The sequence below is a fragment of the Musca domestica genome, unplaced genomic scaffold (assembly GCF_030504385.1).
Source record: "Musca domestica strain aabys unplaced genomic scaffold, Musca_domestica.polishedcontigs.V.1.1 30, whole genome shotgun sequence".
Lineage (NCBI taxonomy): Eukaryota > Metazoa > Arthropoda > Insecta > Diptera > Muscidae > Musca > Musca domestica.
This window is the reverse complement of record NW_026712300.1, coordinates 4,227,534-4,299,622: the sequence shown is the minus strand read 5'-3', so window position 1 is coordinate 4,299,622 and position 72,089 is coordinate 4,227,534. Positions and strand designations below refer to the sequence as shown.

General features: G+C 36.8%; 1 protein-coding gene across 1 annotated transcript; it reads right to left on the bottom strand.

Moving 5' to 3' along the window:
- Positions 1-26,359: 26,359 nt before the first annotated feature.
- On the bottom strand, positions 26,360-34,349 carry LOC131803475 (uncharacterized). The gene is made up of 2 exons (XM_059124835.1): positions 33,809-34,349; positions 26,360-26,873 (listed from the first exon to the last, which is right to left on the bottom strand). Exon 2 carries the CDS (start codon positions 26,870-26,872, stop codon positions 26,360-26,362), a length of 513 nt encoding a protein of 170 aa, XP_058980818.1. The 5' UTR covers position 26,873; positions 33,809-34,349.
- Between the last annotated feature and the right edge of the window lie 37,740 nt (positions 34,350-72,089).

Below are 72,089 nucleotides of genomic sequence, written 5' to 3'. Positions count from 1 at the left end.
ATGACCTTAATTAGCTGTGGATAAGCAACCGAGGATTATTGTAAGTAGAGTTCAAGGCATTCCATGCTGGTTCGAATTAAAAGGAACTTATATACAATTTCTCTAGTCTCATCACTAGTTTTATCGACAGGACGACACAGACGTTCAATGTTTGTCAATTGAGTCTTATTTACAAAATCCGCAGAAGCGGACAAGCAAAAATTATTCGAAGATTCCAATATCACACGGAAATTTCGCCAAATTATGAAAGTTATCTTCATTTAGAGGATCAACAACAAAGCCTGTGCCTATTCTAGGATTCCCAGTATTCAAAATTAGCTTAATTTGATGCCAAGGTCTCTGCCTCCCAAAAGAAGTGGGGCGTCGAGCCCATGTTTTAAATGTAGCATCTGAGAATCAATATATCTCGGATTTTCTAGGTGTGAGAGGCAGTTACTAAGGTTTCCTCAACTAATTTCCACAATTTTCCAATTTCTTCCCTCTGAGCCTCCAGATCATATATATTTAATTCGTCTCCCTCACTATTGAATTGGAAACATGTACTAATATATTAAGAGAATTTAACGCCATTTTTAGAGAAAACCACGAAAGAAAGAGAGACTGTATATAAATGAAAGTCTATAGAAAATGTTGCAACGAAATGCAGAGCAAAATAATTTTTGAAGTGAAATTGGTGCGAAAAATATGAAAGACTAGAAACAGTTTGGCTTACAATTAAAAGAAAGTCAATGAAGATAACCAAATTCAGGATTAGATTGTCAAACTCAATCTAATCTATACAACTATCTATACAGTTGCATAAATTTTTATCAAAAATATCTCTATAGTGTACAAATATAAGCAATATGCAAAATATATTCAATTCAATTAAAATTTCAACAGGAAGGTATCAAGAACAATCAAGAAAACAAAGAAGCGCCCTACACATTAAAAACGTCGAATTGTAGGATGCACAAGAAGCCAAAATATCTCAAAATATTTTTAAAATACTCCCCTACACTAATTATATATGTTTACTATATTGGATATAAATACAGGAACATAACTAAATTAAAGACCAGACACTGTAAAATAATATAGTGGCGGGAGACTTTGCAATAAAAACGGACACGACACAAAAGAGAATTGTCGAAACGAAACAATTATGATGCGCTTGTATGCATGCAATCAATTGACTGACCGAAAATACAATCCAGTTTTGTCCTCAAATGGACTTTGACCGATTGCGATAAAAGGGAATAAGCGACTTGTTTATTTTATTTATTTAATCTATTAGTCTATGGATAATTCCTTACAGATTATATATGTACATAACTAATAATTGTATAATTAAAATTAAGAATTTAAAAACATTATTATTTTACTTTTTATAGTATTAATATCCATTGTAAAATCGATAAAATTATAAAACGCGTTAAAATCTTTTGAAATTCTTGTTAAAGGATCAGCATTTGCATAGTTCATCCTGGAGAATTGAATTGCTAGTGGTGCATAGTGGCGGGTAGTACGTTGAGGAACATTGAAATTTATGTTGTTAACAAGAAAACCAGCAGAAATATCACCCATAATCACATTATAAAGAAATGAGACATTTAGCATTTTTCTACGGCTTTCCAGAGTTGACAGCTTGATCAGTGAGAGTCTATCAGTGTATGGTGGAAGATTATCATATGAAAAGTTCAAACTTCGTAGACAGAAAAGTAGGAATTGTTTTTGAACAGACTCGATGCGGTCGCTGTGTGTTTTATAAATTGGATCCCATATGACCGAAGAGTATTCCAAAATTGGGCGAACAATTGACATGTATAAATTTTTTGAAACATAAGGATCTTTAAACTCTTTACTCCAACGTTTCACAAAACCAAGAACTGATTTTGCTTTGTTTATAGAAACAGAAATATGAGATTTAAAGTTAAGTTTACAATCCAATACAACTCCAAGATCAACGAATGTATCAACTTTTTCCAGAGAATAGTCACCGAGGGTGTAACAAGTATCCAATAATTTTTTTCTTGTGAATCTCATAAGTTTGCATTTCGAATAATTAATTTCCATAAGATTAATGTTGCACCAGTTAACAAACGAATTCAAATCATTTTGAAGCAACTGATTCTTACATATCTCCGAAATGCTAAGAAATATTTTCACATCGTCGGCATACATCAAAATATTTGAAAATTTTATAGATGAAGAAGAAAATAGGATTGGTCCTAGATGACTTCCTTGTGGGACTCCAGAAGAAACCATAATACTCTTCGAAATGACATTTTTAAAACATACTTTTTGTGTTCTATTTTGTAGATATGAAAAAATCCATTCGGAACTTCTATTTGTAAATCCAATGTTTTTAAGTTTTAATCGTAATAATTTATGATTAACTTTATCGAATGCCTTGCTGAAATCTGTGTAAATTACATCAGTTTGCTTTCCTTGAAGAAATCCTCGATTTATAACTGTAGTGAACTGAATGAGGTTTGTTGTTGTAGAACACTTTCTCTGAAATCCGTGCTGATAGGGTGAAACAATAGAACTAATGCAATGGATAAGGTTTTCAGTAATCAGTTTTTCGAAAAGCTTTGGAATCACGCTTAATTTTGCTATTCCTCGGTAATTGGCCACATCAGATTTATTTCCGTTTTTAAAGAGTGGAATGATGTACGATGTTTTCCAAACCTCAGGAAAAACAGCTTGAGTTATGGAAGCATTGAACAATATGGTAAGAGGATAAACAAAAGCATCGGCGCACTTACTTAGGATGCAACTCGGGATATTATCTGGTCCAAAATCATAGCTATACTTTAAAGTTTTCAATCCATTTAAAACCATAGAGCTGTTTAATAGTGAAATAGATATTGATTGATTAGTGTTAATTTCGAAGGGGTAGTTGTTGCCGCTAAATGTTTTAGTAGAATATGTTGTACTGAAGAAGTCTGCAAACATGTTAGATATAACATTTATATCACAGGATTCAGCATCATCGTACTTTAAAATTGGTGGAAAATCGGTGGATTTGCGCTTCGAATTGACAAATTTGAAGAAAGACTTCGGATTCTGTTTAAAGTTGTTTTTGAGTTTTGTCAGATAATTTGAATAGCAAATATTATTCATAGTAGTATATTCAGACCGTGCTACAGAATATTAACGGATCAATTCGTTGAATGTAACATTTATCCACTTGATTTACAAATATCAGGTCCAATAACTTATTATAGGTGTTACGGATACAATTTATTTGAAAAATGCCAAGATCAAAAAGTGTATAGAAGAATAATTCATAAAATTTGTGTATATTTTCAGGCAGCAGGTATTTATCCCCAGGTAAAAAATTCCACAACATATTTGGTATATTAAAATCGCCAAGTATACAAATTAGATCCTCTGGCTTAGTTTTTTGTAAAACTGCTTTTAATGCATGGCTATGCTTTTCATAAATTATTTGCGGTGATGATGGAGGAATATAAGAGCATGTTATAAACATTTTTTTCAAATTGTTTTTTACTTCGACGGCAATGAACTCAATATCTAGGGAAGAATCAAGATCCAGTAATTGGCAAGAAAATGTATTGGAGACAGCTATGAGCACTCCACCGCCGTTGCTTACACGGTCACGTCTAAAGATATTGTATTTATTTGACAGAATCTCCGAGTTTAAAATACGTTCATTTAACCAGGTCTCAGTCATTACTATGATATGTTGTTCAAAGGTAAAACTGTCTACATACAATTTCGATATTTTAGATCGAATACCACGGACGTTTTGATAGGCAATAGATAATGTATCATTACTAAAAGTGCTTAGTTTTTTGAAAAGTTAACAGAGTTTTGATGAATGTAACCATTATTATCAGGCATTTGCCTTTCTCTATATATGTATTCACGAACAATAGTATGTTTCGGCCAGAACTCGCGATCAATAAGACGAGAATACATTTCATCAGAGGTTGTAATTTTGAATGATGCAGTTGAACGTTGTTGCGAAAAATTGAATTTATGTATGTTAATGTCATTAAATTTTCCAATTTTAGATATGATGTGATGCAGGAAGTCTTGAAATGAAAATGCTTCTTTTTGGCGGGACGGCTGTAAGGATAACCTCAACAGGGGCTACGTTATAAGGAGAAGAAGGATTGACGACTGATTCAGGATCATGGTTTGTTAGGCGTTCAAGCCTGTTAGGAGGTACATCATTAACGGAAGTACTGTATGAACTAATTGGATTATTTGACGTAGAGGGATTGGATGAAGGAAGATTAGGTATAGGTGATGAATTGTTGGAAGTAGAATCAAGCATTGGCACGGAAGGGGTGTTTGATAATGATGTGCTATAGTTATTTTCAGAGCGTTTTTCTTTGTTTGCATTCCTTGCTGATTTTCGACGCTTCGGAGATGATTGTGGTGAATTCATATTCTCTAACAGCTTATAATTTTCAAATAATTTACCGTAATCATTTATTCGACTAGAGAGTTTAGCTGAATCTTCTAGAATCTGCAGAAAAGTTTGTTTTTGAGATTGGAAAAATCGGTAAAAGCTCACTCCAATTTTTCTGCAATCCACACAGCACCAGTGAAGTCCCTTGTTGTTCGAAATTGCATCCGCAACAAGTCCAGAAATGTCACTACATTTAAGATGGCAATTTTCGTGACATAACCAGCATGTTATCATTCTTTCATCTGATTTTATTTTGCAATTTTTATTTAAACACGCCATTCCAGTAATATATTTTTACAATATGACGTACAGAAAAAAGTTGTAAAAATTTGAAACAACGTAAAATTTATTTGCGATGGAAACGGTGTAACAGGGTTTTAATCAGGTTGATACAGCAAAAACAGGGTGTTGTAGTGAAACCGGGTGATGTAGTGAAACAGGGTGATGTAAACAGGTTAGTCAATCCAGGACACACACCGCATCGATAGCAGGGAAGATAACAAGTTCACAAGTTCAAGCCAGTGAACAGGTACGATCAACGAAAAACAGAATGCGAGATGACGTACGTACTTGTGTATGAACAGGTAGGTTCAACAGCAACTAAAGATAACGAGAGCACTTCAATTTATGTTATTTACGAATGAAAGCATAAAAGGAAATGGTAAAATTTATCAATGTTGGTTTTTGTATTGTATTTCTAACTGCTTAACATCACAAAGAAATGCGAATACTCGATAGCACACAATGTTGGCGAAACTGTGAGAGATCAATGGCTCAGATATATGATGATTTTGCTGCGACGAGGCGAAAAAAATGTAAATTTATAGGAGCGAAACACAAACACGGCCGTACAGTACAGTGCCGATACGAACAGTGTTGTTATGACGGCCACAAACAATCGAAACACCTGTTATTATTGTGTTGCTCTCTATACGTACCGATGTTAGTTGGGCAGCGAAGCTCTCTCAATTGGCTTATAGTACATCAATACGTACGTGTGGTCGTCCAAATTTAGAAAGTGCTTGGCCAATTGCCGTGTATTTGTTGGTGTGACAAACGATAATACCTTTTAGTTGGTACTTAGCATACAACAAAACGCGATTATTAGCTTGTGATTCAAGGGTCTCGATCGATCGATACTCAACTGTATGGTATGTGTGTTTACATTTAGATGTCTAAAAGTTTGTCAAATCTTCGTTGACATCTGTCTCTACATCTACAACAAGTACTTAGGAACAGACAAATGTTAACGGTTTTGTGCTTTAAAATTAAATGCTGACTGTATAACCATTTTTAAAAGCAATTCTTACTTAAATAGTCACTCTAGGTTGTATCATAACAGGTCCAATGTTACCCTAGCATATGCAGATTTTCGATAATAAGTTGCATTTCGAGGTGATGAAAAATCTTAGTTATTTGTTACTTTGCCGAAGTAGAAAAAACAACTCCCTCGGAAAAGTTTTGTGAAGATAACTTTCGCGCTTCTTCAGCGATGAACTCGGAAGTTCGGCATTTGGTTACTCTTCCTTCAAACCAGATGTTCCTGATACAACGCAACTTGGTATTTTTGGTCAAAATGTTGTACAACAGTTTTTTGGAAATGAAAATTCACTGCTTCACAAGTCCTCGGTTTGGGTTCTTTATGATACCATCCGTAATAAATCTAGAGGAACTAAGGGTACATACAGCGCATATTTTGGCTTCAGTCATCGGCTGGTAGTTGAACAAAGGAGTTTTAGGTTGACTTAGTTCGATTTTGGCTCTAGGCGGCAGCCAGATAAGCGTTTCATGTATTTCCACCTTAAATTCTAAACTACGTGTCGTGTTCAACGCTCCCAATAAGACTTAAAAAACGAGTAAGTATAAACGATATTCATCATATCGGACCCGCATTGCAACCTAATTTACTCCTGTTAATTCTAAGGTGGGGAATATTTTAGTTCATATTTGTCTGTGATATAACGTAGATGTACAGGTAAATTCTAGTAGACCAAAAGCATACTCCTTTTCAACAGATTTTGTTCGCACCGAATTCCAGATTATGAGTACTTTGAATCCATTTGCAGGAGACACCGATGCAGATTTTCCCTTGGCTTCTTATATTTGGAAAAAATGTATGTATGTCGATGATGTTCTCGCCTGTACACACGTTATTAATTGTAGCAATTGCTAAACTCATCGATTAAGTAGGTTGGTTGTCTTTGGTAAACGTTGTTGCCAAAATTATTATGGAAAAAAATTGATTACATAATATAAATTGGGTGAATTGCTTTTACAAACTACCAACACGGCTTAAAAAAAAAAAAAACTTTATAGAACGCTACACTGGAGTTAATTCTACTCGTATTCCTCATTCGATCCGAACCGAATGGAAACCGTGTCGAATTTCATGTGTTTTTCGAAGCGTATCATCCACTTGTACCATAAATGTAAATTTTTCATCCTCTAAGACTAAGGTTGCTCCACTTAAATCTACTTCTTTGCCAATTTTGTGGGCCTGTCCTGGCATCAGATTTTATTCAATGTCAAATATGTTCATCTAATATCTATTCACGGCGGAAAGGAGCTGATGCTATCGACTTTCACCGCAAGGCGTATTTACGCAAGAAATATAAATTTAATTAAGTTGCGCTGTTTGAAAATTCAACTCTTGGTTGTCGATCTAATTTTATTGTGTTGATTTTGCATACTCGACACAAAGTTGCCTTCTCCTTATTGTTACATCATTGAACTGTAAACTAGCAGTTTTCTAACGAGTATTGGTTTGCGCCGAAGCAACCTTTCTGCATTATTAATATTCGTTTCGATCATCGTAACGCAGGTAATCTGTTTTTCCATTTTCCCATTATTAATTATTTATCAATAAAGCGACTGCTTTTATTTGAATAAGAATCTAAAACTTTTTTTTATTTATTTCTTTCTTTTTATCATCGGAGCGTGTTTACATTTTAATCCATTCAAACCGGACGCGAGCCTTGGAGAAATTTTCTAATTGAGTTTTGCTCTTATTTTCGCAGCCTTCATCATCATCATAAAACAACATCATAATCATCCTCATCAACACCATCAGTTAGAAACTCGGGTTACCGAATCCAACATTATGAGTTGGATTCGGTAACCCTTGTGATCAATGTTGCGCTCTTCTTAGCTATTCGTACTTTGAATCCATTTGCAGGAGACACCGATGCAGATTTTCCCTTGGCTTCTTATATTTGGAAAAAATGTATGTATGTCGATGATGTTCTCGCCTGTACACACGTTATTAATTGTAGGTTGGTTGTCTTCGGTAAACGTTGTTGCCAAAATTATTATTTAAAAAATTTGATTACATAATATAAATTGGGATGAATTGCTTTCACAAACTACCAACACGGCTTAAAAAAAAACTTTATAGAACGCTACACTGTAGTTAATTCTACTCGTATTCCTCGTTCGACCCAATACAGATTGGAAACCGAGTCGAATTTTATGAGTTTTTTGAAGTATTGGAAAAAGCCTACCTTATATATATTGCGTGTATATGTTAATACACCCATATTAAAGTACCTCCCAATCTCTAGATTTAATGAATAATTTTGATATGATTCTAGTGTAAAAAAACTATGTTTCCCATTATACAAATAAGTTTAATTAATTTTGGAAAACTTTATAAATAGAAACAACGCACCATATGCGGTTTGTTTTTGTAAAAAAACTCTGCTGTGAAAGATTGGTATTTCGGAAAGAACAAAAAATACAATTAGTTTTCTACGACAAAATGGTGCACGAGAAATATTGTACTAAAAGAACGCGAAAAGTACAAATGGTTAGTCAATTTTGTACCATTGTTCTTAAGAGAGTGCATACCGTTTTGGTCGTTTAAGCATAGTGATGTACGAAACAGCGCTTGAAATGCGCATACTGAAAAGATACGAAAAGTTCTAAATAAGTTCAGTATACCGAAAATGGAAATTATATAAAAACGATTGTGTTGCAAAAAATCTTTTCTGTGTATCTATATATAAAAGAAAGTGAAAGTGACTATGCCTACAACTCAATAACTGCAAAACTGACGTCTATAATTCGTGGCCATTTGCAAAAAAAGGATAACATTTAGAAAATCGCATAAAATGCTTAGCTTTATAATATTTTTTGATTTTTGTTATTTATTAATTTGGGTGACATTTTATCAAGTTGACTATAGAATCGTTCATTTTGTGAAATTTTCTTTTGAATGTGATGAAAAAATTAGAAAATCAAATTGTTGCATAATGTGATGGTAATTATTACTTCTGTTCTAAATGTTTTTATCACTTCATTTCAATTTATTTATACCGAAATATGAAGCTACTACTTTCATATGGTCAGTTTGCCTGCAATGAGAACAATAGGCAGACAAAAATCACTGAAATTTAAAATAGTGGACCTTTATCACAATTTTTTTAAGTATATAATCATTTGATATACACAATAATTTAAATATCAGATTTTTAGGTATATAATGTACCCCACCTTATAAATTCTTGAAATCCTTATGTCCTCAATTATGAGGTGGACAGAAATAACGCATAACGAATTTAAGATCCAATCCGGTTTGATTAAAAACATCGCAAAGTTCTTTCTAAGACTAAAAGCTTTACATTGAAGATTGTAGCTGAAGTATGATCAGAAGCCTAAAAACGTACAAAAGAGACTACTATTGTACAAAATAATTTGTACGTACTTTTGAGTGCGGTTGAGGCGCTGGGTAAATCTAGCAATAAACAATAAATATTCTAAAATTACATATTTCCCAGCCGCCATAAAATACCACATGTGAACAATTCGGTGATCTTGTGTGCTGACGCATACGATAATGTGTGAGATAATAAAGGTTATGACCCACACGCACAGATATCAATGCGCTCAGTAGATGCACAAGACCACTTGAATGAGATGTCAAGCAGCCCTGCAATGTTCTCCATAGATAAGAACAATTGTGTGGCTGCGACTAGGTTAAGCTAGATTAGTTTCAGTAGTACGTAAGCAACATATTTTAGAAATAAAATCAGAATTGAATCAACAGCCTAACCATTCGGTTGGTTTTCTCTTCTCACTCATTGGTCCTTCGAAAAATAAAGAATCGACGACCTAAAATAAAATTGGTTTGAGTTATCCCCCACCAGTGGTAAGAAAATCAGAAAAGTCAAAAAAGAAGTAGCTGTTCTTCAAAAAGGAGGAGAACTGCTACCAAAAAGTCCGCTGAGACATTTTAAATGTAAGACCGTAGGGCATTTTAAAAGATAGTCGAAGGGACAAAATTATATGAAAAAGCCATAGTGCAAAAATAAAAAAGCTATAAAGGCAAAAATAAAAAAAGACCCAACGGGCAAAAATTACAAAATACGCCATAGGAGCAAGAAAAAAACAAAAACAAAAAAGACCCACGGGGCAAATTAAAATAAAAAATAATAACTAAAAGAGGACAATAAAGTCCCAAAAAGAAAAAAAAAAAAACATGCAATTTTGAAAAGAGGACATCAAAAGTCCCAATTAAAAATAAATAAATTAAAAAAAAAAATAATAATAAATAAATGAAAAAAAGCCAAGAAGGCAGTAAAAAAAAAAAACGAAGAAGCAAAATATAAAAAAAAATATATGTATATATAAGCAAAAAATGGAAAAGGAGTTCCAAAATCAAAAGTTCCAAGAAGAGGAGCTAGAAAATACAACAGCGTCAGGAGGCATAGAGCTCGAAAATCCTGGCATCCTGACAGCAACAATGCTACAACATTTTCGGACGATCCAGAAGGTGCTGCTGCAGCAGCAGCAGGAGCAAGTGAAGTCGATTATGGAAGAAATTGAGCAGATGTTCCTAATGCAGCGATCCAGCAAAAGTAAAAAAGACACGGAACAAGAGGAAAGGCAAGTCGTCGAAGTTGAGAGAGATGACCTGTCTAAACAAGTGGAAAATTTAAGAATAGAACATGATGCTGTTCAACTAAAGCAGATTCCCTGCTTAGAAGTAAGTCCTCATTTCGAGGAACGGAAAGAAGAACAAGAATCCGCCCTGAGCAATGAAACATTCGATGAAGAACAAATGGATTCATATACAGAAGGCTCCAACATGTTCGGCGGATGCGGGGAATGGATCGACGAAGTGGGAAAAGCAGAACAAAGCTCTTTGGTTCCGCCCCCTGGAGGGTATTGCCTTGCAGAAATCAAGAGCAAATCAACAATGGCCGTGAGAATGGAAGATAGCGAATCGGAGCTTACAATAAAGCCAATAGCAATCATTTGCTACGTGAGTAATGACGGTCTGCAGCGATGGACTACTGATTCGGTAGCATGGAAAATGAAGCCGGCAGATAAAGGTGGTGGTATCGGCAAGAGAGGCTGGATAGAAAAGTGGAGCCGTTTCCTGCAAGCGGTCACCTAGGATAATTTATATAGTATAGTATAATTAGTTTTAAATCTAAATATTTTTGTGTTTGTTTTCTCTTTCGAGACGAGCTTAATGATCTGAAATTTGCAGTGAAAAGGAAAGCCAGATAGACACTATCACATACTCACCACTATGCGACGCGTTTCGCCGTTGGTTAAGCGGCTCATCAGGCATATTTGGTGTGGATGATGGCTTACAAGGGCCATTCTCTGGAAAGTAGTATATATTTCGAACTTATTGCAAATTAGCATATGCGAATTATACACTAGAAACTCTCCAGGTTCGACTCAAGTTCTATTGGCAGATCTTTTTCACAGCAAAGTTTTGTTTTTGTAGTGATGGATTTTTTGTCCACAACAACTACATTGCTTCCAATGCATACACTTGTTTTAGTGCTGCTTTAGAAAGACGGGTTAATGGCTCTGAACGTAGAGACGACAACTTCTAGTTGGCTGCACACCGAGGTCCGCGGTTCAAATCCCACAGCCAGGCTTGGCTGAATTTTTGAGTTTTGCCTTGTTAAGGCGAAGATCATATGTTTTTATGATTTATGTGTTTGTTTTCTCTTTCGAGACGAGCTTAATGATCTGAAATTTGCAGTGAAAAGGAAAGCCAGATAGACACTATCACACACTCACCACTATGCGACGCGTTTCGCCGTTGGTTAAGCGGCTCATCAGGCATATTTGGTGTGGATGATGGCTTACAAGGGCCATTCTCTGGAAAGTAGTATATATTTCGAACTTATTGCAAATTAGCATATGCGAATTATACACTAGAAACTCTCCAGGTTCGACTCAAGTTCTATTGGCAGATCTTTTTCACAGCAAAGTTTTGTTTTGTAAATATTTTTTATATAGTCCTGTTCTGCACCCATTTAATTTCTAATACAGTCGACTAAAATATAGGGATTTAAGCCGCCCGGGAGACTGTACAAAATACTTTGTACATACTTTTGAGTGCGGTTGAGGCGCTGGGAAAATCTAGCAATAAACAATAAATACTCTAAAATTACATATTTCCCAGCCGCCATAAAATACCACATGTGAACAATTCGGTGATCTTGTGTGCTGACGCATACGATAATGTGTGTGATAATAAAGGTTATGACCCACACGCACAGATATCAATGCGCTCAGTAGATGCACAAGACCACTTGAATGAGATGTCAAGCAGCCCTGCAATGTTCTCCATAGATAACAACAATTGTGTGGCTGCGACTAGGTTAAGCTAGATTAGTTTCAGTAGTACGTAAGCAACATATTTTAGAAATAAAATCAGAATTGAAACTACATCCAAAGAATAAGGTTGTTCTTTCTTTTCTCACAGAAAAAGGGATAGAGTTGACAATCGAAGAGGGAGATTGGACTCTATTCTACTTTACAACTATGTTAAACTATGTTATTTGAAATGATTGTTTATTTTGGTCTAGAAAATCTTTATTGGAAAATTCAATAATCTTTAAAGTTTTTCAAATATACAATCATAACATTGCAATTTATGTGAGTAACTTAACGTTCCTAATAATATACATCAAGCACTAAAACTACGGGCCTACTACGCGGATCTGGAATGTTCGGTATATATGTTATAGCTTAGCATTTTGCGTGACTACAGTTACATTAAGCTTATGACACGTGAAATATTTTTATTTTAACATTATTTTCCAGAATGCCGTAAGACACAATCTTTCACTCCATAAATGCTTTAAAAGAATAGAAAATTTGAAGGGTGCTGTTTGGACCGTCGATGAGCAAGAATTTTACAAACGTAGACATCAGAGGCTATCCGCTATACGCGTGGAAAATATAAGTCTGTTTTGCTCCAAAACGAAAAAAAAATGCCTGTTTGAATAGAAGGTATGTTCCTATTAACTACTTCTAACCTTTTTGTTATTTTTAATGTGCAAGTAAATTTGAAGTTTATATCTCTATAACTCTATATTGAAGGTATTGGATGAGGCACAGACATTTTGTTCAAGGTACGTGTTTGGCACTCAAATATTTTGGGTTTGGTGAAATGTTAAGAATAATGGAAAGACAAATATGAATCTAGGACCACTATTATATGGGCCCTATATTATGGTACTCCCTAATTATAGGTATTTTGAGAGTGTCACAAGAAGTATTTCACAAACTTATTATTTGGTATTTTGTTTCTCTGTTGATGAAAACTACAACATTTTACTGATGATCCAATTTATTTCTGATCTTGGGGAGCTAACCAAATAGGACCCTGCAATCGCGTTAAAATACAATCGCAAAGTAAGAACATCGAATTTCCGCTAGTGCATTTTTTCGAGCCCCCGCAAAAACAGTAAAGAGAAAATCAGTTTCCTCTCGGAAATAAATTAACACAAGTTCAGTCTTCATTTCACATTTCGACAATGAATGAGAAGGCAATTTTAACAATGTCACAAAATATATGTCCTAGATTTAGAAAAGAATGTGATTCGTCGCATTAAGTACGAATTTCCCCAAAGTAGTGTCTTTGGTACTTTATTGTTCACAATTTATTTAAATAATATCGCTTCATGGTGAAGTAATAGTATGTATATGCTGGCGACGTCGCAACTGTAAAAGGCCAGATTGAAGATGATACTCAACACATTTTAACGTGTTGGCAAAATATTGGCAACCCTATGCCTGAGTAGACGGTCATTTTTATCGCAGCTGATCATTTTGTTTATATTGCTGTTTACGTTTGTTTATAAACAAATAAACTGTGGTCTATACGTTGGACTTAATAAAATTAACGTGGATATATTGCGATTTCTTCGAATTTGAAGTTTTATGCCTAATTGATTTTGGATTAAGATTGCGTAATATTGCTGTGTTGCTGTTGTTGCTTGCTGCTGTAATTGCCGTTGCCTTTCTTACATATTTATTCTATTTACTCGCTGAAGTTGTTGCTGGTTTTGCATTTCAATATGCCTGTTAACAAAATTGTTAAATGTAAATCTTGTGAGGAATCCATTACGAAGACACGATCCAGCATTTTATGTAAAGCCTGTAAATGTTGGTTTCATATGTCATGTGCTGGTATTGATGAGCAATATCTTGGAGTTCTTAGATCGGTTAAGGCCTTTGCCTACATCTGTGCCTCTTGTGAACCCAATCTTAGTGAAAATTGCAGTACTTCTGGTGTTATTGACAAGATAAATAGTTTGAATGAGAAGTTGGATCGTTTTGTACTTAGTTATGAAAGCCAGCAGAGTGCTCTTAAAACGGTTCTGGAGGATATAAAGAATGAAGTAAGCTCCTGTGTTTCCGAGATGCGATCTGATATCCAAAAGTGTGCTGAAAATGTTCAACGAGTTGAAAGGTCTGCTGCAACCAAATTCGTAGCACTTGAAAATGAGGACAATATTTTACACAAGCGCCTGAACCGATCTGATATTTTGATTGGAGGTTTACCTGAGGGGTTGGAAGACTTGGAAGCACCAGTTATTGCAATTGGCTCTTTCTTTAAGGTGGAAATTACTAGCCTCGACATCAACCAAGTCTGCTATATTAACAGAAAAAAGCAAGTACTAGTTAAGTTTAATAAGGTATCGAAAAGAGATTGTCTGATGAGGGAGTACTTCAAAACTCGTAACCTTAAAGTTTCTGATGTATTGGATGTTGCTTGCAGTGACTTAAGCAATCGTGTGTATCTCAATGATCATTTTACTCCAGCGGCTGCTCATTTGAATGCCATTTGTAAGAAACTTCGTCAGCGAAAGGTTATAACGAAATTTAAAGTTCTCAATACTGACAAACTTAGGGCTTGGCTTATGTTCACTGATGGCAAGTGTGTTACCTATGATGCTGTTCAATGTGAGGCCTTGCTTGCTGATGAAAGCAGAGAACATAATTGAATTTTTGCATGTTCACGTATTTTATTTCGTATATTTTGTTTGTTTTGAATATTATTTTTTCAATAGATCTCAGTGTAATGGTCTCATTTTGTATTTTTTTTTTGATCAGCTGTATTTAAAAAGTTGTGATTTTAATGAATCTTGAATTGTTAAAGCATATTAATGAATTATTTACATATATATGGTTCCCCACTATAGCTGCCTTCTTGATTTATGATGTCTTCTAATATAAATATGGGACCAGTGATTAGCAACAATATATATATAAACTCGGTTTTAGAATCATGCAGTGGAAAGCTTAATGTTGCTCACTTGAATTGCCGAAGTATACGCCCTTCTACTAATTCTACAAAGTTGTTTGAACTTAAGTCTATTTTGTGTGGATCTCGTGTAAATATTCTTGGTGTTTCTGAGACGTGGCTCAAAACAGAAGTTTCAAGTCGAGTTGTTAAAATACCTGGGTATGAATTTCTGAGGCATGATCGTAGCAATGCAAGGGGAGGTGGAGTTGGAATATATATTTCGAATGGAATATCACATCGAATTGTGTTTAAATGCATGGAGGCAGGTGTATGTGAGTCGCTATTTGTTGAATTGCTTTCTGGAGATATGAAAATATTATTCGGTGTAGTGTATCTACCCCCTCCTGGTGACTTTTCTGCATTTGAGGAACTTCACTCTGAGTTGTTTTCTAGGTACTTTAAAATAGTTGTTGTTGGTGATTTTAATTGTAATTTATTTGATTTGCAGAAGTCGTCGGCAGTTCGTTCAGTGTGTTTCAGGTTGAATTTGTCGGTTTTGCACAATTCTAAACCGACCCACTACGATGTTTCTCATGGTTCGTCTTCTTTGATAGATTTTATGTTAGTCAGTGATTGTTCTATGGTCCATTGTTCTGATCAGGTAATTTGCCCTGCAATCTCGGATCACTCGCTCATTTTTGCTTCGCTTGATATGAGTGTAAGAACATCTTGCCATTATGTTGAATATCATGACTACGGAAATATAGACTGGGAAAATTTTTTTTCATATTTATCTGCGTTTGATTTAAATGAGTTGTATGTCGTTGATGTTGATGTTAAGTGTTCAGTTATATCGTCTCTTATTCTCGATTTATTTCAGTTTGTACCTGTAGTTCGGCGGAAAATTCGTTGTGATGATGATTGGATCAATGCTAATCACATTACTTTTGCTCGGTCTCTTCGGGATTTTGCGTTTAGAACCTACCAGCGAGATAGAACCGCGGATAATTGGAAAACCTTTTGCAAGTATCGGAACAAGGTGAAATCTGTTATTCGACGTGAGAGAAGAAGATATTATTCCAAAAAATTCAATACTATGGGCTCAACTGCTCTTTGGAGGTTTCTGAGAGGATCTGGACTTATGGGTGATGATGACATTGCTTGTGACCTTGATGTTGATGTTGTGAATATGTCGTTTGCTTGTACTAATTCGCTTTCTAATTATTTTGATTTCAATGCTATAGATGAACCTGAAAATAGTTTTTCTTTTAACTGTGTCTTTGTCAATGACATTTTTATGATCCTAAATCGAATTAAATCGAAGTCTATTGGTGTTGATGGAATAACAATTGATTTTCTTAAACTTATTTTTCCATATATATCAGACTTTCTTCTGGATTTGATTAATTCTGTGCTCACTTCTTCCGTGTTTCCATCGCAGTGGAAGAGAGCGCGGATAGTTCCATTGCCTAAGCGTAATTTTGTAAATGGTCCTGAAGATCTGAGGCCGATATCTATTCTCCCTGTGTTGTCGAAAATTTGTGAACATGTTATGAAGGACCAAATACTAGCACATGTTAGCCCTCTCATTTATGATGGACAGTTTGCGTTCAGAAAGAATTACAATACAACAGGTTTGATGCTATACATGACGGATATTATTAGGAATAATGCAAATGTAAACATTAACAGTGTAGTTGTGTCATTGGATCTTACGAAAGCATTTAACTCTATTTCTCATGTATATTTGGTACATAAACTTAATTCTGAGTTTAATTTTTCTGCAACCGCTTGTAGGCTTGTTGAGTCTTATTTGCATGATAGAAGCCAATTTGTTGTTCTTAATGGAAAATCGTCAAATGTGCTGTCTCTTACATGTGGTGTACCACAGGGTTCTGTCTTAGGTCCTTTGCTGTTTGTGCTATATGTGAATAGTCTCAAGGAATGCTTTTCGGACTTGAACTGCAAATTGCTCTTGTTTGCTGATGATGTCTTCCTTGTCTTTAGTAATGTTTATGACTCGCAGATATTATTCGAGACGGAAATTAATGATTGCCTAGCTCGTTTTGAACAGTGGTGTTGTGATAACATGCTGGTAACCAATCCTGTGAAAACTAGAGCCATATGCTTTGGCAATTTCTCATCTCAGCTTAATATTTTTCTTAATAGAGATAGAGTTGCTATTGTAAATTGTCATAAAATTTTAGGTTTATTTGTTGATGATAAACTTTTATTTGACACACATGTTGACTTTGTTCAAAGGAAAGTGTATAGTATTATCCGCAGGTTATATTCTACGAATCTTTCTCTTCCGATCTGGGTCAAAAGGAAAATTGCTTATGCTCTACTGATGCCTCATATTTATTATGGCTTGGAGGTTATGTCTGGCACAATAGAACGTGTGTCCTTGAAGTTAAAACGTGTGGTTAATTCCATTACCCGCTTTGTCTTTGGAGTTAGACTTGGGCAGCATATATCAGACTATGTGGATATTTTCTTGGGAATTAACTTTGAACGGTTTGTTAATTGTAGGGTGTTATGCTCTTTTTATAAAATTGTGAAAACAGGTGTACCTGCTTTATTAAAGAATATGTTTAGATTTGCTATGTCCTCGAGAAATACTCAGATATTTATACCTAGAATATACAATTCTACTTTTGAGAGATCTTTTGTAATACGAGTTGCCCGTTTATGGAATTATTTGCCTACTGAACTGAGAATATTTTCACCGTCTAATAATGCTTTCCGCTTAAAACTTATAGGTCACCTTCGCAATTCTGATCTTCATATTATCTAATGTATATTATTAGTTTGTTAAAAACAGTACATGTTTTTAGTACTTTTACTTTTGAGATATGTATGTACACTTATTTAAGGCTTGTTGCTTTGTTGCTATCACGTCCTTTATTTATTATTAATCTCTTTTTTTAATTTTTGTGTAGTTATGGCTGGGGAGCCAAATATATTGACTTAGTTAAAATTAGTTTTAAGTTATTATTTTCTACTTGGAGCATAATTACGTTATTAATACTATTCATTGGCCTTGGAGGCTTTAGTATTATGGTATGAAATGAATAAATAAATAAATAAATAAACGATTATAGTAAACAATTTGTTTTTAATTTTAGGTCCAAATTGTTTTTGGAAGGAATTGTTTCAACGTCTTTATTGGCGTGACAAGTGTAGCTGATATCAGTTGTCTAAATAGCTTGGAATTTAATGTCAGAACAAACTTTCATTGAATGCTCACTTGCTACATTATAAATTTAAGTATCAGTTTGAAGGAAAAACAATACTTTGAGACATCGCCTTTACAATTAGTTACCCATGGGTTGAGCATGCAAAAATAGTTGCAATTAGAAATCTTTATAGAGAACATAAAATATATATCTTCGGATCGTTTATAATTTTTCAAAAAGGTTTTCTACATCTTTGTAGAAAACCAAACTGTTTGCGCCAATGCGGGGAAAGATGCAAAGCTCAACCAAACAAAATAGAATAAAAACACAATAGGGGGGTTTTAGTTTTAAGAATTATGGCAAAGGCCGTATTTATTAATAATAATAATAAATAATAATAATTGGTAAGACAGATTACCTGATTTGCACAATAGCGGGGGAGCGCGACTTCGTATCGATCGATAGAAGAGACGAGTGTGAAACCAACGATCAAAACATGAAGGAAGGTGGAGGCTTTGGCGCCATTCGCCACTCGTTGAAATCTGTTTACATTTATGTTGACAGATCTAAACGAGGTTAATAATTTACAAATTAATTATGCGTTAACCCATTGTTAACGTTACAAACAAATAATTACCAATCTAAATTAAACATCCCGCCCACCTTGCAACATATTGAGATGTTGTAACTAAAATACAATAATCAATACATTTTTTCAACTTTTTTTCATTCAATTTCAATTTAATTCAATTTTTTTTTCTTTTATTTCACAATTCATTTAATTTTTTTTTTCAAAAAAACATTGTGTAACACTATATGTTACATATGCCCGACAATACCCACCCAAATATGGTGTAGTGGGCTATCGGCAACCCTGGCGTCGCTTGCACCCGATGAGTTACGACCCTGGCATAAACTTCCGGCCCGAGTACCAAGGCCACCCGACCAGGCCTATTAAAATCGGCATCTGCCAAAGGAAGACCTAAAAATGAGTCACGAATGCGCTCGGGGATTACCGCTGTAGGCGTAAGCGCATGGTCCAAATTGGTTACCACAGCCACAATTGAAATGGACTGACTCCGGTCATAGATCGAACTAACGGTCAGCCGACATATTTGGCTACCTTCGATTCTAGAAGTAGGGAGTCGAAGATTATGCACCAAAGAGGAACATATCTGACTCTGCCTACTACACGGGTCCAAAACCGCCCTCACAATAGTGGGTCGATCGGACGACATAATTTTGACTATCAAAGTCGGGGATAGGCAGATACCTGTTTGGAGGGACAACAAGCCGACCAATCCTATCTGCGAGGGGGGAGCGTTATCAGACGGACGACTATACGGACTGTTACGTGACCGATACCTATCGGTCCGCGGACGACGCTGACGATTATTAGTGGGTTTAACCACGGTCTTCGAATCTTCATGAAGGAGGGTGTGGTGTTCTTCATTGCATACGGCACATTTTCTTTTGCTTCGGCAGTCCCTAGCTTGGTGGGATTTAGATAAACACCGTATGCAGTCATTGTATTTTAGGACAATGCGACGTCGCATGTCAACATTCATAACCCGGAAGTCACTACATCTATCCAGCGGGTGCATGCGATCACAAAGGCGACATTTATGTGAGGCCGCAGATGAAACCTTATGGGTTTCGGACCTTAAATTATTTTCCGACTCCTCCAAATGAGGTGTGGCAACCGGAGCCGCAGATGGACCCGAAGATCCGGACTCGGTTTGTAATGTATCATTTTTGGGGGGTGAATCAAAAACCGGAGCCGCAGATGAATCCGTTGATATGGATTCGGACTCGGTTTGCATCGGTTCAGCGAGGGCCGCAGATGAATCCGCTTTATCGGACTCGGACCCACGTTCGGATATTTTTACAGCCGCGATCGGCTCAACAAGGGCTGCTTCCACTGCAGCTGACGACATTCCAGCTTGGGGATCGGTGGGCCGAGGTTCATTGTAATCAAAACCGTCATCAACATTCAAAAGTTCTTCTTCCGAATAGATTTTCACCGACATACTATATAATGAGAAGAGAACAATATTATTCGTTTGCGGGAGTGTGGTCGGTCAAAACGACCAACTTGGTAATGGGCCGTCTTACAACGCCGTTTTCCGTTCGAACGTCCGCGACTCTAACATGACCGTCGGTGCCCGGAAAAACATTTTCTATACGCCCTAATTTCCACGACGTTGGGGGAAGCTGATCATGACGAACAACGACTAGATCGCCAATCGCCATTTCTCTTTGGGGAAATTTCCATTTATATCTCATATGCAACTGCTTGAGATATTCATCTTTCCACCTTAAACTAAACTGGTGGGCAAGGGCCTGAACTTTCCTAAACCGATTAATTAGACTTAATGGTTGCTCTGTGATGAGAGGTTCAGGCGGGGCTAACAAGGGGGCACCAATCAAGAAGTGACCTGGCGTCAATGCAACGATTTCTCCTGGATTATCCGACATTGGACACAACGGCCGAGAATTAAGACAAGCTTCGATCCTAGCCAATACCGTGGCTAATTCTTCAATCGTGAATTTTAAATTTCGAGATTGCTTCCGAAAATGTAACTTGAAGCTCTTGACTCCAGCTTCCCATAACCCTCCCATGTGAGGGGCACCAGTAGGTATAAAATGCCATGATAGTCCCTGGTCTGATAAAGACGAGGATGCGGAGTCAGCGCTTTTTTGGAGGAAATCTTTAAAATTTCTTTGAATATCACGCGATGCTCCAACAAAATTTGTTCCATTATCCGAAAAAATGGAATGGGGACAACCACGTCGAGCAATAAATCTATGTAACGCAGCCATAAAATTAGCAGTCGAAAAATCGGACACTGCTTCCAAATGAATTGCCTTTGTAGAGAAACATACAACGACACATACATAGCCCTTTGTTATTTTACAAGACCGACCTAGATACGATTTTACATCAAACGGACCTGCGAAATCCACACCAGTGTTTGTAAAAGGTCGATTAAGAGTTGTTCTCTCAGGGGGAAGGGCAGCCATAAATTGACTGCAAGCACGTTTCTTCAACAGAAAACACACTTTACAGCGACGAACAACCAGCCGAACCAAACTTTTCATACGCGGAATCCAATATTCCAACCTCAAAGTTCGCATCATTAACTGGATATCACCATGAACAGATTTTTGGTGGGTATATTCTACCAACCGTAGAGCAAAGGCACTCCTATAGGGGACAATTATAGGATTACGTTCCGAAGGTGCAAGTGTGGGCGAATTTACCAGTCTACCATTCATTCGCATGACACCATTGTCATCTAGGAAAGGATTGAGAGGAGCCAACAAACTCTTACTATCTAACGCCTTCTTGTCTAACAGATTCTTATAATCGCTGACGAAATATATTTTTTGAGCCGTAATTGCACAATACTTATGTGCGTCAATAATCTCTGCCGAGGAAATGCGTCTAGTGGGATAGTAGTAATGGTTTCTATACCGGGGATGTGTTTGACGAATAAATCGAAACGCGTATACAATGAAGTGAAGAGCTCTACGCAAACAAGAAAAGTCTTCCAAAATCTCTTTAAATGTCGACGGAAAGAAAGCAAAGTGACATTTAACGGGTCGCATTTCCATTTCAGTACTAATCGGAGCCAGATCACGAATAGACCATTCCGATTTAGTTTTACCTAGCCAACTAGGACCGTTCCACCATAGGGGGGAGGCTGACAATTCTATCGGAGACAATCCTCGACTTCCTAAATCAGCAGGATTATCTTCAGATTTAACATGGTACCAATTATAATTGCCAACATTTTCTTGGATTCGACACACCCTATTGGCTACAAAGGTCGTCCAAGTAGAGGGGGTTCTCTTCAACCAGGCAAGAACTATAGTCGAATCTGTCCAACAATAAATTTGATTAAATTCCAGATCTATTTCCCGCACAATAGTTTTCAATAGGTCTGATGCTAAAACTGCTCCACAAAGTTCCAAGCGAGGAAGCGAAATTGATTTCAAAGGGGCAACTTTCGTTTTGCACGACAGCAAATTAACGAAGATTTTTCCATCGGGGGACTCGACACGTATATATACTACCCCCGCGTATGCCTTTTCCGAGGCATCGGAAAAGACATGAAGCTCAACAGAAAATCCTGGAACATATTGAACCCATCTAGGTATCCTAATCGAGTTAACATGCGGATATGTTTCGACAAAACTTCTCCATTCAGCCTCAGTAGCTGCCAGAAGTTGATCATCCCAACCAATGTTGTCCAGCCAAATCTTCTGCATTATCATTTTCGCCCTAACAATTACAGGGGCCAACCAACCGACAGGGTCAAACAATTTCGCGATTGCCGAAAGAACTTCCCTTTTAGTGAAGTGTTTATTGACAATAGGACTCACTTCGAAGAAAAAACAATCTAAACGCGCATTCCACCTAATACCCAGGGGTTTAGAACTACTAGCTTCTACAAACGATAAAAGCTGAGCATCTACCAAATGCTCAGGGGGGAAACGATCCAAAATAGCTCTATTATTCGCTGTTCATTTTCGCAGCTCGAACTTTGCCGACGATAGTGCCCTAATCAACTGGTCCCTAGCTGCCAATGCAGTCTCGATGTCGTGAGCTCCTGCCAAAACGTCATCAACGTACATACATTTTCGCAATATATGCGCCGCGAGGGGAAACTCTGACTCAGTATCATCGGCCAGTTGAAGAAGCGTTCTAATCGCTAAATATGGTGCACAATTTACACCGAACGTCACTGTCTGTAGTTCGTAGTCTAGGACCCGTTTTGTTGTTGAATTCCGATACAAAATTCTCTGAAGGGGCGAATGCTTTGAATCTACACGAACTTGCCTATACATTTGAGTAATGTCCGAGTTAAACACGAATTTGAAGATACGCCAACGGAGGATCAAAAGAACTAAATCTTGCTGTAACGTTGGGCCTACGTGCAATATGTCGTTAAGACTCTGCCCATTCGACGTTTTATTTGAGGCATTAAACACTACTCTAAGTTTCGTGGTCTGTTTTGCTAGGTTTATGACGGGGTGATGTGGTAGATAACACGAAAGGACATCCATAGAAGTATTTGCGGGTCCCGGCTTCATGTGGTCAAGTTCCAAATATTCCGATAATACCTGGTCGTAAACTAGTTTTAATTCAGGCTTTTTCAATAAAGAATTCTCATTCCGATAATATTGTTTGAGGACGTTCGCGCGAGAATCTCCCAAATACCCGATAGCGCTATTCTCAGATTTAAGTGGCAGCGTAACTATATACCTACCCTCTGAGTCCCTACGAGTAGTCCGGACGTAATTCTCCTCACAAAAACGGTCCGATGGAGATAATATTTTGCGTTTAGGAGGCTCTTCGATTTCCCAGAATCGCAAAAGGGTCTGTTGGATTTTGTCTTCTTTTGCTACATCGACAGTAGTGGCAAATGTTCGAACTTGTGTGGCTGGGATAGGACCCGTAACAAGCCAACCAAATACAGTATTTTGAGCAAGCAATGCTCCAGACAAAATGGGACGACAACCATCTAACAATATTTTTGGATAAAGATCAGAACCTAACAGCAGATCGACGGGACGAGATTCAAAAAGGTTAACATCTGCCAAGCGAAGATCGGGAATTTGTGACCTTAAGTCGGAATTAACCACAAACGAGGGAAGATTTCCAGAAATGGCACGCAAAACTAAAACGTTGGTTTCCAATTTCAGCGTAGGGTCGAAAGGACTGCTAATTTGTATACGACAAGCTTTATTAGCAGTGGCCGAGAGTGAACAACTAACTCCCGAAATTACAGCATTCGTAGAACGCGCAGGAAGCTTCAAACGAGTTTGGAGTCTCCTTGAAATGAAAGAGGACTCGGAAGCAGGATCTATTAACGCCCTGGCAGGAAATGAAACACCTAGATGAACAATATTCACCATTGCGGTACCTAAGAGTACAGCCTTGTTCTGCGCGGCGTGAAATACTTGTCGGGGCAAGAAACCGGCGGATGTGCCGGGCGCGCAATTTTCTGAATTAGGGGGGACAGTCGAAGGCGTAGCACTCGAATTTCTGGGGGCATTGCTAGTAACAGTGGAAGTTCGATTTGAATTACTAGAGGTAATATCATCCCGATGCAACAACGTATGGTGCGACTTGTTACACTTCGAACACCGACGTTTGCTATCACAATTCTTAACTTCAAGATCGTTCCTAAGACAGTTGATACAAAGATGATGACGTTTCATTACTTTGTATCGATCAGCGGGTGTGAAACTCTTAAAGCGGGGACAGTCATACAATTTATGACGTTGATTTTGACAAATTAAACAATTTGAACCTTTCGAAGCGCGGGGAGAACGCGGTGGCTCTGGAATTCTGATATTTGAATGATGCGCTTGAACTTTACTATTATTTGACCGCTTAGACTGATCTGTAGCACGCATATCATGGAGGCACATGAGCGTACGTATGCGCTCAGTGAGGAAGGCATCCAAGTCCTTCCAGGACGAAAGAGAAGATTTATCCTTAACACTCTGCTCCCAAAGAGTCTGAGTAATTTTTGGCAATCTCTGGAGACACAGAAATACTAATATCGGATCCCAATTTTCCGTATTGACATCATACACGGACATCGAAGACAGGCATCCATTGATACCACGTTGGATCGACTTTAATCCCGAACTAGTCTCACTATAGAGGACCGGAATATCAAACAAAACTTTCAATTGGTTATGAACCAGAAGCCGAGGGTTATCATAAGTTTCAACTAGAGCCTTCCACGCGAGCTCGAAACTACGATTAATTAAGGGGAACTTCGATACAATCTCGCGAGCTTCACCAGAAGTCTTTCTAACCAGATGACAAAGTTTTTCAACGTCGGTAAGACGACCATTAACAATATATATAGCCGTAAACAAATCCCTAAATGTTGGCCATGAGTGGAAATCACCTTCAAATATGTCCGTATCGCACGGCGGTAGGGCAAGGTTATGGACACAATCCAAATGAGAAACTTCCTCTGTAGTTCTAAAACTGGCACTATTATTTCTCACAATAGAGGAAAGCGGAGTTTGTATCTGCGAATGATCGCGGGAAGCATGAGTCGAAGTACTCAAATTGTTGCCCGTAGCTTGCGAGTTTTGTATGGGCGACTTAGCTGAAGTCTCGCCCGGCGTTTCTATCAACGAGGCAACCGAACCACAAAGACTGCCATTAATAGAGGAAGTACGATATTTTTTGAATTGCCCTAGCTTTCTATTAATTGCGGACTGGCAGTCGACATAGATTTGAAATGACGAATTGTATTTCTGATCAACCGCATCGATAACTTCTTTCGTCGTCTCTACTGACGACATCATATAGTCACAGCACTTTTCAAATTTGTCCTGTGCTTGCGTCCAAAGTTTTTCTAATGCACTAAGATGAGACTGTAGCGCATGAATATCGAGCTGGTCATCACGCATCGTATTGAAACGAGCATTAAACTGGATGACCGCATCCGAAGTTCTAGTGAACATATCAATTGGGGTGAATGACATTGCGAATAAATTTCCCGAAATCTGTACTACAAAAAGCAAGAAGGGAACGACTAAAGCACGATTTGCTCAGATAATTTATACAAAATCCACGAATTACTGATTCTTCTTCGCACAATATACGAAGAAAACACAAAAGTTTATACAAAAACTCCAAAAGTTTCAAAAAATCAACCGAGTTTTTCCAAAGTTCAAGAAAAATACCGAAAAGCTTCCGAAAATCTAACAAAACCGCACTATAGGGCCAAAGAAATCGAAATTTTCCGAGAAATAAATGCCTTGAACCTCTCACACAATAGTGAAATATCAAAAAACCGGTCTAAAATCACCAAAATTGTAATCTCCGATGAGATATTTAGCAACCAAATGCAAATATACAATGAAAAATATGTGAAAATGTTTAAATAAATAATAAAAATTTCAAATATATATCCAAAAAATATCAATAAATAATAAAAAATTCGTTAAATTGTGTAAGTTTTCAAAAAAAACCGTATTTTCGCGCACAAACAATTCAAAATATTCAATTTTTTATTATTTTCTACCGAAAATATTGAGATTTTATTATTTTTATTTCCACAGTTAACCTACTATTTAGGCAATCAAACTACCAAATGTAGCGTATTCTCAAAAAATAAATTTTAAAAAATAAAAATTTTATTTAAAATCTCCAAAAGTAATTAAAATTTTGAAATTCCAAACGAAAAAAATCAATTTTAACACTTTTTATTCAAAAAAGTATTTTAGGACAATGCGACGTCGCATGTCAACATTCATAACCCGGAAGTCACTACATCTATCCAGCGGGTGCATGCGATCACAAAGGCGACATTTATGTGAGGCCGCAGATGAAACCTTATGGGTTTCGGACCTTAAATTATTTTCCGACTCCTCCAAATGAGGTGTGGCAACCGGAGCCGCAGATGGACCCGAAGATCCGGACTCGGTTTGTAATGTATCATTTTTGGGGGGTGAATCAAAAACCGGAGCCGCAGATGAATCCGTTGATATGGATTCGGACTCGGTTTGCATCGGTTCAGCGAGGGCCGCAGATGAATCCGCTTTATCGGACTCGGACCCACGTTCGGATATTTTTACAGCCGCGATCGGCTCAACAAGGGCTGCTTCCACTGCAGCTGACGACATTCCAGCTTGGGGATCGGTGGGCCGAGGTTCATTGTAATCAAAACCGTCATCAACATTCAAAAGTTCTTCTTCCGAATAGATTTTCACCGACATACTATATAATGAGAAGAGAACAATATTATTCGTTTGCGGGAGTGTGGTCGGTCAAAACGACCAACTTGGTAATGGGCCGTCTTACAACGCCGTTTTCCGTTCGAACGTCCGCGACTCTAACATGACCGTCGGTGCCCGGAAAAACATTTTCTATACGCCCTAATTTCCACGACGTTGGGGGAAGCTGATCATGACGAACAACGACTAGATCGCCAATCGCCATTTCTCTTTGGGGAAATTTCCATTTATATCTCATATGCAACTGCTTGAGATATTCATCTTTCCACCTTAAACTAAACTGGTGGGCAAGGGCCTGAACTTTCCTAAACCGATTAATTAGACTTAATGGTTGCTCTGTGATGAGAGGTTCAGGCGGGGCTAACAAGGGGGCACCAATCAAGAAGTGACCTGGCGTCAATGCAACGATTTCTCCTGGATTATCCGACATTGGACACAACGGCCGAGAATTAAGACAAGCTTCGATCCTAGCCAATACCGTGGCTAATTCTTCAAACGTGAATTTTAAATTTCGAGATTGCTTCCGAAAATGTAACTTGAAGCTCTTGACTCCAGCTTCCCATAACCCTCCCATGTGAGGGGCACCAGCAGGTATAAAATGCCATGATAGTCCCTGGTCTGATAAAGACGAGGAGGCGGAGTCAGCGCTTTTTTGGAGGAAATCTTTAAAATTTCTTTGAATATCACGCGATGCTCCAACAAAATTTGTTCCATTATCCGAAAAAATGGAATGGGGACAACCACGTCGAGCAATAAATCTATGTAACGCAGCCATAAAATTAGCAGTCGAAAAATCGGACACTGCTTCCAAATGAATTGCCTTTGTAGAGAAACATACAACGACACATACATAGCCCTTTGTTATTTTACAAGACCGACCTAGATACGATTTTACATCAAACGGACCTGCGAAATCCACACCAGTGTTTGTAAAAGGTCGATTAAGAGTTGTTCTCTCAGGGGGAAGGGCAGCCATAAATTGACTGCAAGCACGTTTCTTCAACAGAAAACACACTTTACAGCGACGAACAACCAGCCGAACCAAACTTTTCATACGCGGAATCCAATATTCCAACCTCAAAGTTCGCATCATTAACTGGATATCACCATGAACAGATTTTTGGTGGGTATATTCTACCAACCGTAGAGCAAAGGCACTCCTATAGGGGACAATTATAGGATTACGTTCCGAAGGTGCAAGTGTGGGCGAATTTACCAGTCTACCATTCATTCGCATGACACCATTGTCATCTAGGAAAGGATTGAGAGGAGCCAACAAACTCTTACTATCTAACGCCTTCTTGTCTAACAGATTCTTATAATCGCTGACGAAATATATTTTTTGAGCCGTAATTGCACAATACTTATGTGCGTCAATAATCTCTGCCGAGGAAATGCGTCTAGTGGGATAGTAGTAATGGTTTCTATACCGGGGATGTGTTTGACGAATAAATCGAAACGCGTATACAATGAAGTGAAGAGCTCTACGCAAACAAGAAAAGTCTTCCAAAATCTCTTTAAATGTCGACGGAAAGAAAGCAAAGTGACATTTAACGGGTCGCATTTCCATTTCAGTACTAATCGGAGCCAGATCACGAATAGACCATTCCGATTTAGTTTTACCTAGCCAACTAGGACCGTTCCACCATAGGGGGGAGGCTGACAATTCTATCGGAGACAATCCTCGACTTCCTAAATCAGCAGGATTATCTTCAGATTTAACATGGTACCAATTATAATTGCCAACATTTTCTTGGATTCGACACACCCTATTGGCTACAAAGGTCGTCCAAGTAGAGGGGGTTCTCTTCAACCAGGCAAGAACTATAGTCGAATCTGTCCAACAATAAATTTGATTAAATTCCAGATCTATTTCCCGCACAATAGTTTTCAATAGGTCTGATGCTAAAACTGCTCCACAAAGTTCCAAGCGAGGAAGCGAAATTGATTTCAAAGGGGCAACTTTCGTTTTGCACGACAGCAAATTAACGAAGATTTTTCCATCGGGGGACTCGACACGTATATATACTACCCCCGCGTATGCCTTTTCCGAGGCATCGGAAAAGACATGAAGCTCAACAGAAAATCCTGGAACATATTGTACCCATCTAGGTATCCTAATCGAGTTAACATGCGGATATGTTTCGACAAAACTTCTCCATTCAGCCTCAGTAGCTGCCAGAAGTTGATCATCCCAACCAATGTTGTCCAGCCAAATCTTCTGCATTATCATTTTCGCCCTAACAATTACAGGGGCCAACCAACCGACAGGGTCAAACAATTTCGCGATTGCCGAAAGAACTTCCCTTTTAGTGAAGTGTTTATTGACAATAGGACTCACTTCGAAGAAAAAACAATCTAAACGCGCATTCCACCTAATACCCAGGGGTTTAGAACTACTAGCTTCTACAAACGATAAAAGCTGAGCATCTACCAAATGCTCAGGGGGGAAACGATCCAAAATAGCTCTATTATTCGCTGTCCATTTTCGCAGCTCGAACTTTGCCGACGATAGTGCCCTAATCAACTGGTCCCTAGCTGCCAATGCAGTCTCGATGTCGTGAGCTCCTGCCAAAACGTCATCAACGTACATACATTTTCGCAATATATGCGCCGCGAGGGGAAACTCTGACTCAGTATCATCGGCCAGTTGAAGAAGCGTTCTAATCGCTAAATATGGTGCACAATTTACACCGAACGTCACTGTCTGTAGTTCGTAGTCTAGGACCCGTTTTGTTGTTGAATTCCGATACAAAATTCTCTGAAGGGGCGAATGCTTTGAATCTACACGAACTTGCCTATACATTTGAGTAATGTCCGAGTTAAACACGAATTTGAAGATACGCCAACGGAGGATCAAAAGAACTAAATCTTGCTGTAACGTTGGGCCTACGTGCAATATGTCGTTAAGACTCTGCCCATTCGACGTTTTATTTGAGGCATTAAACACTACTCTAAGTTTCGTGGTCTGTTTTGCTAGGTTTATGACGGGGTGATGTGGTAGATAACACGAAAGGACATCCATAGAAGTATTTGCGGGTACCGGCCTCATGTGGTCAAGTTCCAAATATTCCGATAATACCTGGTCGTAAACTAGTTTTAATTCAGGCTTTTTCAATAAAGAATTCTCATTCCGATAATATTGTTTGAGGACGTTCGCGCGAGAATCTCCCAAATACCCGATAGCGCTATTCTCAGATTTAAGTGGCAGCGTAACTATATACCTACCCTCTGAGTCCCTACGAGTAGTCCGGACGTAATTCTCCTCACAAAAACGGTCCGATGGAGATAATATTTTGCGTTTAGGAGGCTCTTCGATTTCCCAGAATCGCAAAAGGGTCTGTTGGATTTTGTCTTCTTTTGCTACATCGACAGTAGTGGCAAATGTTCGAACTTGTGTGGCTGGGATAGGACCCGTAACAAGCCAACCAAATACAGTATTTTGAGCAAGCAATGCTCCAGACAAAATGGGACGACAACCATCTAACAATATTTTTGGATAAAGATCAGAACCTAACAGCAGATCGACGGGACGAGATTCAAAAAGGTTAACATCTGCCAAGCGAAGATCGGGAATTTGTGACCTTAAGTCGGAATTAACCACAAACGAGGGAAGATTTCCAGAAATGGCACGCAAAACTAAAACGTTGGTTTCCAATTTCAGCGTAGGGTCGAAAGGACTGCTAATTTGTATACGACAAGCTTTATTAGCAGTGGCCGAGAGTGAACAACTAACTCCCGAAATTACAGCATTCGTAGAACGCGCAGGAAGCTTCAAACGAGTTTGGAGTCTCCTTGAAATGAAAGAGGACTCGGAAGCAGGATCTATTAACGCCCTGGCAGGAAATGAAACACCTAGATGAACAATATTCACCATTGCGGTACCTAAGAGTACAGCCTTGTTCTGCGCGGCGTGAAATACTTGTCGGGGCAAGAAACCGGCGGATGTGCCGGGCGCGCAATTTTCTGAATTAGGGGGGACAGTCGAAGGCGTAGCACTCGAATTTCTGGGGGCATTGCTAGTAACAGTGGAAGTTCGATTTGAATTACTAGAGGTAATATCATCCCGATGCAACAACGTATGGTGCGACTTGTTACACTTCGAACACCGACGTTTGCTATCACAATTCTTAACTTCATGATCGTTCCTAAGACAGTTGATACAAAGATGATGACGTTTCATTACTTTGTATCGATCAGCGGGTGTGAAACTCTTAAAGCGGGGACAGTCATACAATTTATGACGTTGATTTTGACAAATTAAACAATTTGAACCTTTCGAAGCGCGGGGAGAACGCGGTGGCTCTGGAATTCTGATATTTGAATGATGCGCTTGAACTTTACTATTATTTGACCGCTTAGACTGATCTGTAGCACGCATATCATGGAGGCACATGAGCGTACGTATGCGCTCAGTGAGGAAGGCATCCAAGTCCTTCCAGGACGAAAGAGAAGATTTATCCTTAACACTCTGCTCCCAAAGAGTCTGAGTAATTTTTGGCAATCTCTGGAGACACAGAAATACTAATATCGGATCCCAATTTTCCGTATTGACATCATACACGGACATCGAAGACAGGCATCCATTGATACCACGTTGGATCGACTTTAATCCCGAACTAGTCTCACTATAGAGGACCGGAATATCAAACAAAACTTTCAATTGGTTATGAACCAGAAGCCGAGGGTTATCATAAGTTTCAACTAGAGCCTTCCACGCGAGCTCGAAACTACGATTAATTAAGGGGAACTTCGATACAATCTCGCGAGCTTCACCAGAAGTCTTTCTAACCAGATGACAAAGTTTTTCAACGTCGGTAAGACGACCATTAACAATATATATAGCCGTAAACAAATCCCTAAATGTTGGCCATGAGTGGAAATCACCTTCAAATATGTCCGTATCGCACGGCGGTAGGGCAAGGTTATGGACACAATCCAAATGAGAAACTTCCTCTGTAGTTCTAAAACTGGCACTATTATTTCTCACAATAGAGGAAAGCGGAGTTTGTATCTGCGAATGATCGCGGGAAGCATGAGTCGAAGTACTCAAATTGTTGCCCGTAGCTTGCGAGTTTTGTATGGGCGACTTAGCTGAAGTCTCGCCCGGCGTTTCTATCAACGAGGCAACCGAACCACAAAGACTGCCATTAATAGAGGAAGTACGATATTTTTGAATTGCCCTAGCTTTCTATTAATTGCGGACTGGCAGTCGACATAGATTTGAAATGACGAATTGTATTTCTGATCAACCGCATCGATAACTTCTTTCGTCGTCTCTACTGACGACATCATATAGTCACAGCACTTTTCAAATTTGTCCTGTGCTTGCGTCCAAAGTTTTTCTAATGCACTAAGATGAGACTGTAGCGCATGAATATCGAGCTGGTCATCACGCATCGTATTGAAACGAGCATTAAACTGGATGACCGCATCCGAAGTTCTAGTGAACATATCAATTGGGGTGAATGACATTGCGAATAAATTTCCCGAAATCTGTACTACAAAAAGCAAGAAGGGAACGACTAAAGCACGATTTGCTCAGATAATTTATACAAAATCCACGAATTACTGATTCTTCTTCGCACAATATACGAAGAAAACACAAAAGTTTATACAAAAACTCCAAAAGTTTCAAAAAATCAACCGAGTTTTTCCAAAGTTCAAGAAAAATACCGAAAAGCTTCCGAAAATCTAACAAAACCGCACTATAGGGCCAAAGAAATCGAAATTTTCCGAGAAATAAATGCCTTGAACCTCTCACACAATAGTGAAATATCAAAAAACCGGTCTAAAATCACCAAAATTGTAATCTCCGATGAGATATTTAGCAACCAAATGCAAATATACAATGAAAAATATGTGAAAATGTTTAAATAAATAATAAAAATTTCAAATATATATCCAAAAAATATCAATAAATAATAAAAAATTCGTTAAATTGTGTAAGTTTTCAAAAAAAACCGTATTTTCGCGCACAAACAATTCAAAATATTCAATTTTTTATTATTTTCTACCGAAAATATTGAGATTTTATTATTTTTATTTCCACAGTTAACCTACTATTTAGGCAATCAAACTACCAAATGTAGCGTATTCTCAAAAAATAAATTTTAAAAAATAAAAATTTTATTTAAAATCTCCAAAAGTAATTAAAATTTTGAAATTCCAAACGAAAAAAATCAATTTTAACACTTTTTATTCAAAAAAGTCGTATTGACCGAACGTAGGGTGTACGCGTTATTAATTTTTCAAAAACGTCGTTTTCTAACACCCAATTATCGTTCAATAATAATCAAAAACAAAATTTGAAAAATTTTAATATTTTATGTTGGTTCCGTTTATCGAGGTTCACCTGTAAAATACGTTAAGTTGCGTTTATCGAGGGTCACCTGTAACACAACAGACAATACCAAACGTATGTATGTATGCGTGTGTGTGTAAAGCGGCTGACCGACTAAGCACAAATGATGACCGCTAACGCGCAACAACAACAAACAAACCAACGTAATTGAAGTAAGTGTATTTTATGGGGGTGATTTGTGAATAATTTTCTAAATATTAAAAATACAATTTTGCAAAAAATTTAACAATTTTAAAATTTCAATTATACCAATCGATGGGGAATTTTATGCACATTAAAATGATACCCCACAACAATATTTTATTTTCAACAAAGATACCAAAAAATACACTTTTTCTTCAATTATTTTGATTTTTCTTTATTTTCAATTTGCCGTCGGCAAAACAATATTTGCAAACTAGACGGAGGGGACGGGGTAAGCGACGCGTTGTATGACGGCCACAAGGAATATCAACGACGCGATTGTTGTTGTTTTTACACAATTTGTTTTTTTTCTTTTCTCTTCAAGAAAATTATTTATTTAAATTCACCGGCACTTTTTTCACTGTACGTACCTGATTGTTTTTGATAGAAACACGATGATGATGTTAAGGAGATGATGTGGTGGACTGTATAGATGGTGATGATGATGATATGCTTTGCAATTAGAAAAAAAAAAGAAGAAAACGATTACTTCTTTTACCAACAGCTCGTTCGTAATCCGGTACGAATGGACCAATGTTTGCGCCAATGCGGGGAAAGATGCAAAGCTCAACCAAACAAAATAGAATAAAAACACAATAGGGGGGTTTTAGTTTTAAGAATTATGGCAAAGGCCGTATTTATTAATAATAATAATAAATAATAATAATTGGTAAGACAGATTACCTGATTTGCACAATAGCGGGGGAGCGCGACTTCGTATCGATCGATAGAAGAGACGAGTGTGAAACCAACGATCAAAACATGAAGGAAGGTGGAGGCTTTGGCGCCATTCGCCACTCGTTGAAATCTGTTTACATTTATGTTGACAGATCTAAACGAGGTTAATCATTTACAAATTAATTATGCGTTAACCCATTGTTAACGTTACAAACAAATAATTACCAATCTAAATTAAACACAAACCATTACAAGTATTTATACATACAAAATACTTAAACATATCGTTTATCATGTAATTACTTTTAAATCAATTCAACATATGAAATAGTTCGAATGTAAATAACAACAAGTAAAAAAGCTGTAAGTTCGGTCGGGCGGAACTTTGAAAACCCTCCACCATTTGAAACGAATTTGGCAATTCTCGAAAACAATAAAATCTGTTAAAAATTCTGTTAAAATCTTGGAAATACCGTATGCTGCCGTTATATTTAGGTCAGTACGACGACATGAACCGGCATAGGTAGCTTTTGTCATAATACCATTACAATATTCATATGTGAAACTTAGAAAAAAATCGGTGAATAATGTAGCTAAAGTCATCAAAATGCCGAATATCGGGAGGTACCGTTATATGGGGGCTATAACAAGGCGTGGACCTGCACAGACAATTTTCTGTCTTAGACTGTAGTATTCATTGCGAACTTCAAATACCAACTTTGAATAAATTCTGATGAATATTGTCGCTAAAATCTTCAAAATACCAAATATCGGGAGGTACCGTTATATGCGGGCTATAAAAACCATGGACCAACATGGCCCATTTTCAATACCAAAAGTCCTGCAGACGTAATATACACTCCAGTAAAATTTTACTTCAATTCGTTTGGAAGCTAGAGCGATTTCCACAGACGGATGGACATCGCTAAATTGGCATATAATTGTATGCTGATCAAGAATATATATACTTTATTGGGTTTAAAATGTATATATCTGGGTGTTACAAACTGAATGACAAACTTAATATACCCTCCATACTATGGTGGAGGGTATAAAACCGGTGTATTTTTGGTGTATGTGTAAAATTGTGAGATTGAGACAAAATACTATAAAATTTAAAGATGTGAATTTTTGAGAATCTTTAACAATATGTTTATATATTACCTCAATAAATCGGAAAAGATTTATTTGTTTACGGGAAAGACAAATGGTCATTACGTATTACATATTATGGTGGAAAAAGATAAAATATTCATAAAAAAATATTGAAAACGAATTTTGTGTCGCGAGCACATTAACTGGTGGATAGATAATTGCAAATCAACCGATAAAAAAGGTTGTTGTGTTTTTAACTCAAAAGTCACTACAGGAGAAAAGAAAATATGAGAGTTTGAAATGAATAAAGATATACAGGGTTGCCCATATTCGACGGACCCATCTGGCAACGCCATAACTTTTGACAGAGATGTCACATCGCTTAGTGACATACCGCGTTTGAAGCGTCAGTCCAAGCAGATTTTTACCATGAACCAATACAATACCAATAAAAAAGCCGTTCTCAGCAGATCGGCATGGCTCGGTCCACTTTACAACGGGTTATTCGCATTGATTTGCATTTGTTCCCGTACAAAATTCAATTGACGCAAAGAATGTTGCCTGCGGACAAGCCTCGTCGATTGGAATGGGCCCAAAGGTCCGTCGAATATGGGCAACCCTGTACAGAATTTAATATTATTAAGTGTTATGAATTTTGGTTATTGGATTTTTTAAAAGCGACAATATTTCTGGAGCATAATATCATGTAGGTATGAATTTATGTTTGGGTTTGTATGAATTATTAGCGTAGGATGGGAAATGTGGCTAAATATTGAAGGGAAAAAGGGGAGAAAAACTTCTAGGTTGGAAATAAATAAGGGATTGAAATTATTTACCCTCCACCATTCGGAAGGAATTTGAAAATATACAAAAAAAAAACCAATCCATCAAAAATGCCGTTCAAATAGAAAGTTCGGCCGGGCTGAACTTTGAACATCCTACAACATTTGGAACGAATTTGACAATTCTCAAAAACCATAAAATCCCTTAAAAATTCTGTTAAAATCTTAGAAATACCGAATGTAGCATTTTATATTAGGGTCAATACGACGGCATGGACTTGCATATGTAACTTTGTCATAAGCCATTACTTTATTCTAATGCGAAACTTAAAAAAAGTCGGTTATAATGGCGATAAAATCAAAATACAGAATATAGGGAGGTACCCTTATATGGGGGCTATACGAAAACGTGGACCTGCACAGACAATTTTCTGTCGCAGGCTATAATATCCATTACGAACTTCAAATATCAAATTTGAAACAATTCTGGTGAAAAATGTCCCTAAAATCATTAAAATACCGAATATCGGGAGGTACCCTTATATGGGGGCTATATGAAGGTGTGGACCTGCCCAGACAATTTTCCTCTCTTAAGCTGTAGTATCCTCTACAAACTTTAAATACCAAATTTGAAACAATTCCGGTGAATAAATTCGCTAAAATCTTCAAAATACCGAATATCGGGAGGTACTGTTATATGGGGCTATACGAAGGCGTGGACCTGCAGAGATATTTTTCTATCTTAGTATCCATTACGAACTTTAAATGCGAAATTTGAAACAATTCTGGTTAAAATGTTCATAAAGTCATTAAAATACCAAATATCGGGATGTACCGTTTTATGGGGGCTCTACGAAGACGTGGACCTGCCCAGACAATTTTCTGTCTTAGGCTGTAGTATCAACTACCAACTTTAAATACCAATTTTGAAACAATTCCGGTGAATAAATTCGCTAAAATCACCAAAATACCGAATATAGGGAGGTACCGTTTTATGGGACTCTACGAAGACGTGAACCTGCACAGATAATTTTCTATCTTCTATCGAACTTTAAATATTAAAGTTGAAACAGGTGAATAAATTCGCTAAAATCTTTAATGTACCGAATATCGAGAGGTACCGTTATATGGGGGCTATACGAAGGCGTGGACCTGCACAGACAATTTTTGCCTTGGGCTGTAGTATTCATTGCGAACTTCAAGTACCAAATTTGAAAAAATTCTGATGAATATTGTCGCTAAAATCTTTAAAATAGTGAATATCGGGAGGTACTGTTATATGGGAGCTATACCAAAACGTGGACCTACATGTCCATTTTTAATACCAAAAGTCCTGCAGCATAACATTCATTTGAGTAAAATTTTACCTTAATGCGATTTCCTCAGACGGACAGACAGATGGACATCGCTAAATCGACATAGAATTTTATGCTGATCAAGATTATATACTTTTCTGGGTCTCAAATGTATATTTCGAGGTGTTACAAACGGGATGACAAACTTAATATAGGTAACTATAGGTAACTTTGTCATAAGCCATTACAATATTACAATATTCAAATGCGAAAAAAAAATTCGGTTAATAATTTAGCCAAAGTCATTAAAATACCGAATATCTAGAGGTAACGTTATACGGGAACCATACGAAGACGTGGACCTGCGCAGACAATTTTCTGTCTTAGGCTGTAGTATTCATTGTGAACTTCAAATACCAAACTTAAAACAATTCCGGTGAATAATGTCGCTAAAATCATCTAAATAAGAAAGATCGGGAGGTACCCTTATGAGCATCAAATACCAAGCTTGAAACAATTCCGGTGTATTATGTCGCTAAAATCATCTAAATACGGAAGACACAGACAATTTTCTGTCTTAGGCTGTAGTATCCAATACGAACTTCAAATATCGAATTTGAAACAATTTTAGTGAAAAATGTCCCTAAAATCAATAAAATACCCAATATAGGGAGGTACGCTTATATAGGGGCCATACGAAGACCTGGACCTGCACAGACAATCTCCTATCATAGGCTGAAGCATCCATTACAAACATCAAATACCAAATTTTAATAAAATCTGATGAATATTGTCGCTAAAGTCTACAAAATACCGAGTATCGGGGGGTACCAAAACGTGTTCCGACATGGGCCATTTTCAATACCAAAAGTCCTGCAGACATAATATACATTTGAGTAAAATTTTAGCAATCTACTTCAATTCGTTCGGAGGCTAGAGTGATTTCCACAGACGGATGGACATCGCTAAATCGACATGGAATTTTATGCTGATCAAGAATATATACTTTGTTGGGTTTCAAATGTATATTTCTAGGTGTTACAAACGGAATGACAAACTTAATATACCCTCCATACTATGGTGGAGGGTATACAAACGGTGTATTTTTGGTGTATTAGTGAAATTGTGACATTGAGACAATGTACTATGAAATTTTAAAGATGTTCCTTTTTTGAGAATCTTTAACAGTTTGTATATATATTAACTCAATAAACCGGAAAGGATTTATTTGTGGACGAGAAAGACAAATGGTCATTATGTATTACATATTATGATGGAAAAAGCTAAAATATTCATGAAACAAATATTTAAAACGAATTTGTGCCGCAGGCACATTACCTGTTGGTTAAGTAAATGGAAATCAACCGCTTAAAAATTTGTGTTTTTTAACTTAAAAGTCACTACAGTTGAAAAGAAAATATAAGAGTTTGAAATGCAAAAAAAAAATATATATAATACAAGTAAAAAAACTGTAAGTTCCTCAGGGTCCAACTTTAAATACCCTGCACCATTTGGAACGAATTGGCAATTCTCAATAACAATGAAATCGGTTAAAAATTCTGTTAAATTCTTCGAAATACCGAATATAGCCGTTATATTAGGGTCAATACGACGACATGGACATGCATAGGTAACTTTGTCATAAGCCATTACTATATTCAAATGCCATTACTATATATAATGGCGATAAAATCAAAATACCGAATATTGGGAGGTACCCTTATATGGGGGCTATACGAAGACGTGAACCTGCACAGACGACTTTCTGTCATAGACTGTAGTTTCCATTACTAACTACGTTTACTAAATTTGAAACAATTCTGGTGAAAATGTCCCTTTAATCATTAAAATACCGAATATAGGGAGGTACAATTATATGGGGGCTATATGAAGACGTGGACCTGCACAGACAATTTTCTGTCGTAATGGATACTACCATTACGAACTTCAAATATCAAATTTGAAACAATTCCGTTGAATTATGTCGCTAAAATCATCTAAATACGGAAGACACAGACAATTTCCTGTCGTACGCTGTAGTATCCATTACGAACTACGTTTACTAAATTTGAAACAAATCTGGTGAAAAATATCCCTAAAATACCGAATACCGGCAGGTACCGTTATATGGGGGCTCTACTAAGACGTGGAACTGCACAGACGATTTTCTGTCTTAGGCTGTAGTATCCATTACGAGCTACGTTTACTAAATTTGAAACAATTCTGGTGAAAATGTCCCTTAAATCATTAAAATACCGAATATCGGGAGTACCGTTGTATGGGGGCTATACCAAAATGTGGACCGACATGGCCCATTTTCAATACCAAAAGTCCTACAGACATAATATACATTTGAGCAAAATTTTAGCAATCTACTTCTACTTTTACTATGGTGGAGGGTATGAAAACGGTGTAGACAATGTACTATGAAATTGTAAAGATATGAATTTTTGAGAACCTTTAACAGTATGTATATATATTACCTCAATAAATCGGAAAAGATTTATTTGTATACGGGAAAGACAAATGGTCATTACGTAAATAAATTCGCAAAAATCATCAAAATATTGAATATCGGGAGGTACCCTCATATGGGAGCTATACGAGGACGTTATCCTGCACAGACAATTTTCTGCCGTAGGCTGTAGTATCCATTACGAACTTCAAATATCAAATTTGAAACAATTCTGGTGAAAAATGCCCTTAAAATCATTAAAATACCGAATATCGGGAGGTACCGTTACATGGGGGCTCTACTAAGACGTGGACCTGCACAGGCGTTTTTATACCCTCCACCATACTGTGGAGGGTATATTAATTTTGTCATTCCGTTTGTAACTCCTCGAAATACTCATGTCAGACCCAACAAAATATATATATTCTTGATCAGCGTAAAATTCTAAGACGATTTAGCCATGTCCGTCTGTCTGTCTGTGTGTCTGTCTGTCTGTCTGTCTGTCTGTCTGTTGTAATCACGCTATCTTTCGAACAAATTGAGATAGAAGGCTAAAATTTTGCACACATGTATATTTTGCCAGTAGGCAGGTTAAGTTCGTAAATGGGCCATGTAGGTCCAAGTTTTCATATAGCCCCCATATAACTGTACCTCCCGATATTCAGTATTTTTATGATTTTAGCGAAATTATTCAGCGAAATTGTTCCAAATTTGGTGTTTGAAGTTCGTAATAGATACTGCAGCATAAAACAGAAAATGGGCCATATAGGTCCACGTCTTCATATAGCCCCCATATACCGTACCCGCCGATATTCGGTATTTTGATGATTTTAGCGGCATTATTTACCGGGATTGTTTCAAATTTCGCATGTGAATTTCGGAATGGATACTTCAGCTCATGCCAGAAAATTGTCTGTGCAGGTCCATGTCTTCGTATAGCCCCCATATAACGGTACCCCCCATATTCGGTATTTTAATGATATTAGCTAGATTATAAACAGATTTTTCTTCAAGTTTCGCATTTAAATAGTGTAATAACTTATGACAAAAGTTGCCTATGCTGGCCACGTCGTCGTATAAGCATTCGGTATTCTTAAGATTTTAACAGAATTTTTAACGGATTTTATTTATTAGAAAATGCCAAATTTGTACCAAATGGTGGAGGGTATTAAAAGTTCGGCCCGGCCGAACTTACAGCTTTTTTACTTGTTCTGTCTTAGGCTGTAGTATCTATTACGAACTTCATTTACTAAATTTGAAACTATTCCGGTTAATTATGTCGCTAAAATAATCAAAAAACCGAATATCGATAGGTACCGTTATTTGGGGACTATACGAAAACGTGGACTTCACAGACAATTTTCTGGTTTAGGCTGTAGTATCCATTACGAACTCCAATTACCAAATTTGAAACAATTGTGGTGAAAAATGTCCCTAAAATGATTAAAATACCGCAGACCGGAGACGTGGAACTGCACAAACAATTTTCTGTCTTAGGCTGTAGTATCCATTCGAACTTTAAATACCAAATTTGAAACAATTTTTGTGAATAAAGTCGCAAAAATCATCAAGATACCAAATATCGGTAGGTACCTTTATACGGGCCCATACGAAGACGTGGACCTGCACAGACAATCTCCTGTCATAGGCTGAAGCACCCATTACAAACATCAAATACAAAATTTGAATAAATTCTGACGAATATTGTCGCTAATATCTTCAAAATGCCGAATATAGGGAGTACCGTTGTATGGGGGCTATACCAAAATGTGGACCGACATGGCCCATTTTCAATACCAAAAGTCCTACAGACATAATATACATTTGAGCAAAATTTTAGCAATCTACTTCTACTTCTACTATGGTGGAGGGTATGAAAACGGTGTAGACAATGTACTATGAAATTGTAAAGATGTGATTTTTTGAGAATCTTTAACAGTATGTATATATATTACCTCAATAAATCGGAAAAGATTTATTTGTATACGGGAAAGACAAATGGTCATTACGTATTATATATTATGATGGAACAAATAAAAAAGCTGTAAGTTCGCCCGGGCCGAAAAAAAATAATGTCTGTTAAAAAAAAATAATGTCTGTTAAAAATTCTGTAAAAATCTTAACAATAGCGAATGTAGCCGTGTATTAGGGTCTATATGATGACGTGGACCTGCATAGGCAACTTTTGTCACAAGCTATTACAATATTCAAATTCGAAACTTGAAAAAAATCTGTTTATAATGTAGCTAAAATCATCAAAATACCGAATATAGGGAGGTATATATAGGCATGGGTGTTATAAAACGTGGAGCTGCACAGACAATTTTCTGTCATAGGCTGTAGTATCCATTACGAATTTTAAATACAAAATTTGAGATAATTTCGGGCTAGGCTGTAGTATTCATTACGAACTTCAAATTCTAAATTTGAAATAGTTCCGGTAAATAATGTCTCTAAAATCATCAAAATATTGAATATCGGGAGCTACCGTTATATGGGGGCTATACGAAGACGTGGACCTACATGGCCCAATTTCTGTTTTGTGCTTAACGTTCATTACGAGCATCAAATACCAAATTTGAAACAATTGCGGTAAATAACGTCGCTAAAATCATCAAAATACTGAATATCGGGGGGTACCGTTATATAGGGTCTATACGAAGACGTGAACCTACACAGACAATCTTCTGTCATAGGCTGTAGCGTCCACTACAACCTAATCTAATACCAAACTTGAAACAATTCCGGTGAATTATGTTGCTAGAATCATCTAAATGCGGAAGACACAGACAATTTTCTGTCGTACGCTGTAGTATCCATTACGAACTTCAAATATCTAATTTGAAACAAATCTGGTGAAAATGTCCCTTAAATCATTAATATACGGAATATAGGGAGGTACCCTTATATGGGGGATATACGAAGACGTGGACCTGCACAGACAATCTCCTGTCATAGGCTGAAGCACCCATTACAAACATCAAATACCAAATTTGAATAATTCTGATGAATATTGTCGCTAAAATCTTTAAAATACCGAATATCGGGAGGTACCGTTATATGGGGGCTATACCAAAACGTGGACCGACATTTCCCATTTTCAATACCAAAAGTCCTGCAGACATGATATACATTTGAGGAAAATTTTAGCAATTTACTTCAATTCTTTCGGAAGCTAGAGCGATTTCCACAGAAGGACAGGCGGATGGAGATCGCTAAATCGACATAGAATTTTGTGCTGATCAAGAATATATACTTTGTATATTTCGAGGTGGAGGGTATGAAAACGGTGTATTTTTGGAGTATTTGTGAAATGGTGACATTGAGGCAATGTTCTATGAAATTGTAAAGATGTGCATTTTTGAGAATCTTTAACATTATGTATATATATTACCTCAATAAATCGGAAAGGATTTATTTGTGGACGGGAAAGACAAATGGTCATTACGTATCACATATTATGATGGAAAAAGATAAAATATGCATGAAACAAATATTTAAAACGAATTGGTGTCGCAGGTACATTACCTGTTGGTTAAGTAAATGCAACTCAACCGCTAAAAAAATTGTGTTTTTTAACTTAAAAGTCACTACAGATGAAAAGAAAATATAAGAGTTGAAATGAAAAAAATATTTATAATACAAGTAAAATAACTGTAAGTTCGGCAGGGCCCAACTTTAAATACCCTGCACCATTTGGAACGAATTGGCAATTCTTAAAAACAATAAAATCGGGTTGAAATTCTGTTAAATTCTTAGAAATTCCGAATGTAGCCGTTATATTAGGGTCAATATGACGTAATGGACCTGCATAGGTAACTTTGTCATAAGCAATTACAATATTACAATACTCAATTGCGAAATTTAGAAAAAACATTCATTGAATAATTTAGCAAAAGTCATTAAAATATCGGTGAATAATGTCACAAAAATCATCAAAACCCCGAATATCGGGAGGTACCATTATATAGGGGCTATGCGAAGACGTGAACCTGCACAGACAATCTCCTGTCATAGGCGGTAGCGTCCACTACGACCATCAATTCCAAACTTGAAACAATTCTGGTGAAAAATGTCCTTAAAATCATTAAAATTCCGAATATCGGGAGGTACCGTTACATGGGGGCTCTATTAAGACATGGACCTGCACAGGCGTTTTTTTGTCTTAGGCCGTAGTATCTATTACGGACTTCATTTACTAAATTTGAAACTATTCCGGTTAATTATGTCGCTAAAATAAACAAAATACCGAATATCGGGAGGTACCGTTACATGGGGGCTATACATGGCCCATTTTCTGTTTTGTGCTGTGGCGTTCATTACGAGCATCAAATACCATATTTGAAACAATTCCGGTAAATAATGTCGCTTAAATGACCAAAATACCGATAAAAGGGAGGTGCCATTTTATGGGGAATATAGCAAAACGTGGACCTACATGACACATTTTCAATACGAAAAGTCCTGCCGATGTATGGTACATATTTGAGTAAAATTTTATCAATCTACTTCATTTCGTTCGGAAGCTAGAGTGATTTCCACAGACGGACGGACATTGATAAATCGACATAGAATTTTATGCTGATCAACAATATATATACTTTGTGGGTGGAGGGTATAAAAACGATTGTGTTAGAAAAAAAGTCTTTTTTGTGTATCTATATATAAAAGAAAGTGATGTTAGTTACTATGCTTAAAACTCAATAACTGCAAAACTGACGTCAATAATTTGTGCCCATTTGCAAAAAAGGGTAACATTTAGAAAATCGCATAAAATGGTAAAATTGGTGCATAATGTGATGGTAATTGTTACTTCTATTCTAAATTTTTTAATCACTTCATTTCAATTTAATTATACCGAAATATGAAGCTACTACTTTCATATGGTCGGGTTGCATGCAATGAGAACAAAATGCAGAATTGTATTAGGACTAAAATCACTGAAATATAAAATAATGGACCTTTGTCGCAAATTTTTTAAATATATAATCTGTTGTTATACATAATAATTTAAATATCTAATTTTTTTAAGTATTGTCTTTGTCGTGAATTCAACAATCAAAAAAATTAACTAAATTTTCTAGTGTTAAGGAAAGGGATGTTCCTTATCGCGGTTCGTAGGTACCAATGTTAATTAAGTCTCTGGATTGTTTCCGACTCGAATTACAGGGTAGGTAGACTTTGGATTGTACCCGGCTCGAAGGGCGAGCCTTAGATCCGTACTAAGAGACTCAGAGGAACAAGTGTCAGCCAAATTCTCTCATTTGGCTTATGGTACACCAATACGTATGTGTGACCGTCCAAACTTAAAGGCGGTGTACATAAAAAACAAATAAAGAAAACAAGATAGTTTTAGAAAAGTTTTTACAGATTGCCGTTTATTTATTGGTTTGGTAAACGATATTACGTTTTAGTTTGTACAACTATTTGTGCTCAGCTTACAATAAAGCGCGATGGTTAGCTTGCGATTCAATCGTCTCGATTTATCCAACTCAACTGTATTGTATGTGTGTTGACACATAGATATCTAAAGGTTGGCGGAATATCAAATAGGTTGTCAAATCTTCGTTGGAATCGGTCTCTACAGCTACAACAAGGATTTAGTAAATAGGAGCAGACAGATTTCAACGGTTATAAACTTTTAAATAAAAGGCTGACTGTCAACTTCAATTACCAAATTTGAAACAATTCTGGTGAAAAATGTCCCTAAAATCAGTAAAATACCGAAGACCGAAGACGTGGACCTGCACAAAAAATTTTCTGTCTTAGGCTGTAGTATCCATTACGAACTTTAAATACCAAATTTGAAACAATTTTCAATCAAAATATTGAATATCGGGAGGTACCGTTATATGGGGCCCATACGAAGACGTTGACCTGCACAGACAATCTCCTGTCATAGGCTGAAGCACCCATTACAAACATCAAATACCAAATTTGAATAAATTCTGATGAATATTGTCGCTGAAATCTTCAAAATACCGAATATCAAAATACCGAAGACATAATATACATTTGAGTAAAATTTTAGCAATCTACTTCTACTATGGTGGAGGGTATGAAAACGGTGTATTCTTGGAGTATTTGTGACATTGACACAATGTACTATGAAATTGTAAAGATGTGAATTTTTGAGAATCTTTGACAGTATGTATATATATTACCTCAATAAATCGGAAAAGATTTATTTGTGTACGGGAAAGACAAATGGTCATTACGTATTATATATTATGATGGAGCAAGTAAAAAAGCTGTAAGTTCGCCCGGGCCGAGTTTTGAGGCGGCTAGAGTGATTTCCACAGACGGATGGACACCGCTAAATCGACATGAAATTTTGTGCTGATCAGGAATATATACTTTGTTGGGTTTCAATTGTATATTTCGAGGTGTTACAAACGGAATGACAAACTTAATGTACCCTCCATACTATGGTGGAGGGTATACAAACGGTGTATTGTTGGTTTATTTGTGAAATTCTGACATTGAGACAATGTACTATGAAATTGTAAAGATGTGCATTTTTGAGAATCTTTAACAGTATGTATATATATTACCTCAATAAATCGGAAAAGATTTGTTTGTATACGGGAAAGACAAATGGTCATTACGTATTATATATTATGATGGAACAAGTAAAAAAGCTGTAAGTTCGCCCAGGCCGAACTTTGAATACCCTCCACCATTTGGTACACATTTAATAATTAAAAAAAACAAAATCTGTTAAAAATTCGGCTAAAATCTTAACAATACCGAATGTAGCCGTGTATTAGGGTCTATATGATGACGTGGACCTGCATAGGCAACTTTTGTCACAAGCTATTACAATATTCAAATTCGAAACTTGAAAAAAATCTGTTTATAATGTAGCTAAAATCATCAAAATACCGAATATAGGGAGGTATATATAGGCATGGGTGTTATAAAACGTGGAGCTGCACAGACAATTTTCTGTCATAGGCTGTAGTATCCATTACGAATTTTAAATACAAAATTTGAAATAATTTCGGGCTAGGCTGTAGTATTCATTACGAACTTCAAATTCTAAATTTGAAATAGTTCCGGTAAATAATGTCTCTAAAATCATCAAAATATTGAATATCGGGAGCTACCGTTATATGGGGGCTATACGAAGACGTGGACCTACATGGCTCATTATCTATCTTAGGATGTAGTATCCATTACGAACTTCAAATACCAAAATTGAAACAAATCCCGGTAATTATGTCTCTAAAATCATCAAAATATTGAATATCGGGAGCTACCGTTATATGGGGGCTATACGAAGACGTGGACCTACATGGCTCATTATCTATCTTAGGATGTAGTATCCATTACGAACTTCAAATACCAAAATTGAAACAAATCCCGGTAATTATGTCTCCAAAATCATCAAAATACCGAATATCGGGAGATACCGTTATATGGGGTCTATACAAGGACGTGGACCTATATAACCCATTTTCTGTTTTATGCTGTAGTACCTGTTTCGAACTTCAAATGCCAAATTTGAAACAATTCCGGTGAATAATGTCGCTAAAATCATCAAAATACCGAATATCGGGGGGTACCGTTATATAGGGTCTATACGAAGACGTGGACCTACATGGCCCAATTTCTGTTTTGTGCTTAACGTTCATTACGAGCATCAAATACCAAATTTGAAACAATTGCGGTAAATAACGTCGCTAAAATCATCAAAATACTGAATATCGGGGGGTACCGTTATATAGGGTCTATACGAAGACGTGAACCTACACAGACAATCTTCTGTCATAGGCTGTAGCGTCCACTACAACCTAATCTAATACCAAACTTGAAACAATTCCGGTGAATTATGTTGCTAGAATCATCTAAATGCGGAAGACACAGACAATTTTCTGTAGTATCCATTACGAGCTTCAAATATCTAATTTGAAACAAATCTGGTGAAAATGTCCCTTAAATCATTAATATACGGAATATAGGGAGGTACCCTTATATGGGGGATATACGAAGACGTGAACCTGCACAGACAATCTCCTGTCATAGGCTGAAGCACCCATTACAACCATCAAATACCAAATTTGAATAATTCTGATGAATATTGTCGCTAAAATCTTTAAAATACCGAATATCGGGAGGTACCGTTATATGGGGGCTAGCGAGATCGCTAAATCAACATAGAATTTTGTGCTGATCAAGAATATATACTTTGTATATTTCGAGGTGGAGGGTATGAAAACGGTGTATTTTTGGAGTATTTGTGAAATGGTGACATTGAGGCAATGTTCTATGAAATTGTAAAGATGTGCATTTTTGAGAATCTTTAACAGTATGTATATATATTACCTCAATAAATCGGAAAGGATTTATTTGTGGACGGGAAAGACAAATGGTCATTACGTATCACATATTATGATGGAAAAAGATAAAATATGCATGAAACAAATATTTAAAACGAATTGGTGTCGCAGGTACATTACCTGTTGGTTAAGCAACTCAACCGCTAAAAAAATTGTGTTTTTTAACTTAAAAGTCACTACAGGTGAAAAGAAAATATAAGAGTTGAAATGAAAAAAATATTTATAATACAAGTAAAATAACTGTAAGTTCGGCAGGGCCCAACTTTAAATACCCTGCACCATTTGGAACGAATTGGCAATTCTTAAAAACAATAAAATCGGGTTAAAATTCTGTTAAATTCTTAGAAATACCGAATGTAGCCGTTATATTAGGGTCAATATGGCGTAATGGACCTGCATAGGTAACTTTGTCATAAGCAATTACAATATTACAATACTCAATTGCGAAATTTAGAAAAAACATTCATTGAATAATTTAGCAAAAGTCATTAAAATATCGGTGAATAATGTCACAAAAATCATCAAAACCCCGAATATCGGGAGGTACCATTATATAGGGGCTATGCGAAGACGTGAACCTGCACAGACAATCTCCTGTCATAGGCTGTAGCGTTCACTACGACCATCAATGCCAAACTTGAAACAATTCCGGTGAATTATGTTGCTAAAATCATCTAAATACGGAAGACACAGACAATTTTCTGTCGTACGCTGTCCATTACGAGCTTCAAATATCTAATTTGAAACAAATCTGGTGAAAAATACCGAATATCGGTATTTTAGGGAAACAATTCTGGAGAATTATGTTGCTAAAATCATCTAAATACGGAAGATACAGACAATTTTCTGTCGTACGCTGTAGTATCCATTACGAACTTCAAATATCTAATTTGAAACAATTCTGGTGAAAATGTCCCTTAAATCATTAATATACCGAATATAGGGAGGTACCCTTATATGGGGGATATACGAAGACGTGGACCTGCACAGACAATTTTCTGTCGTAGGCTGTAGTATCCATTACGAACTTCAAATACCAAATCTGAAACAATTCTGGTGAAAAATGTCCTTAAAATCATTAAAATTCCGAATATCGGGAGGTACCGTTACATGGGGGCTCTATTAAGACATGGACCTGCACAGGCGTTTTTTTGTCTTAGGCCGTAGTATCTATTACGGACTTCATTTACTAAATTTGAAACTATTCCGGTTAATTATGTCGCTAAAATAAACAAAATACCGAATATCGGGAGGTACCGTTATGTGGGGGCTATACGAATACGGGGGCCTGCACAGACAATTTTCTGTCTTAGGCTGTAGTATCAACTTTTGTCACAAGCTATTACAATATTCAAATTAGAATCTTGAAAAAAATCTGTTTATAATGTAGCTAGTCATCAAAATACCGAATATAGGAAGGTATATATAGGCATGGGTGTTATAAAACGTGGAGCTACACAGACAATTTTCTGTCATAGGCTGTAGTATCCATTACGAATTTTAAATACAAAATTTGAGATAATTTCGGCCTAGGCTGTAGTATTCATTACGAACTTCAAATTCTAAATTTGAAATAGTTCCGGTAAATAATGTCACTAAAATCATCAAAATACCGAATATCGGGGGGTACCGTTGTATGGGGGCTATACGAAGACGTGGACCTCAATGACTCATTTTCTGTCTTAGGATGAAGCATCCATTACGAACTTCAAATACTAAATTTGAAACAAATGCGGTAAATAATGTCGCTAAAATCATCAAAATACCGAATATACAGGGGTACCGTTACATGGGGGCTATACATGGCCCATTTTCTGTTTTGTGCTGTGGCGTTCATTTCGAGCATCAAATACCATATTTGAAACAATTCCGGTAAATAATGTCGCTTAAATGACCAAAATACCGATAAAAGGGAGGTGCCATTTTATGGGGAATATAGCAAAACGTGGACCTACATGACACATTTTCAATACGAAAAGTCCTGCCGATATATAGTACATATTTGAGTAAAATTTTATCAATCTACTTCATTTCGTTCGGAAGCTAGAGTGATTTCCACAGACGGACGGACATTGATAAATCGACATAGAATTTTATGCTGATCAACAATATATATACTTTGTGGGTGGAGGGTATAAAAACGATTGTGTTAGAAAAAAAGTCTTTTTTGTGTATCTATATATAAAAGAAAGTGATGTTAGTTACTATGCTTAAAACTCAATAACTGCAAAACTGACTTCAATAATTTGTGCCCATTTGCAAAAAAGGGTAACATTTAGAAAATCGCATAAAATGGTAAAATTGGTGCATAATGTGATGGTAATTGTTACTTCTATTCTAAATTTTTTAATCACTTCATTTCAATTTAATTATACCGAAATATGAAGCTACTACTTTCATATGGTCGGGTTGCATGCAATGAGAACAAAATGCAGAATTGTATTAGGACTAAAATCACTGAAATATAAAATAATGGACCTTTGTCGCAAATTTTTTAAATATATAATCTGTTGTTATACATAATAATTTAAATATCTAATTTTTTTAAGTATTGTCTTTGTCGTGAATTCAACAATCAAAAAAATTAACTAAATTTTCTAGTGTTAAGGAAAGGGATGTTCCTTATCGCGGTTCGTAGGTACCAATGTTAATTAAGTCTCTGGATTGTTTCCGACTCGAATTACAGGGTAGGTAGACTTTGGATTGTACCCGGCTCGAAGGGCGAGCCTTAGATCCGTACTAAGAGACTCAGAGGAACAAGTGTCAGCCAAATTCTCTCATTTGGCTTATGGTACACCAATACGTATGTGTGACCGTCCAAACTTAAAGGCGGTGTACATAAAAAACAAATAATGAAAACAAGATAGTTTTAGAAAAGTTTTTACAGATTGCCGTTTATTTATTGGTTTGGTAAACGATATTACGTTTTAGTTTGTACAACTATTTGTGCTCAGCTTACAATAAAGCGCGATGGTTAGCTTGCGATTCAATCGTCTCGATTTATCCAACTCAACTGTATTGTATGTGTGTTGACACATAGATATCTAAAGGTTGGCGGAATATCAAATAGGTTGTCAAATCTTCGTTGGAATCGGTCTCTACAGCTACAACAAGGATTTAGTAAATAGGAGCAGACAGATTTCAACGGTTATAAACTTTTAAATAAAAGGCTGACTGTCAACTTCAATTACCAAATTTGAAACAATTCTGGTGAAAAATGTCCCTAAAATCAGTAAAATACCGAAGACCGAAGACGTGGACCTGCACAAAAAATTTTCTGTCTTAGGCTGTAGTATCCATTACGAACTTTAAATACCAAATTTGAAACAATTTTCAATCAAAATATTGAATATCGGGAGGTACCGTTATATGGGGCCCATACGAAGACGTTGACCTGCACAGACAATCTCCTGTCATAGGCTGAAGCACCCATTACAAACATCAAATACCAAATTTGAATAAATTCTGATGAATATTGTCGCTGAAATCTTCAAAATACCGAAGACATAATATACATTTGAGTAAAATTTTAGCAATCTACTTCTACTATGGTGGAGGGTATGAAAACGGTGTATTCTTGGAGTATTTGTGACATTGACACAATGTACTATGAAATTGTAAAGATGTGAATTTTTGAGAATCTTTGACAGTATGTATATATATTACCTCAATAAATCGGAAAAGATTTATTTGTGTACGGGAAAGACAAATGGTCATTACGTATTATATATTATGATGGAGCAAGTAAAAAAGCTGTAAGTTCGCCCGGGCCGAGTTTTGAGGCGGCTAGAGTGATTTCCACAGACGGATGGACACCGCTAAATCGACATGAAATTTTGTGCTGATCAGGAATATATACTTTGTTGGGTTTCAATTGTATATTTCGAGGTGTTACAAACGGAATGACACACTTAATGTACCCTCCATACTATGGTGGAGGGTATACAAACGGTGTATTGTTGGTTTATTTGTGAAATTCTGACATTGAGACAATGTACTATGAAATTGTAAAGATGTGCATTTTTGAGAATCTTTAACAGTATGTATATATATTACCTCAATAAATCGGAAAAGATTTGTTTGTATACGGGAAAGACAAATGGTCATTACGTATTATATATTATGATGGAACAAGTAAAAAAGCTGTAAGTTCGCCCAGGCCGAACTTTGAATACCCTCCACCATTTGGTACAAATTTAATAGTTAAAAAAAACAAAATCTGTTAAAAATTCGGCTAAAATCTTAACAATACCGAATGTAGCCGTATATTAGGGTCTATACGATGACGTGGACTTGCATAGGCAACTTTTGTCACAAGCTATTACAATACTCAAATGCGAAACTTGAATAAAATCTGTTTATAATGTAGCTAAAATCATCAAAATACCGAATATAGGGAGGTATATATAGGCATGGGTGTTATAAAACGTGGAGCTGCACAGACAATTTTCTGTCATAGGCTGTAGTATCCATTACGAATTTTAAATACAAAATTTGAGATAATTGCGGCCTAGGCTGTAGTATCCATTACGAACTTCAAATTCTAAATTTGAAATAGTTCCGTTAAATAATGTCTCTAAAATCATCAAAATATTAAATATCGGGAACTACCGTTATATGGGGGCTATACGAAGACGTGGACCTACATGGCTCATTTTCTATCTTAAGATGTAGTATCCATTACGAACTTCAAATGCCAAATTTGAAACGATTCCGGTAAATAATGTCGCTAAAATCATCCAAATACCGAATATCGGGTGGTACCGTTATATGGGGGCTCGAAGAAGTGGACTTACATGGCCCATTTTCAATACCAAAAGACATAATACACATTTGAGAAGTAACATAACCATGTAAGTTTGTTTTGTCTGTTACAACAAAAACCCCTTCGTCGACCGTTTTTTTTTTTTTGCAACAACAAAATACTATGGTATCCCAAACAAGCAAGCCAAACACTGTTCCGAAAATATTTTTTGCTAATTGAATTGTGGCGTGTGTAATTACATTTAAAGGCAATTTTTGACATTTTAAATTATCGTGTACCCTACAGTCCGCATTTATAGAATATTATTTGGTTTGTAAAAATTATTATTTTTATTGTATTTGGACATAAAAATAGTAATTTTTCCCCGTTTTTATTAAAAATAGTTGCAAAAATAATTATTTCTGTATATTTCATCGAATATTTTTGCAAATTTTACCTTGCTTATATAATATTGTTTTAAATATTTCGTGATTTTTTTTTTGGTTTTTATGTATACTTTTGTGGATATTTGTCGCTTTTTTAAAGGGAAAATAAATTTGTTGTGAAAGTTTTTGCAATTTTTTTTTCTTTTCGTATTTTTTGGTCTTTTTCGTATTTTTTGAAATTTTCTGTTTTTTTTTTTTTTTTTGGAATTACTTGCTGATATTTTGGAATTATTTGTTTGACTTTTATATTTTCTTGTCGAATTTTCGAACTTTTTTTTCGATTTCTTAATCGAATTCTTGGAATTTTTTTGAAATTTTTGGTGATGGATTTCAACTGTTTGCAGATTTTTATGTTTTGTAATCGAATTTTTGAACTTCTTTGGCAGATTTTTCGATTTTCTAATAGAATTTTCGGATTTTTTGTAAAGAAAGTTATGTTATTCCAAAACTTAAAAGAATTTATCGTTTCGTTCATTGGAATATTAATTTTTGTTTGTTATATCAAAAGCATTTCTGGATATTTTCATTGGTTTATTTGGGTTTCGTGTGAATTTATATTATTCGCAGCATCATGGCTCTAAATCCTCTTAATAATTTCACTAGAATGTCAGACAATATGGTCAAGTTTTGTGCTAAAATAAAAGGCGCGAAAGAAGAAGATTTAGATGTTCTTATTTTAGAAGAAAAAAATACGTATTTGAATAAAAAATGGGTCTATTTAGAAATTTCTTCTGCAAAATTTCTTGACTATTTATCAACAGCTTAGAATACTACTGCTGAAGACATTGTGGTGGTCGATAGAAAATATGAGGTTGTTCACGACCTATATATGGAGTGTGTTGCGCTCATTAATAACATTTTGCATAAATTCCGGCCATCTCGAAAATTGTCATTGAACTCTTTTTTAGTTCAGTGGTTTCTTTAAATCAGGATCCTTTTGATATTTCTCAGGATGACTAGACCCCGTCAGTAATTTCAAAGGAAGCCCAGGGCAGAGATTCTGTTTTAAATATCGAGCGTCTTTGTCACTTAACGCTCGTGAAAATTTTGCTTAAGTCCCCTTAACTAACCGCAGTTTTGGCCTAGCGTGGGACGTGTTGAAATCTACTTACGATAATCCGCGTTTGTTGATTCATAGTAAGTTCAAGACATTGTTTTCTCTCCCGGTACTTGAAACTGCGACTTGTTCGGGCCTTAAACAAATCCAGCGTGGCATTAATGGCTGTTTGTCTGCAATGTACATCTACGACGTTCGTACGGATAATTGGGATCCGTTTACGGGCTTCATCTGTTTACAAAGCTCCCTAAAATTACACAAACCTTATGGGAGCAGAGTGTTAGAGATAAGTCTTCTATTTCGTTGTGGAAAGACCTAGATAGCTTTTTGTCGGAACGAATTCAGACACTGATGTGTCTACATGGTATGAGAGGAAATGATCAGTCCACAAAGTCTAATGTTAAAAAACTTCGAAGTCATATGACTAACACGAATTCTTCTCGCTCTTCTAATCCTTCGCAGAATAATTGTGAAGATTGTAAGCCCTTTGGATCCATCGGTCAACTTAGAAACTTGTGCGCTGGTGTTACCGTCTATTTCTGGAAGCTTGCCTTGGTCAATGTATCTTCTAATTTCAGAGCACAAATGCCAAATATTCGTCTGGCAGACCATAATTTATTCGACTCCCGTTCAGTGGATCTTTTGTTGGGTGCTAATCTGTATTCAAAAATTTTATTAGAGGGGTGTCGTTCGATTCTCTCTGCAACTTTTCTTGCCCAAAATTCTGTTTTTGGATGGCTTGTCACCGGACCAATCCCATCATCGGATCACTATGGTCGACGTCGCGGAAGAGGACTCCTTAAACAAAACATTGTTGCGCTTTTGGGAATTAGAAGAGATCCCTAAACAGAAAATGATGACTCCGTCAGATCGGATATGTAAGGAAAATTATATCAGGTCAACGCGTAGGGACTCGGAAGGTAGATATGTTGTGACACTACCTTTGCGATCTGAGTTCGGTGAAGACTTAAATTTGGGAGAATCTAGCCCAAGCGTCCTCAGACAATTTATTCGTAATGAATCGTCGGTATCTAAAAAAAACGATGTGAAAGCAATGTATGATAAGGTCTTGATCGAGTATTTGGAACTTGGCTACATGAAGTCAACAGACATTCCAACCTGTAATAATTATAGTTCGTGTTATTTGCCTCATCATGCGGTAATTAATCTTGAAAAAAAAAAACTACACAATTGCGAGCTGTTTGTAACGCCTACAATAAAACATCGACCGGTATTAGTCTAAACGACATGTTATATGTAGGACCCTCTCTGCAACTCGACCTAGTATTTTTATTACCTTGTTGGCGAGTTTATAGGTTCGTGTTCAATTCAAACATTACGCAAATGTGTATGCAAATACGTGTAGACCCTAAACAAATACCGCTTCAAAGAATTCTTTATCGGGACTCGCCAACCAAACCCATTCTCGACTACGAATTGCAAATGGTGACTTTCGGCCCTAATTGTGTGCCTTATTTAGCAATCCGGACGCTTCTTCAACTCGCTGACGATACTGAGTCTGAATATCCGCTCGCAGCCAAAATACATAGATACGTGGATGACGTTTTGGCTGGAACACATGACCTGGATACCGCTTTTAATGCTAGGGACCAGTTGATCGGAGCACTTTCTTCGGCTAAGATTGAATTCAAGAAGTGGACAGCCAATAACAAGTCAATTTTGGATTGTTTTCCTCCAGAACATTTAGTTGATGCTCAAGTTTTGTCGTTTGAGGAAGCTAGTGGCTCAAACCCCTTAGGAATTACATAGAACGCGAAGTTGGATTTCTTTTATTTTGATGTTTGTCCTATTGAAACTAAATCCAGTTATAACAAGCGGGAAGTTCTATCCTCCATCGCTTAAATTTTGTGACCCGGTAGGTTTGGTTAGTCCGGAGATTTTAACGAGCCCCTGCTGCCTGCTACTTATTCGGGATGGTGCAAATTTGTTGAGTGTTACCCTAAGGTAAACTTGATAAAAATACCTCGTTCGACTGAATTACACGTCTTTTCTGAAGCCTCTGTCGTGGTTCATCGCCCGCCGATTTAGCTGTGAGCTCTCTTTGGTGGCATGGGCCTGAATGGCTTAGCAAAAAAGTCGGATCTGATCTGGTCTATTCGAGATCTGGCTCCGATTGGGACTGACATTGAAAAGTGGTCTGTTCAGTGTCATTTTTCATTCTTTCCTCCTTGCTTCGAAGATTTTCTAGAAAGGTATTCCTCATTTGAAAAGGGACTTCGCACAATGGCCTATGATTTAAGATTTATTCGCCAGACCCTTTTGCAGTATAGGGGTACATTTAATTACCCAAACTCTCGGATTTCTGCTGAAGAATTAAAAGATTTACTCGCCAGACCCTTTCGCAGTATAGGGCTACATTTAATTACCCAAACTCTTGGATTTCTGCTGAAGAATTAAAAGAGGTTCGTACTCGCCTCGTAATTACAACTCAAAAGCTTAATTTCGCTGAAGACTATAAAAAACTAATCGACAAGGAACCCATTTCTAAAAACAGTTCCCTCGTTCCCCTCAATCCTTTTGTTGACGAAAATTGTGTCATAAGAATTAATGGTCGTCTTATACGTGCGCCCTGCCTTTCACATTCGGAACGCCATCCCATAATTCTCCCCTATAGAAGTAGGTTCGCGAAATTTTTGGTCAAATACATCCATATAAAATGTGTTCATGGAGACGTTCAGCTTATGCTTAGTACACTAAGGATGGAATATTGGATTCCTCGAGTAAAATTTTTGATTCTCTCGGTGGTTCATAATTGTAAAGTATGTATCTTGGAGAAGAAACGACATTGTAGCCAAATACCTTCCACCTGAAAGAACAATTGATTGATCGTTCACAACAACTGGGGTCGACTTCGCCGGTCCATTTGAGATCAAGTCATTTATTAGCCGTGCGTATAAGATTGCAAAGGGATATGTTTGTGTGTTGTCCTAGCTTGATATTTTGGGACAACGGTACGAATTTCGTGGGTGCTTCCCGTGAGCTACGTCGGAATTTTCGAGAATTCATTCGGAATAGTTGCGAATGGGGCTGTAATATATTTGCAACTCATGGCCTCAATTGGCATTTCATTCCAGCGGGTGCTCCACATATGGGTGGACTCTGGGAAGCTGGAGTGAAAAGTTTCAAGCAACACTTTCGAAGACAAGTTCGAAATGTTCGGGAATTGACAACCGTTCTGGCCAGAATAGAGGCTTGTTTGAATTCGCGTCCTCTATGTCCGGTTTCTGATGAACTAGTAGCTTTGACACCAGGTCATTTTTTAATTGGCGCTCCATTACTCGCTCCTTCTGAGCCTGTAGTATCTAACGAACTTTTATTGCTCGTGAAGAGGTTTCGAAAAGTACAGACCCTTGCTCATTTGTTTTGCCTTAGATGGAAAGAGGAATATTTAAAAAGCTTGCACATGCGCTATAAGTGGAAATTTCCCGAACGCGAAATCCAAAAAGACGATCTCGTAGATATTCGTCATGAACAACTTCCACCGACATCTTGGAAGTTAGGCCGAGTAGAAAATATTTACCCGGGTATTGATGGTCATGCTCGAATTGTCGTTGTAAAGCGGCCCATATCTAAACGTGTCGCTTTGACCGACCACTCAACCTCGAATTATCTCTAATTTCGCAATTTTTCCGTCAAATCCGTCTCTGTGGATCCGATAAACATGCTGCCACTTCATCGAAATCCGTCCCTGCGGATTTAAATATCAATAACCCTGAATCCATAGCTGTGGATTCAATCGCGACCGCTTGTTTGGTAGAATTGGGGAGTACGACCGTTACTGCGTTCGATTCGGATACTCCACATAAATATAGTTCTCGGGTTTGTCTGCGCAGGCACTCGCTGAGCACCTGCAAACAATTTTTAGAAAAGATTCTGGAATCGCGTCTCAATGTTGCGGTCCAGCATCAAGATTGTACGCTTTGTCTTGGCAAATGGCACCAAGCGCGTAATAGCACCATAGCACCAAAAGCTGCTACAAATGCGGTATGGACCATCATGCTTTGCTGCATGATAATAGAAAAGATTTTGGTCGAGGTAATCAACCCATGTTCCGTCCGCGCGCGGTCTCGTCCGTACCCAAGCTCTATGTCTGGTCCGAGTAGTAGATCCGAATTTCGTTCGTCCGATCCTTCTGTCATTCATCTGATGTTCTTTGGACATACTGCCTTTACAATCGGTGGCGACCTTGTGTCAGACCGACTTTTCCAGTCCAGTCCGGTTCTGGATACTTGCTCAATACAGAGTCTCATTTGTGCGACAATGGTAGACCAATTGAAATTACCCACTTCCGACCTAGATGTAATTCGGCTTTGCCGAATCAAGGTCACGTCCTTTTATGATGTCACTCAAAGCATCTCTTTATTGGCAAGGGTTTCAGATCTTCGACACGCTTACACCCCTCGCGAAGCCGTCAATGAAAGGGTCAAGGAGGTATTCCTTGGATTGCCTTTAGCAGATCCCATCTTTTTTCGACCAAGTCGGGTTGCGTTGGTGCTGGGCCCGGATGGGTATTCAAATGTGGCTACTCATCGGGTGCAGACGACGCCCGGATTACCTGTAGCACAATACACAATATTTGGTTGGGTATTGTCTGGAGTCTGCTACAATTAATAGAACATAGTAAAAATCCGAATTTTTGAAAACATGAACTTTACCAAATTAAATTTAAATTGCACACAAAACACTGCATTTCCTTTTTTATTATATAGTATATACATGTTACATAACATACTTTTTGACCTGTGTTACAACATTCATAATGTTGCAAGGTGGACGCCAAATGTTTACGCAAGAAATATTAATTTAATTAAGTTGCATTATTTGAAAATGCAACTCTTGGTTGTCGATCTATTTTCATTGTGTTTGATGCTGCAAACTCGTTAGAAAACTACCTACTCATTATTGTTACATCATTGAACTGTCAGCTAACAGTTTTCTAACTAGTATTGGTTTGCGCCGACGCCACCTTTCTTGGTTTTCTATTTTTTCCTTTTTCCCATTATTTATTTATCAATAAAGCGACTGCTTTTTGTTTTTATTTATTTGTTTCCTTTTATTATCGGAGCGCATTTACAACGGGAGTGGATTTCAGAGGACCATTTGAAGTCACATCATTCACCGGTCGGGCTTGCAAGATTACGAAGGGGTATGTGTGTCTTCGAATCTGTGGTCGGGTGCTTTCTTTGCCGCATTCCACAGATTAGTTGCACGCGGTTGTCTTTTTTGATAATGGTACAAATTTTGTCGTTTCTTCCAGAGCATTAGCGGAAAATTACGATTTAATCCGGCTGGCCCTTCCCATATGGGTGGACTGTGGGAGTTATGTTACTATGAAATGTCATTTACACTAATTATTATGCTCCATTGAATCGTATTGCTTAGTAAATTCTATTAAGACTGATTGCAATATAGTCCAATGTTCCTAATCTGAAATGTGTGAAAATTTCAATAACTTCCTTGCAAACATTGCAATAATACTAAAGAGAAATTCAGTTTTGTTTCGGTGTTAACTTGAGCTTATAAAATAATTTAAAACGAGTTCACTCTTCATTTCATTTTTCAACAATGAATGAGAATCTAAGTATAAGTTTGAATAAAAAACATGGTTGTAGCCATACAATGCTTTTAAGAATTGTAAATTACAGTGTATTCATATAAATCTTTTGAAAATATCGGTTACCATGTAATTACATTAATTCAAATTCGAACCACCTTAAACACAAAACATAGACATGCGGACTACGAAAGAAAGAATTTAAGAATTTTCCAAGAATCTTCTGCTATCCACGGTATTACTTAATGGATAACGTCGATATGGTCCTAGTGTTAATTAATTAAATAATGTTTAATTAATTTTGGGAGGCTTTATATGTAGCAAAAACGTCTCATGAAATTCCAAGTGGCACTGGAAATTTTTACACAAACTGTCAAACACTTATGAACGTTCAAATTAATAAATACAATAAATAAAAAAATTGGAATGCTTAGATATAAAATGAAGTGAATTTGTAGTAGCAAAATGATTCATTTCATGATATCTATATATGAGAATGAGTCGATTTAGACGTCTGTCTTTATCTCTTTCGTTTGTAATCATGCTAAAATCCACACGGCATGCGATAGTAATAACATTTAGCATAGAGCTGTATTTTTTCAGTCAGGTCTAGATCGGAGATGAGCTATATCGGTCAACGTTTTCGTTTAGCACCCATAAAATTGTATCTCTCCATATTCTGTATTTTTACGATTTCAGCCTAACTTTCTAAAGGAATAGTTTACAATTCTGTATTTAGAGCTTTAAAGATGTTGTTTAATTTACAATTTAATTATAAACCTAAAATGCAACTCGTCATTATTTCTAATTATTTGCCATCATACCAAAGAAAAGACAAATGGTCATTACGTATTATATATTATGATGGAGCAAGTAAAAAAGCTGTAAGTTCGCCCGGGCCGAGTTTTGAGGCGGCTAGAGTGATTTCCACAGACGGATGGACACCGCTAAATCGACATGAAATTTTGTGCTGATCAGGAATATATACTTTGTTGGGTTTCAATTGTATATTTCGAGGTGTTACAAACGGAATGACAAACTTAATGTACCCTCCATACTATGGTGGAGGGTATACAAACGGTGTATTGTTGGTTTATTTGTGAAATTCTGACATTGAGACAATGTACTATGAAATTGTAAAGATGTGCATTTTTGAGAATCTTTAACAGTATGTATATATATTACCTCAATAAATCGGAAAAGATTTGTTTGTATACGGGAAAGACAAATGGTCATTACGTATTATATATTATGATGGAACAAGTAAAAAAGCTGTAAGTACGCCCAGGCCGAACTTTGAATACCCTCCACCATTTGGTACAAATTTAATAGTTAAAAAAAAACAAAATCTGTTAAAAATTCGGCTAAAATCTTAACAATTCCGAATGTAGCCGTATATTAGGGTCTATACGATGACGTGGACTTGCATAGGCAACTTTTGTCACAAGCTATTACAATACTCAAATGCGAAACTTGAATAAAATCTGTTTATAATGTAGCTAAAATCATCAAAATACCGAATATAGGGAGGTATATATAGGCATGGGTGTTATAAAACGTGGAGCTGCACAGACAATTTTCTGTCATAGGCTGTAGTATCCATTACGTATTTTAAATACAAAATTTGAGATAATTGCGGCCTAGGCTGTAGTATCCATTACGAACTTCAAATTCTAAATTTGAAATAGTTCCGTTAAATAATGTCTCTAAAATCATCAAAATATTAAATATCGGGAACTACCGTTAGCCCGTGAGCTCTCTTTGGTGGCATGGGCCTGAATGGCTTAGCAAAAAAGTCGGATCTGATCTGGTCTATTCGAGATCTGGCTCCGATTGGGACTGACATTGAAAAGTGGTCTGTTCAGTGTCATTTTTCATTCTTTCCTCCTTGCTTCGAAGATTTTCTAGAAAGGTATTCCTCATTTGAAAAGGGACTTCGCACAATGGCCTATGATTTAAGATTTATTCGCCAGACCCTTTTGCAGTATAGGGGTACATTTAATTACCCAAACTCTCGGATTTCTGCTGAAGAATTAAAAGATTTACTCGCCAGACCCTTTCGCAGTATAGGGCTACATTTAATTACCCAAACTCTTGGATTTCTGCTGAAGAATTAAAAGAGGTTCGTACTCGCCTCGTAATTACAACTCAAAAGCTTAATTTCGCTGAAGACTATAAAAAACTAATCGACAAGGAACCCATTTCTAAAAACAGTTCCCTCGTTCCCCTCAATCCTTTTGTTGACGAAAATTGTGTCATAAGAATTAATGGTCGTCTTATACGTGCGCCCTGCCTTTCACATTCGGAACGCCATCCCATAATTCTCCCCTATAGAAGTAGGTTCGCGAAATTTTTGGTCAAATACATCCATATAAAATGTGTTCATGGAGACGTTCAGCTTATGCTTAGTACACTAAGGATGGAATATTGGATTCCTCGAGTAAAATTTTTGATTCTCTCGGTGGTTCATAATTGTAAAGTATGTATCTTGGAGAAGAAACGACATTGTAGCCAAATACCTTCCACCTGAAAGAACAATTGATTGATCGTTCACAACAACTGGGGTCGACTTCGCCGGTCCATTTGAGATCAAGTCATTTATTAGCCGTGCGTATAAGATTGCAAAGGGATATGTTTGTGTGTTGTCCTAGCTTGATATTTTGGGACAACGGTACGAATTTCGTGGGTGCTTCCCGTGAGCTACGTCGGAATTTTCGAGAATTCATTCGGAATAGTTGCGAATGGGGCTGTAATATATTTGCAACTCATGGCCTCAATTGGCATTTCATTCCAGCGGGTGCTCCACATATGGGTGGACTCTGGGAAGCTGGAGTGAAAAGTTTCAAGCAACACTTTCGAAGACAAGTTCGAAATGTTCGGGAATTGACAACCGTTCTGGCCAGAATAGAGGCTTGTTTGAATTCGCGTCCTCTATGTCCGGTTTCTGATGAACTAGTAGCTTTGACACCAGGTCATTTTTTAATTGGCGCTCCATTACTCGCTCCTTCTGAGCCTGTAGTATCTAACGAACTTTTATTGCTCGTGAAGAGGTTTCGAAAAGTACAGACCCTTGCTCATTTGTTTTGCCTTAGATGGAAAGAGGAATATTTAAAAAGCTTGCACATGCGCTATAAGTGGAAATTTCCCGAACGCGAAATCCAAAAAGACGATCTCGTAGATATTCGTCATGAACAACTTCCACCGACATCTTGGAAGTTAGGCCGAGTAGAAAATATTTACCCGGGTATTGATGGTCATGCTCGAATTGTCGTTGTAAAGCGGCCCATATCTAAACGTGTCGCTTTGACCGACCACTCAACCTCGAATTATCTCTAATTTCGCAATTTTTCCGTCAAATCCGTCTCTGTGGATCCGATAAACATGCTGCCACTTCATCGAAATCCGTCCCTGCGGATTTAAATATCAATAACCCTGAATCCATAGCTGTGGATTCAATCGCGACCGCTTGTTTGGTAGAATTGGGGAGTACGACCGTTACTGCGTTCGATTCGGATACTCCACATAAAAATAGTTCTCGGGTTTGTCTGCGCAGGCACTCGCTGAGCACCTGCAAACAATTTTTAGAAAAGATTCTGGAATCGCGTCTCAATGTTGTGGTCCAGCATCAAGATTGTACGCGCTGTCTTGGCAAATGGCACCAAGCGCGTAATAGCACCATAGCACCAAAAGCTGCTACAAATGCGGTAGAGACCATCATGCTTTGCTGCATGATAATAGAAAAGATTTTGGTCGAGGTAATCAACCCATGTTCCGTCCGCGCGCGGTCTCGTCCGTACCCAAGCTCTATGTCTGGTCCGAGTAGTAGATCCGAATTTCGTTCGTCCGATCCTTCTGTCATTCATCTGATGTTCTTTGGACATACTGCCTTTACAATCGGTGGCGACCTTGTGTCAGACCGACTTTTCCAGTCCAGTCCGGTTCTGGATACTTGCTCAATACAGAGTCTCATTTGTGCGACAATGGTAGACCAATTGAAATTACCCACTTCCGACCTAGATGTAATTCGGCTTTGCCGAATCAAGGTCACGTCCTTTTATGATGTCACTCAAAGCATCTCTTTATTGGCAAGGGTTTCAGATCTTCGACACGCTTACACCCCTCGCGAAGCCGTCAATGAAAGGGTCAAGGAGGTATTCCTTGGATTGCCTTTAGCAGATCCCATCTTTTTTCGACCAAGTCGGGTTGCGTTGGTGCTGGGCCCGGATGGGTATTCAAATGTGGCTACTCATCGGGTGCAGACGACGCCCGGATTACCTGTAGCACAATACACAATATTTGGTTGGGTATTGTCTGGAGTCTGCTACAATTAATAGAACATAGTAAAAATCCGAATTTTTGAAAACATGAACTTTACCAAATTAAATTTAAATTGCACACAAAACACTGCATTTCCTTTTTTATTATATAGTATATACATGTTACATAACATACTTTTTGACCTGTGTTACAACATTCATAATGTTGCAAGGTGGACGCCAAATGTTTACGCAAGAAATATTAATTTAATTAAGTTGCATTATTTGAAAATGCAACTCTTGGTTGTCGATCTATTTTCATTGTGTTTGATGCTGCAAACTCGTTAGAAAACTACCTACTCATTATTGTTACATCATTGAACTGTCAGCTAACAGTTTTCTAACTAGTATTGGTTTGCGCCGACGCCACCTTTCTTGGTTTTCTATTTTTTCCTTTTTCCCATTATTTATTTATCAATAAAGCGACTGCTTTTTGTTTTTATTTATTTGTTTCCTTTTATTATCGGAGCGCATTTACAACGGGAGTGGATTTCAGAGGACCATTTGAAGTCACATCATTCACCGGTCGGGCTTGCAAGATTACGAAGGGGTATGTGTGTCTTCGAATCTGTGGTCGGGTGCTTTCTTTGCCGCATTCCACAGATTAGTTGCACGCGGTTGTCTTTTTTGATAATGGTACAAATTTTGTCGTTTCTTCCAGAGCATTAGCGGAAAATTACGATTTAATCCGGCTGGCCCTTCCCATATGGGTGGACTGTGGGAGTTATGTTACTATGAAATGTCATTTACACTAATTATTATGCTCCATTGAATCGTATTGCTTAGTAAATTCTATTAAGACTGATTGCAATATAGTCCAATGTTCCTAATCTGAAATGTGTGAAAATTTCAATAACTTCCTTGCAAACATTGCAATAATACTAAAGAGAAATTCAGTTTTGTTTCGGTGTTAACTTGAGCTTATAAAATAATTTAAAACGAGTTCACTCTTCATTTCATTTTTCAACAATGAATGAGAATCTAAGTATAAGTTTGAATAAAAAACATGGTTGTAGCCATACAATGCTTTTAAGAATTGTAAATTACAGTGTATTCATATAAATCTTTTGAAAATATCGGTTACCATGTAATTACATTAATTCAAATTCGAACCACCTTAAACACAAAACATAGACATGCGGACTACTAAGAAAGAATTTAAGAATTTTCCAAGAATCTTCTGCTATCCACGGTATTACTTAATGGATAACGTCGATATGGTCCTAGTGTTAATTAATTAAATAATGTTTAATTAATTTTGGGAGGCTTTATATGTAGCAAAAACGTCTCATGAAATTCCAAGTGGCACTGGAAATTTTTACACAAACTGTCAAACACTTATGAACGTTCAAATTAATAAATACAATAAATAAAAAAATTGGAATGCTTAGATATAAAATGAAGTGAATTTGTAGTAGCAAAATGATTCATTTCATGATATCTATATGAGAATGAGTCGATTTAGACGTCTGTCTTTATCTCTTTCGTTTGTAATCATGCTAAAATCCACACGGCATGCGATAGTAATAACATTTAGCATAGAGCTGTATTTTTTCAGTCAGGTCTAGATCGGAGATGAGCTATATCGGTCAACGTTTTCGTTTAGCACCCATAAAATTGTATCTCTCCATATTCTGTATTTTTACGATTTCAGCCTAACTTTCTAAAGGAATAGTTTAAAATTCTGTATTTAGAGCTTTAAAGATGTTGTTTAATTTACAATTTAATTATAAACCTAAAATGCAACTCGTCATTATTTCTAATTATTTGCCATCATACCAAAGAAAAGACAAATGGTCATTACGTATTATATATTATGATGGAGCAAGTAAAAAAGCTGTAAGTTCGCCCGGGCCGAGTTTTGACGCGGCTAGAGTGATTTCCACAGACGGATGGACACCGCTAAATCGACATGAAATTTTGTGCTGATCAGGAATATATACTTTGTTGGGTTTCAATTGTATATTTCGAGGTGTTACAAACGGAATGACACACTTAATGTACCCTCCATACTATGGTGGAGGGTATACAAACGGTGTATTGTTGGTTTATTTGTGAAATTCTGACATTGAGACAATGTACTATGAAATTGTAAAGATGTGCATTTTTGAGAATCTTTAACAGTATGTATATATATTACCTCAATAAATCGGAAAAGATTTGTTTGTATACGGGAAAGACAAATGGTCATTACGTATTATATATTATGATGGAACAAGTAAAAAAGCTGTAAGTACGCCCAGGCCGAACTTTGAATACCCTCCACCATTTGGTACAAATTTAATAGTTAAAAAAAAAACAAAATCTGTTAAAAATTCGGCTAAAATCTTAACAATTCCGAATGTAGCCGTATATTAGGGTCTATACGATGACGTGGACTTGCATAGGCAACTTTTGTCACAAGCTATTACAATACTCAAATGCGAAACTTGAATAAAATCTGTTTATAATGTAGCTAAAATCATCAAAATACCGAATATAGGGAGGTATATATAGGCATGGGTGTTATAAAACGTGGAGCTGCACAGACAATTTTCTGTCATAGGCTGTAGTATCCATTACGTATTTTAAATACAAAATTTGAGATAATTGCGGCCTAGGCTGTAGTATCCATTACGAACTTCAAATTCTAAATTTGAAATAGTTCCGTTAAATAATGTCTCTAAAATCATCAAAATATTAAATATCGGGAACTACCGTTATATGGGGGCTATACGAAGACGTGGACCTACATGGCTCATTTTCTATCTTAAGATGTAGTATCCATTACGAACTTCAAATGCCAAATTTGAAACAATTCCGGTAAATAATGTCGCTAAAATCATCCAAATACCGAATATCGGGTGGTACCGTTATATGGGGGCTCGAAGAAGTGGACTTACATGGCCCATTTTCAATACCAAAAGACATAATACACATTTGAGTAAAATTTTTTCAAACTACTTCCTTTCGTTCGGAAGCTAGAGTTATTTCCACAGACGGACAGACGGACGGACATTGATAAATCGACATATAATTTTATGCTGATCAACATTATATATACTTTGTGGGGTCTAAAATGTATATTGCGAGGTGTTACAAACGGAATGACAAACTTAATATACCCTCCATACTATGGTGGAGGGTATAAAAAAACACCACCAAATTGCTAAAATCATTGCTTGCAATATTCCTTCTATTTCTATTTCGCGTGTGACATATTTACGTTGAGCGGCCAATCGTCTCGTCATCACGCAGCATACACACACGGGTCTCATATACATACTTTCGAAATTGATCTCTTTACTTTTCGGTTTTCTTTTGTTTGCGTGTACCCTACACTAATCGGGTTGGTCGATAGTAACTAGTCAACACGTTGGTTACAAAGAAAATATTTTTTTGTTGCAAAATCGTCAGGCAAAATCCCATTATTGTTGTTTTTATAAAAACAACGTTTGTTTATTAGTGGAGAACGATGGTAATGTTTACCAGGGGGTAAGGCAGTTAATACCTAGGTTTCGGAAAGAGCCACCAATCCTCATCAGTTCCCTTGTTTCTTGTCTGGGATATTCTCCGCAGAAGTTATTTAAAAAATAACTTCTATGACAAAAAACATTTTTTACCCAAGTGACGAGATCGTAAGCTCAATAGAAGAGGAACAAAAGAATTACATAAAACTAAAATTCTTTTGGAAAATCTTCTAAATCTTACAACCGCACTTATAAACATGTACATCTTTCTCCACTTGTTATGCTTTCGTTCAACCTGAACGAAGTAACATAACCATGTGTTTTGTCTGTTACAACAAAAACCCCTTCGTCGACCGTTTTTTTTTGCAACAACAAAATACTATGGTATCCCAAACAAGCAAGCCAAACACTGTTCCAAAAATATATTTTTGCTAATTGAATTGTGGCGTGTGTAATTACATTTAAAGGCAATTTTTGACATTTTAAATTATCGTGTACCCTACAGTCCGCATTTATAGAATATTATTTGGTTTGTAAAAATTATTATTTTTATTGTATTTGGACATAAAAATAGTAATTTTTCCCCGTTTTTATTAAAAATAGTTGCAAAAATAATTATTTCTGTATATTTCATCGAATATTTTTGCAAATTTTACCTTGCTTATATAATATTGTTTTAAATATTTCGTGATTTTTTTTGGTTTTTATGTATACTTTTGTGGATATTTGTCGCTTTTTTAAAGGGAAAATAAATTTGTTGTGAAAGTTTTTGCAATTTTTTTTTTCTTTTCGTATTTTTTGGTCTTTTTCGTATTTTTTGAAATTTTCTGTTTTTTTTTTTTTTTTTTTTGGAATTACTTGCTGATATTTTGGAATTATTTGTTTGACTTTTATATTTTCTTGTCGAATTTTCGAACTTTTTTTTCGATTTCTTAATCGAATTCTTGGAATTTTTTTGAAATTTTTGGTGATGGATTTCAACTGTTTGCAGATTTTTATGTTTTGTAATCGAATTTTTGAACTTCTTTGGCAGATTTTTCGATTTTCTAATAGAATTTTCGGATTTTTTGTAAAGAAAGTTATGTTATTCCAAGACTTAAAAGAATTTATCGTTTCGTTCATTGGAATATTAATTTTTGTTTGTTATATCAAAAGCATTTCTGGATATTTTCATTGGTTTATTTGGGTTTCGTGTGAATTTATATTATTCGCAGCATCATGGCTCTAAATCCTCTTAATAATTTCACTAGAATGTCAGACAATATGGTCAAGTTTTGTGCTAAAATAAAAGGCGCGAAAAAAGAAGATTTAGATGTTCTTATTTTAGAAGAAAAAAATACGTATTTGAATAAAAAATGGGTCTATTTAGAAATTTCTTCTGCAAAATTTCTTGACTATTTATCAACAGCTTAGAATACTACTGCTGAAGACATTGTGGTGGTCGATAGAAAATATGAGGTTGTTCACGACCTATATATGGAGTGTGTTGCGCTCATTAATAACATTTTGCATAAATTCCGGCCATCTCGAAAATTGTCATTGAACTCTTTTTTTAGTTCAGTGGTTTCTTTAAATCAGGATCCTTTTGATATTTCTCAGGATGACTAGACCCCGTCAGTAATTTCAAAGGAAGCCCAGGGCAGAGATTCTGTTTTAAATATCGAGCGTCTTTGTCACTTAACGCTCGTGAAAATTTTGCTTAAGTCCCCTTAACTAACCGCAGTTTTGGCCTAGCGTGGGACGTGTTGAAATCTACTTACGATAATCCGCGTTTGTTGATTCATAGTAAGTTCAAGACATTGTTTTCTCTCCCGGTACTTGAAACTGCGACTTGTTCGGACCTTAAACAAATCCAGCGTGGCATTAATGGCTGTTTGTCTGCAATGTACATTTACGACGTTCGTACGGATAATTGGGATCCGTTTACGGGCTTCATCTGTTTACAAAGGCTCCCTAAAATTACACAAACCTTATGGGAGCAGAGTGTTAGAGATAAGTCTTCTATTTCGTTGTGGAAAGACCTAGATAGCTTTTTGTCGGAACGAATTCAGACACTGATGTGTCTACATGGTATGAGAGGAAATGATCAGTCCACAAAGTCTAATGTTAAAAAACTTCGAAGTCATATGACTAACACGAATTCTTCTCGCTCTTCTAATCCTTCGCAGAATAATTGTGAAGATTGTAAGCCCTTTGGATCCATCGGTCAACTTAGAAACTTGTGCGCTGGTGTTACCGTCCATTTCTGGAAGCTTGCCTTGGTCAATGTATCTTCTAATTTCAGAGCACAAATGCCAAATATTCGTCTGGCAGACCATAATTTATTCGACTCCCGTTCAGTGGATCTTTTGTTGGGTGCTAATCTGTATTCAAAAATTTTATTAGAGGGGTGTCGTTCGATTCTCTCTGCAACTTTTCTTGCCCAAAATTCTGTTTTTGGATGGCTTGTCACCGGACCAATCCCATCATCGGATCACTATGGTCGACGTCGCGGAAGAGGACTCCTTAAACAAAACATTGTTGCGCTTTTGGGAGTTAGAAGAGATCCCTAAACAGAAAATGATGACTCCGTCAGATCGGATATGTAAGGAAAATTATATCAGGTCAACGCGTAGGGACTCGGAAGGTAGATATGTTGTGACACTACCTTTGCGATCTGAGTTCGGTGAAGACTTAAATTTGGGAGAATCTAGCCCAAGCGTCCTCAGACAATTTATTCGTAATGAATCGTCGGTATCTAAAAAAAACGATGTGAAAGCAATGTATGATAAGGTCTTGATCGAGTATTTGGAACTTGGCTACATGAAGTCAACAGACATTCCAACCTGTAATAATTATAGTTCGTGTTATTTGCCTCATCATGCGGTAATTAATCTTGAAAAAAAAAAAACTACACAATTGCGAGCTGTTTGTAACGCCTACAATAAAACATCGACCGGTATTAGTCTAAACGACATGTTATATGTAGGACCCTCTCTGCAACTCGACCTAGTATTTTTATTACCTTGTTGGCGAGTTTATAGGTTCGTGTTCAATTCAAACATTACGCAAATGTGTATGCAAATACGTGTAGACCCTTAACAAACACGGCTTCAAAGAATTCTTTATCGGGACTCGCCAACCAAACCCATTCTCGACCAAGAATTGCAAATGGTGACTTTCGGCCTTAATTGTGTGCCTTATTTAGCAATCCGGACGCTTCTTCAACTCGCTGACGATACTGAGTCTGAATATCCGCTCGCAGCCAAAATACATAGATACGTGGATGACGTTTTGGCTGGAACACATGACCTGGATACCGCTTTTAATGCTAGGGACCAGTTGATCGGAGCACTTTCTTCGGCTAAGATTGAATTCAAGAAGTGGACAGCCAATAACAAATCAATTTTGGATTGTTTTCCTCCAGAACATTTAGTTGATGCTCAAGTTTTGTCGTTTGAGGAAGCTAGTGGCTCAAACCCCTTAGGAATTACATAGAACGCGAAGTTGGATTTCTTTTATTTTGATGTTTGTCCTATTGAAACTAAATCCAGTTATAACAAGCGGGAAGTTCTATCCTCCATCGCTTAAATTTTGTGACCCGGTAGGTTTGGTTAGTCCGGAGATTTTAACTGCGAAAATTATAATACAAAAGGCGTGGCTAAATCAAGTTGGTTTGGACGAGCCCCTGCTGCCTGCTACTTATTCGGGATGGTGCAAATTTGTTGAGTGTTACCCTAAGGTAAACTTGATAAAAATACCTCGTTCGACTGAATTACACGTCTTTTCTGAAGCCTCTGTCGTGGTTCATCGCCCGCCGATTTAGCTGTGAGCTCTCTTTGGTGGCATGGGCCTGAATGGCTTAGCAAAAAAGTCGGATCTGATCTGGTCTATTCGAGATCTGGCTCCGATTGGGACTGACATTGAAAAGTGGTCTGTTCAGTGTCATTTTTCATTCTTTCCTCCTTGCTTCGAAGATTTTCTAGAAAGGTATTCCTCATTTGAAAAGGGACTTCGCACAATGGCCTATGATTTAAGATTTATTCGCCAGACCCTTTTGCAGTATAGGGGTACATTTAATTACCCAAACTCTCGGATTTCTGCTGAAGAATTAAAAGATTTACTCGCCAGACCCTTTCGCAGTATAGGGCTACATTTAATTACCCAAACTCTTGGATTTCTGCTGAAGAATTAAAAGAGGTTCGTACTCGCCTCGTAATTACAACTCAAAAGCTTAATTTCGCTGAAGACTATAAAAAACTAATCGACAAGGAACCCATTTCTAAAAACAGTTCCCTCGTTCCCCTCAATCCTTTTGTTGACGAAAATTGTGTCATAAGAATTAATGGTCGTCTTATACGTGCGCCCTGCCTTTCACATTCGGAACGCCATCCCATAATTCTCCCCTATAGAAGTAGGTTCGCGAAATTTTTGGTCAA

Coding starts and splice junctions, on each gene's coding strand:
- LOC131803475 (XM_059124835.1), bottom strand. CDS start 26,872: ATGTCGGTGAAAATCTATTCGGAAGAAGAACTTTTGAATGTTGATGAC.